This window comes from Miniopterus schreibersii (genome assembly GCF_964146895.1).
Source record: "Miniopterus schreibersii genome assembly, chromosome: 2".
Classification (NCBI taxonomy): Eukaryota; Metazoa; Chordata; class Mammalia; order Chiroptera; family Miniopteridae; genus Miniopterus; species Miniopterus schreibersii.
The window spans coordinates 137,937,000-137,997,555 of record NC_138102.1 but is presented as its reverse complement, the minus strand read 5'-3'; the positions used below and the strand labels follow the sequence as shown (position 1 = coordinate 137,997,555).

The window sequence follows — 60,556 nt, the reverse complement described above, 5'->3', positions numbered from 1 at the left end:
AAAAATTGAACCAACATTTAAAAGTAGTGAGATTTAGCATAAACATTAGAATGTCCAAAGGTTCTTGAAAAATAAGATTTGGGAATATTGGGTCCTTGTTCTTGTATAGCAGCAACCAACCAGAGCTGCACTGCCAGCTGTGCCATTCTCTGAGGGCACATACTGGTCACCTAACCAGCTTTAAAAATATCTCCCTACAAGTGGGACACTCGGGCCTATCTCTTGACATAAAGATCATCTTTCCTGCGATGTCTTCTATCCCCAGAACTGTTTAACTTGAATCTCTCAGACTCTAGGTCTAATTCTGTCTAGCAAAAACAGGTTAAAGAACACTGTGAAAAGTCAAAAGACCACTCTTTAGGACAACTGGCCCAATCTCTTCAATAAGTTAGTGTTATCAAAAAAATATGTTGTCCCAAGATTCCAGATTAAGAGAAAAAGAGTCTATATACATAACTTGGATTGGATCCCAGGTTGGACAAAAATTAGCTCCAAACATTTTTTTTTAAGACAATTGGGGAAATGTGACTATAGGTTTGTATTAGATTAAGGATATATTAATTTTAAGTGCTTGTTACTTGGACAATGTATAAAAATGTTCCGATTTTTCAAACCTATGTACTGAAGTAAAAAATTAAAACAACCAATTCTCTCTTCTGCTCATACTTTTGACCTTAAAAGTTTAGAATGGGCCCTGGCTGGTGAGGCTCAGTTGGCTGGGTGTTGTCCTGTGCACCAGGAGGTTGCTGGTTCAATTCCTGGTTGAGGGCGCATGCCCTGGTTGCAGGCTTGATCCCCAGTAGGGACATGTAGGAGGCAGCCGATTGATGTTGCACTCTCACATCGATGTTTCTCTCTCACTCTCTCTCTCTTTCCCCCTCTCCCTCCCTCTCTCTCTAAAAGTCAATAAACTTTTCTTTTAAGAAAAAGTTTAGAAAGGGTTGGCAAACTTTTTTATAAAGGACCAAAAAACAAATATTTGAGGCTTTGTGGGCCATAGTTCTGTACAACTACGCAACTCTCTGTTGTGATCTAAAAAACAGCCACAGACAAATGTAAACAACTGGGCAAGGCTGGGTTCCAATAGTTTTTTTACAAAAGTAGACAGCAGGATGCAAGCTGTAGTGTGCCAAACTCTGATCTAGAACAAATACCGCTTCTGAAAAAGTCTTTCCTGTAACCCATTAGTCAATGGTTTTATCTTCCCTTTGCTCATATATTGCTTGTGAATCCACTTCTGACATTTATGTCTTATTATATACTTATCTCTATTAGGGAGTAAATCTTTGAAGGTAGATGCCATTTTGCTACATAAACACTCCCATCCCTGCCCTACTGAGTTCCTTGCAGCATAGTCTGAATATTGTTTTCAAAAACCAAATCTACCCGCCCAGCCGGCGTGGCTCAGCAGGTGAGCATCGACCTAGGATCCAGGAGATCGCAGTTTGATTCCTGTTTAGGGCACGTGCCCAGGTTGTGGGCTCGATCCCCAGCAGGGGCGTGCAGGAGGCAGCCGATCAATGACTCTCTCATCATTGATGATTCTCTCTCTCTCTGAAATCAATAAAGACATATTTGAGGAAAAAAAACCCACAAACCAAATCTACCCTAAAAGGAAGATTTGGTACCATTCATGACATTGACAAGAATAAGCAGCAGGTTCTAAAAGCAAATCTGAAGGAAACCTAGGAAAAAAAGCACTATTAGTATCACTAGAGTACATAGATTGCCTCTTATGCTCTATATTGTGATGTGTTCACCACTATTTTATAATCAGACCTTGTGTGTATTAAAGTATAGTAGAGGTGGATAAAAAAAAAGTGTAGTGCTCAGTTGGCATAGGAATGCCCTTATGCCCCCCCTCTTTACTCCCACTATTGTTAGATTTACATTAGGTACATGATAAATGCTCAACAAATTTAAAATATAATACTCAGAGAAAAGAATATTTTCTTTTTCTTATGACAGGAAGGTGGCAGGAAATGCCTACAAAAGAGTGTATCGAGGTTTAACAACCACAGCAGGTAGTTGGTCGTTCCAGGTGCCCTTCCTCACATTTGCTTTCTTGGTTAGGAAGCATTGGGGGGTAGAGGCTTCCCTGCCTACAATGGAATCCCAGATTCCAAAGCAAAGATGGAACAGGGGAGAAAGGTGCAAGTGTATCTTCTGTGGAAAGTGTCCCCAAACCCCAGGAGCACAAGGCGTGGAATTTGGGGCAGAGGCAGACCCTGGAAAAAACAAAATTCAGATCACTGGAGAGAGTGGTGGCTGCTACAGGCGACAGGAGGGAAGGATGCAGGAGGGCACACAGGGCAAATATGTGAGGTGCCCACTAGTCCCAGACACACATCCTCTTAAAACAGAGGTTAGTTCTAAGACAAGGATAGATTACAAAGAAAGAAGGGGAATTAAGGTGAGAAAAAGGCCAAAGCAGAGCAGAAACCTTCACAAGAAGGGGGATGGTATTGAATTAAGAATTTAGAGTTCAGTGAAAGGTTTATTATTAGTGCAGTCAACACCATGGAACAGTACATATAACACAACCAGCAACCTGCAGAGACACTAGTGCAAAGGGTGGGGAAGCCTGAACTGAGCTTCCTGCTCCATCTGAGGGTGACGACAGGAGGGTATGGGCCTTGGTAAGGCTGGCGGGGGCATCGGGGAGTGGAAGAAATGTAGTAACCAGATTAAGTATAGCAGCGTTTTCAAATTCCTGAGCACAGTGTCCTAAAACTGGAACATATGACTGTTCCCTACTCCCTTCAAGCTGTATCCCTCCACTCCAATCCCCAATCCCAGTGGAGCCATGACCCAACTACCCAGACCTACAGCAAGCTGGCCTGGAATAAAACTCCGAAAAGAGAAACAGCTGTTATATGGCAGTCTCTTCGACCCCACTCCCACCTGCATATTAACGTAATCACACCCTCTCTCCCTCCCCTTCTCTTATTCTGCCAGTCATCCTAGGGGTCAATGAATGCCCTGGGTAGCCTGAAATGGAGCTACAGTCCTTAAGTGGCAAGGGTGAGAGAGAGTACAGCCTATACTCAGAGACAAAGACACAGTTTCTGTTCCACTTTGCCTGGTGAAGCTTAGAACCCAGCTATGTATCTCCAAGGAAGTGTGTATATAGGGGGGTCCTTCAAAATGAATACTCTAAACCCAGAGTTTTGATGAGACCCTGGAAGGGCTGGGAGCATATTCTCCAGAGGGCTCAGGCATCAATGTTGGACTGTCACATCCATCACTGGAAAAAAGGAAGGTCCTCATCTCAGAGGGGGTTATGGAGGGCTGGGACAGACATAAGTTCAGCCAAGGACTCCCTTGGCCCTTCCATATAAAAGCCAAAGGTTGTGCTGAAAAGGAAAAATATAAAACAGACCCCACCCCTGTCCCACCCTATCCGGAATCCCCACCATAGGAACAATAAAAGAAAAGTTTTAAGTTTTGTTAATTTTTTCTTTTTCCTTTCTTTAAAAAAAAAAAAAAGTAAATAAATTAAATTGCCAACAATGTGGCTGGGCTGGAAAAATGGGGTAGCCATAACCAGGCCATTCTAAAAAAAAAAAAAGTGGGAGTGAAATATAAACAATAACCAAAGGAAATTATCAAAATAACTAGTTACAATCACAGGGCTGGAGAGGGGGCTAGGGAACTATTATGGCCTGTGCCACAAGAGGCAGTTGCCTACCTGATTTCAGCAAATGCCAGAGAGCTGCTTCCTGCTGAGCATTTTCACCCCAACAGACTAACCCCTTACCTGCTTCCTGTCATCCCTTAATTAAGAGGAAGTGTAGGAAAGAAGAGCTCATTTGGAAATTTTCGGTATCCCAACCTGCGCACCTGCAGAGCAGTGGGAGCCTGCACCTTTAAGGTGGACTAAACAAGGTATTGCTTGGCACAGAGGTCCAGTCTTCCCCAAGGGCCATCAATGATGGCCAATTACTGGCTCATTGTTTCTAGGATTTTTGTTCCACCCTTACCATTTCTTCAGGATGTCTGCTTCCAGAGCTGCCCTCTAAGTGTTTAAGAGTCATCAGGCCTGCCTGCTCAGAGTCCCTGGTTTGAAGGGGATGGTTCAAGATTTCTCACTCTGCCCCGATCCTTCTAGAGAAAATGAGTATCTTTGTGCTTTCTGAAAATATCTGGAACTAGGGACCTAGGCAGGAAAACAGATATAGAGGTGGGGACTTTCCCAACCAGACTGAAAATTTACAGACATCTTAGGGGAAGAAATTAGGCAAAAGAAGGGAATCTGGGTTTCCCACCTGAAAGGCTGAGCAAAGTGTTCCAGGGCCCTTCAGTGCCAGAAGAGCAGGGAGATGTGTGGCTCAAGGATAAGCCACAGTATTAAGGACAGTGGGGAGGACTCAGGGCTCAGCTACTGGAGTGATGAGATTTTTCTGATTTCCATCTCTTCCTGACAGCCCGCCGAGATCTATATCTCTTCCACGCCATGCGCAAATATCATGACAAGCCCCGGCTCCTGCACCATGTCATCACCCATATGCTGGTTCTCACAGGCCATCACAACAACAGCCTGCTTGCCAGGGATCCGTTTGGCCACATAGTTCTCATAGTACCGCCGGTTCATCTGTCTTGTCTCTAGTGTGGCCAGGCCCTGGGGCCAGCTTCGCTCATGGGCATTTTCTATCAGCTCGTTGACAATAGAGGCAGGACAGCCACTCTCCACCAGGGAGCGCTTGATTACAGCCTGGAGTACAGCATCTGGGGTCGAGATCATCCCTCCCCAGCGGGTCACTCTTGCTGGCTGCAGGGAGTTCACCCACCTGTGTGGAGGGAGATGAAGGTGGTCATTCCAACTCACCCTTTTTCTCTGCATTGCTTCTTTCCCTAATAGGAACGCCTACCCACTCTGCACTCAGCTTAATCCTATCCTATCCTCCCTCCCTCCCTCCCTCCCTCCCTCCCTCCCTCCCTCCCTCCCTCCCTCCCTCCCTTCCATTCATTATTGGTTCACAAACTCCTAATCTTTTTAATTGGTCCCATCTGAATCACCACTTTACCAAATTAAACTCTACAAGTGTAGGGTCCCTATTATTTTTCTTAAAAATCCCAATACTGCCTGGCCAGTGTGGCTTCACGGTTGAGTGTCGTCCCATGAACATGGAGATCACGGTTCAATTCCAGGTCAGGGTACGTGCCTGGGGTTGCAGGCTTGATCCCCAGTAGGGGGAGTGCAGGAGGCAACCGACCAATGATTCTCTCTCATCACTGATGTTTCTATCTCTCTCTCCCTCTCCCTTTCTTTCTCTGATTCAATAAAAACATATTTTTAAAAAATCCCAATACTTAGGACACATAGTGCCTAGCATGTACTAAGTGCTCAACAAATGTTTAATACCAGGGATGGGGAAAGTCCGGCCCACAGGCCATATGGCCCTGCCAAGGCAATGGCAGGTGGGACTCACTATTCAACAAATCTAGGAGCTTTTTCATAGCTAATTTTTAAGTTGATACTTTTGTATGGCCTACAAATGATGTTATAAATATCCAAATGGCAAAAAATTTCCCCACCCCTGCTCTATAGTGTGTCCCATGCAGCACTATTTGCACTATATGTATTGATTCACCCTTAATAGTTTAGTCTATGAGATATATCAGACTCCAGTACTGAAAGGGATCTTAGACTTTGCTTGTTTGCTTCATTGCATTTTTGGATCAACTTTCTTGGAATTGCACTCTCTTTTCTTCTCTGGATTGTAAGCTACCTAAAGACAGACAATATATTCTATTTCTTTTTGGCCCTCCTAGTACTCCACAGCTTTTAATACAGGGCTTTGTACATGTGTGTATTCAGCTGAAGGTTCTAGCCTCTTCTCCTCTGCCCCTGTCCTTCATCCCAACATCTGAAAAGTGGTGGCCCCAGCCCAGCCCTCCTAGAGCAGCCCTGCCCCTGCTCTCCTCTTTCCATGGCTCAGTGCCAGGATGTGGAGTAACTCCACGTCCTGAGTAACACTCACTCTAGGATCTCATTGTATTCAATTGTCTCCTCCAGGTTCTGAAGGTTGGGGTTGACACTGCGGATTGCACGCATGTATGCCTTCAGCAGCTGGATGTCTCGCTTCTGTTGGAGGGAAAGAGAACCAGGGATGATGGTTGAGGCAGAGAGCAGATGACAGGCAGAATTTATGTGAGAATGACAGCAATTGAGAAATCGGGGATATGATTGTTTTCATTCACAGCTGTATCCCCAGTGCTTAGCCAGGTGCCTGCATAGAGAAGGCATTTGATAAATGTTAGGTGAATGAATGACATCGAGGGGATGAAGGGAAGGGAGAAAAGCTTGTATCTGATTCTCTACTAAGCCGCAGGCAGAGTATCTACTCAGCCAGGTGCACAAGCACAGGCATAGATCTGCAGCTGACGTGGTGCTTATCACTCACAAGCATGTGGTTATTTGCATATTAGGGGCATGTTTTTTCCCATGTTCTTTGGGCCCTACCTGCTCCGCCAGCTGGTGTTTGTGTTCAGCTGAGGTCTTCTCCAGCTCTGCGATGCGTGTCTGCTGCTGCTGTACCACTGAGCGCAGGTGCTTAATGCAATTGTGGTTTGGCAGCTCATCTTTGGGCATCTCCAGGCTGCCACCCCAGAGCATTCAATGGAACATGTGGGCAAAGGCAGAAACTTGCTGAGAGGGCTTTCTCGTACCCCAAATTTCTAACATCCATTTCTAACTTCATCCTCCCTCTTCTTTCTCTTCACACTCCTCCCCAGTTCCCCCTTACCCCTTTGCTATCTATTTTCTCTGGGCTTCTTTCTTTCTCGAAGACAGTATTTTATCTACCACATGGCTCTCTTTTCCTCTACAGATTCTGTCTGTGCATTCATTCCTGAGAAGCCCTAGATTCACAGCCCTAGCTATCAGCATTTAATCAAAAATTTCACACCCCAAACAAAGAAAGAAAATAGGGCAAGAGGAAATATGAGAAGGCTGGAAATTAGAGCAGTCAATCTGACAAAGAGAAATACTGGACTAAAAGGGAATAAAATAAATTACATCATTAGTGTTATCACGCAGACTGCTGAATTGCTGTCTCCCTTATATTAAAGCAAGAGCAAAAAGATCATAGTTGGAAAAGCAGCATGAAAGTGAGATCTTAGGGCAGGATCTAGGGAGGACAAGAACACTCCTCGCCTACATGCCCCTCAGCCAGTGAGCAAGGGATCTAAAGCCTGGGGTATAGATGGGAAGGCCCTTATCCATGTGGGGCAGAAAAAGGGAAGGACTCTCACCCGCAGCCCTGTTCACAGGTCACAGGCCGTTTTGGGTTGTGCTCACAGTCGCTGAGGTGAGACATGAGGTTGTCAAGCCGAACAACAGCACTACAGCCAAATACAGCGTTGTCGCAGGCAATCTGCAGCTTTGACAACATGTTCCGCATGATCCGAGGTACTGGGCGCAGGTGGGCAACCGTCACTACGCTGCGGTCCACCGGACAGGTCTGCTGCTGAGAGAACCACTGGGTGATGCAGGCATTGCAGAAAGCATGCTCGCAATGAGGTGCCTAGAGAGAGCAGGGCAAAAGGGCACAAGAGAATTAGCAGGAGCTAAGAGCCTGCATATGATAACTGGAAAAGCCAATCAAGCCCTGGAGCAGCTTCTAGGACCAGAGGTCCCTGAGGTCACAGCAGAGTATAGCTGCACTATGGGCAAACAAGGTACTGTAGGGGACAGGCTTCAGATATGTTTCCTGTGCTCAAGATTCCAATAGGATTGTGACATAAGACAAACAAGTAACAATAAGTTATATAACAATAAGATATAAATATTCCAGGACAATAGGAGATGACATGAGGTAGTCAATTATTAATTGCCAACTGAATTACACACACAGTAATTACCAAAGAAATTCAGAGGCAGGTGAGAACTTTCCAAGCTAGGTCAATCAGGGTAGGTATTTATGAAGAGGGCAGAATTAATATGGGGCTTGAAGGATAAGGAGGGAGAGGGGCAGAAAGAGATTTACTGGCCAGAGTTCAATGTAAGAAAGCAAACCAGAACAAAAGCCTGGAACTCCTGGTAAAAGGTTAAGCCTGTGTGAGCCCAAGTTCATGTTTTTTGAGGGCTCCTTTGCCCTGAGTCCCAATGGCCATGCCTACCTTCTAAAATGACTGGTTTTTCACAAAATCATATTCTCTTCAGTTTCATAAAGATCATATTTCAGCCTGCTTCCTTGATAACTCAGGTAACCTCTCATGTTAATCCCTCAAAGTGAGAGGATTCTCTGGCCTCTGTGGAGACACTATCTGGCCTCTAGTATGGGACAAACATAGTAAGATTTAGTAGATGTTTATGAATGAATGAATGAACGAATGAACGAATGAATGAATGAATGAATGAAGTGCCTACTACATCCCAAACACTTTGCTAGGTGGGTACAATAAAAAAAAAGACAGTTTCTGCTTTCAAGATACTCACATACAGCAAAGACTGAAACACAGAGGCTTTCTAAGGAAAGAAGTCATTGTCAATATCACTAATCCAATTATCAGACTTTTATTTCTCACTCAAAGACACTTGATTCTTTCCAAAATCTTAGAAACCCTATCTCCAAAAAAATCTTTTTTTTAAAAAATATATTTTTTATTGATTTCAGAGAGAGGAAAGGAGAGGGAGAGAGATAGAAACATCAATGATGACAGGGTCATTGATCGGCTGCAGCCCACAACCCGGGATGTGCCATGACCAGGAATCGAACCCCGATCTCTTAGATTCTAGGTCGACGCTCAACTGCTGAGCCACGCCTGGCTAGGCCAAAAAAATCTTAATATATGTCTACTTTCCCCCCATCTCCACAGCCACTAATCCAGTTCAAGTGATCATTTCTCACCTATATTACTAAATATGTCTTCTAACTGATCTCCCTACTCCATTCTACATTCAGCAGCCAGAGTGACCATTTAAAAATTACAGACTAGCCTGGCCGGGCGTGACTCAGCGGGTGAGCATGGACCTAGGATCCAGAAGATCAAGGTTTGATTCCTGGTTAGGGCATTCCGGGTTGTGGGCTCAATTTCCAGTAGGGGGCATGCAGGAGGCGGCCGATCAATGACTCTCTCATCATTGATGTTTCTCTCTCTCTCCCTTCCTCTCTCTGAAATCAATAAAGATATATTTAAAAAAAAAAAAAAAGACTAGATCATATCACTCCCCTGTTTAAAACTTTACAATGGCTTCCCATTGTATGTAAAATAAATCCAAACACCTACTCAGGACCTGTAACATTCTGCTTGATCTGGCCCTGTGCCTCCGCCCTCTCATCTCACACTATACTCCCAGCACTGTGTTCAGGCCATTTTGGCTTTCTTTCTGTTCCTTGTCCACACCCAGCACATTCCTGCCTCAGGACCTTTGCTTTTGCTGCTCCTCTTTGCCTGAAATGCTCTCCCTCTAAATCTTAGCATGAATAGTTCCTTATCATTCAGATCTCAGCTTAACTGTCACCTCTTTTGTGACCATCTCAACTAAACCTGCCACTCCTGCAGAAATACACAGAATGTACTATCTTTCATGTAATAAAGGTGGGCAAATATATATCTGACCACATACATACTGGAAGGATACCAAATAAACTAATTGTACAGATGGGGAGATTAGGTGGACTGGAACAAGGATACAAGAGTTCTCACTGAAGACCCCTTTTTTACAATGATTTTTCCTTTTTTATTGATTTTATAGGGAGGGAAAGAGGTGGGGGAGGGAGAGAAACATCAATTTGTTGTTCCACTTATTTATGCATTCATTGGTTGATTTTTATATGTACACTGACTGGGGATCAAACCTACAGCCTGGCATATTAGGACAACACTCTAACCAACTGAGCTACCCAGCCAGGGTCCTGTATACCTTTTTATACTGTTTTGATTTCTAAACCATGTGAATTTATTACCTAGTCAATAAATAAATATGATGTGGGAAATCAGCATCCCTAACAGGGGCCTTCACTCCTGGAAATGTGGCTAGTAATGTGGCTGGCATCACGAGTTCTGCCTAGCCTGCTCCTCAGAAGGTAAACTGTGAAGATTGGGGGGGTGGCTTCTGATAAGACAGTCACCAACCACCACTGACCACTGACCTCTCCACAAGTGTCTCACCTCAAATGACAGTGCCAGAAAACAGACAAGGCCCTGCCATGGTGGAGAGGGAACTGACATACCCCATCACCTCTTGACACCACCAGTATAGCTTGCTCCACACCCAGCCAATCTGCTTCTAATAGCAGTAGGCTGCAAAGGCCTAGAAGACGGGAGAGGTCCAGGGCTAGCTGCCACTGGGATACAGGCTGATTTTCATTCAGCTCAGGCATCTGTGCTCCTTTGGGTGGTTGAAAACTGGAGAGTAAGAATAAACCCAAAGGATCAAGGAGAGTTGGGATGTAGTGAGCTGTATAAGCAGTGAGTGGGGGAAGGACCATGAGACTTCACTGACAAGTGTCTGGATTTGGAAAATGGGATTATCTCTAGCTAGCCAGGAATGGCAGAGGATTAATTGGCATTTATAGAATTCACACAATAAGGACCGTACCAGATGATGTCCCAGGAATACAACTGTTAAGAATTCATCTCACTCCTTATACTTGCCTGTTAATCATGAACTTCTCATACTTGCCCCAGGAAGATACAACTGGTCTGGCAAGGCTGGTAGAGAAATGACCTATTGAAGGTGGCAGCTTTCATATCAAATGCAGAGTACCATGGCTATATCAAAATTGGGTTTTCCAATAAATCCCAGGAAGAAAATAGATCAGTACATAGAGTTCCCCACTTTCTATTTGTTCAACAGTAGGAAGGGCCTGCAGGGATACTGGCTAATTACACAAAACACTACATCATCAAAATGCAGAGAGAACTTATCAGGAGAGTCCAGAAGTTCAATCATGGGTAGGAAGAGAGAACCTAGTCAGAGCCCCAGGAGAGGAAGGGAAGCTCTCAAGCCGCTGTCAAAAGACAAAAACAACTGACCATTTTACAGCAGAAAAATCTCAGTGACCTCAGAAGAAAATCAGAAGCACTGGACTTCTGTGGCATCCACCTCTAGATAGACTCTGAAAGGCCCTATTCCTCCTGTAGTCACCACTGCTCCTCTGCCGCAAACCTCTATTCTGTGTGTGTGTGTGAAGTGGGGAAGGGCAATGGCGAATCAGAACACAGTGACTCCCCCATTGCTCCCTTTACCTATGAACACTTTCTAGTTCCATTGCCATCTACTGCCCCACTACACCTGCCAGCAGACCAACTCACCTGGACTGGCTCCTCCAAGACTCCACTGCAAATAGGACAGATCAGATCTTCATCAACATCCCCCTGGAAGCGGGTTACATCATACCCCATGTCTCATCACTGAAACCCAGGCCCTGGAAGGAACCACAGAGGAAAAAGAGGCCAGTTCAGAAGAAGCCTACAAGCATGTGCCAACTTGAACTCATTGCTGAGACCCATTCATTTGTCCAACAGTTATTTATTGAGAGCCTACTATGTGTCACTCATTTGGGGGGGATTTTCCCCCCATTGATTCTAATGGGAAAGACATTACATAGCAGACATTTAAAATATGAAGTGATGCCCTAGCTGGTTCGGCTCAGTGTTTAGAGCATCAGCCCACGGACTGAAGGGTCCCAGGTTCGATTCTGTCCAAGGGCACATACCTCGGATGCAGGCTCGATCCACAGCCCTAGTCAGGACATGTACAGGAGGCAACCAATCGATGTCTCTCTCTCACATAGATGTTTTCTCTCTCTCTCCCCCCCCCACCACTCTCTCTAAAAAAGCAATGGAAAAATATCAAGTGAGGATTAAAAACAAACAAACATATAAATAAAATATGAAGTGATAAATGCTTTGATAGAGTAAGGAATTATGAGGGCAAAGAGGTATAGATACCTACCCCAGGCTGAAGGGAGAGGGTGATGTTGAGAAGTTTTCTAGGGCTATGTGTCACCAACAGGAGAAGCAAGAGTTAGCTAGGTGATGGGGGGGCAGGATGGGCATGAGGGTTTTAGGCACATAAAATAGCACATTCGAAGGCCCAGAAGTAAGAGGGCATGTGATAGGTTCAAGGAACTCTTAAGTGGTTCAGAAAAAGGCTGACCTGAAGGGTGCAAGGGAAGTAGTGTCTAGATACAAGGCTGGAGGCAAGCAAGTGTCAGGCCCTTATATAGAGTTTGGACTTCATCCTGAAGGCTATGGAAAGCCACTGAAAGACTTAAAAGGAATGACTGGATAAAAGTTGCCTTTTAGAATCACTCTGTCGACACAGGTGAGACTGGAGACAGGAAGGCCATTTAGGCAGGAGAGAGATGGAGAAAATCTGAATTTAGGTGGTGACAGTGGAGATAAAGCAGGATGGAAGTTCAGGAGAGCAAGGACTCAAAGAGCGGCAAGGCTGCCATGCCTCTTTTTGGGTTCCTAAAGGTCAAACCCAAAGAAGAGGTCATGAACGGTGACTGAATCTCCTGTGTAGACAGCCAACTGGTGGGCTAATTGGATCAAAGATGGGCATTGGATACAAGAACAGCCAATCCACAGACCCACCATCAACTGTGATGTCCTGGAAAAGGTAAGTTGAGTGATCAGATTACTATCAGGAATGTAGAATCAAGCTGTCAAATTTTTTATTTTTATTTTATTTATTTATTTATTTATTTAAAATATATCTTTATTGATTTCAGAGAGAGGAAAGGAGAGGGGGAGAGAGAGATAGAAACATCAATGATGAGAGAGTCATTGATCGGCTGCAGCCCGCAACCCGGGCATGTGCCCTGACCGGGAATAGAACCCTGATCGCCTGGATCCTAGGTCGACGCTTAACCGCTGAGCCACGTCCGGCCAGGCAAGCTGTCAAATTTTTTAAAGGGTGGGGGAGGGATGGCTCCAAAGAGGCTTGCTAAGGTCAAATGCCAGCTGAAGTACAGCACTAGCTTGAGTCAGAACTCACTGGATTTTCCCCAGTTCTACTACTCATCAGCTGTGTGACCTTGGGCGGACCATGTAAACTTCCAAAGCCTAAGTAGTTTTTTATAAATAGATAAAATGGATATAAATAATAATAGAAGTGACTCTTACAGAGTTGTCCTTAAAGAGAAAATGCATATAAAACATTTAGCAAAGTGCCTGCTGGCACACAGTAGGCACTCAATCCATGATAATAACCATTATTTATGTATACATCTAATTTCTACTACTTGATTAAAAGTTCCTTAAGAACAAAAACTCTATTCTGCATCCAAGCACCCACAGTTTCTTACAAATCAATAAAATGTTTGGTATATTTAAATGTTACCTTTAACTAGGAGATTCCTAGCAACTAGGGTATAGTGGACATCTACTATTTTACCTACCTAACATCTTATATTCCAGTTTTCCTTTAGGAATCATACCCTGGTTCCCAGTGGACATGTGACCCAACCCAGGACAGTGAGTTGGGGATACCTGGGACACCTACTGAAGCTCTCAAGGGAAGCTCTTTTCCCTGAGATTGCACAGCTGGTACGAAATACAACTCAGAGTGGTTGGTGACCATCTCTACCATTAACGAGGACAGTCTACTTATAGAATGAAGCCAACAATGAAGAAAGTAGACCTGAGAGATCGAATTCAGGAATGACCATTTGAGGTCCTGGATTCAGTCATGTGCAAAGCCACAATCAGCTTTTCAACATCAGTTACATGAACCAATAAATTCTCTATTATGTTTAGGCTGGTTTGAGCTGGGTTTTTGTCTCTTTCAACTGATAAAAATCCTGATTAATACACAAGCTTATGGATACGAAAAATCACAAGGTTCCCTTTGGAACCACTTATCTTTCTTTATCCATTTTATATAGGAACAATGATACCCCCTGACATTGCTACAAGTACAGATATCCAGACTACCATTTCTCTCTGTACTTGTTCCTTCATCATTAGGGCCTTAAAGTTCAGGGCCTTGGGCTTACTAATAATCCCTCTGAATTGTCACTGTCAACCACCTTGGCCTTGCTATTTGAAGTGGAAGCCAGACTACAGTGGTTCAAAGTGAACAAGAGGTGAGACAGAGAGACAGGAACTGAAGATAACTCATCAAAAGCTTGATTTCAAAGGGAGGAAAAGAGGCCAGGCTGGCTTGGCTCAGCGGTTGAGCATCGACCTATGAAACAGGAGATCACGGTTTGATTCCCGGTCAGGGCACATGCCTGGGTTTCGGGCTCAATTTCCAGTGGGGGGTTGTGCAGGAGAGAGCCAATCAAAGACTCTCTCCTCATTGATGTTTCTATCTCTATCTCTCCCTCTCCCTTCCTCTCTGAAATCAATAAAAACATATTTTTTTTTAAAAAAAGGGGAGGGAAAGAGAGAACTAGCTAGAGGAAGACAGGTTGAGGAAGTGGGTTGTGTAGGTTGTACTGGGTGCTTTTCTTTTTTAAAAAATTATTATTTTTTAAATATATCTTTATTGATTTCAGAGAGAGGAAAGGAGAGGGAGAGAGACAGAAACATCAATGATGAGAGAGTCACTGATCGAGCCCGCAACCTGGGCATGTGCCCTGACCGGGAATCGAACCCTGATCGCCTGGATTCCAGGTCGACGCTCAACCGCTGAGCCACGCCCGGCCGGGCTAAAAAATTATTTTTTTAATCCACATCCAAGGGTATGTTTTTATTGATTTTAGAAAGGGAGGGAGAAAGAGAGAAACAATGATCAGAACCTGCAACCTAGGCATGTGCCCCAATCAGAATCCAACCTGCAACCTTTTGGTATACAGGATGCTGCTCCAACCAACTGAGCCACCTGGCCAGGGTGAGGGGTGTTTTTTTTATGATAAGAAAGGCTTGAGAATGTTTATGTACTAGGAAGAAAGCACTAGTGAAGAAAGAAAGATAAAGACAGGAGAGAATCTGGTCACAGATAGTGGTAGGTAGGGAGGTGATCTGCTATTATGTTAAGTAGGAAGCGGGACACCTCTAAAGCAGGAAGGAAGAATGGTGCAAAAAGAGGCACAGATAGGTTTTTAAAAATCATACCAGACCTAGCCAGTGTCGCTCAGTTAGCTGAGCATCATCCCATATACCAAGAGGTCCCCAGTTAGACTCCCAATCAAGGCATATGCCTGGGTTTTGGGCTTGATCCCCAGTAGGGGCATGCAGGAGGCAGCCAATGGATGTTTCTCTCTCGTTGATGTTTCTCTCTCTCTCTCTCACTCCTTTCCTCTCTCTCTAAAATCAATAAAAACATTAAAAAAAATCATACCAGTAAACTTTTAAAAATCAGATAATCACTCATTTAAATGAACAATAAAGGTATAGTTAAGTGATTATGGTAATATGAGTCCATTTGATGGAATAATATATTATTTTAAATGATGTTTCTGGGGAATATGCAATAACATGATATAATAATAGGTGAAAAAAAGTAGGACACAAAATTGAATACAGATTTGTTTAAAAACATATCATATATTTATAAATAGTCCATACATAAAGAGACCAAAAGAAAATATCAAATGTTAATAGTTTATTTGGGTATAGAACTAAGAATAATGTCTTTTATTTCTTTTAAATTTATTGATTTTTTTAGAAAGAGAGAGAAACAATGATCTGTTGTTCCACTTATTTATTGGTTGCTTCTTGTATGTGCCCTGACTGGGGATCAAATCCACAACCTTAGAGTATCAGGATGATGCTAACTGAGCTACCCCTGGTCAGGGCGTCTTCTGTTTTTATATTTTTTTAAAAATTGATTTTAGAGAGGAAGAGAGAGAATCATTGATGTGAGAGAGAAACCTTGATTGCCTTCCACATGCACCCCAACCAGGGATCAAACCTGTAACCTGGGCACGTGCCCTAAGAATTGAACCAGCGACACTTTGGTGCACGGGACAACGCTCAACCAGCTGAGCCACACCAGCCAGGATGGGCCTCTTCTATTTTTTTTTTTTTTTAATATATCTTTATTGATTTCAGAGAGAGAAAAGAAGAGGGAGAGAGAGATAGAAACATCAATGATGAGAGAGTCGTCATTGATTGGCCGCCTCCTGTACGCCCCCAACTGGGGATTGGCCCGCAACCTGGGCATGTGCCTGACTGGGAATCGAACCATGATCTCCTGGATCCTAGGTCAATGCTCAACCGCTGAGCCACACCAAGCCGGGCGGCCTCTTCTATTTTTAATTACCAAATATTTTAATGAGTATATATTTTTTAAAAATCATAATTCAACTTTAATCTTCCACAAATATGGAAAAAATAATTTTCTTAAATTTAGAAATTACTTGAGGAAAAAAATACAGGAATGCTTTTACTTTTGAAGTACAGGAATAAAAGATGGCAAAATTTAATCATACCCAGAAGTTTTCCCATTGACCTGGTTAAGACAGTCTTATTTTTTGCCTTTAGAGTTAGAAAGAACCCTAAGAGACCATACAATTTAACATCCCAGCCAGCTGGGCGTGGCTCAGTGGTTGAGCATCGACCTAGGATCCAGATCGGGATTCGATTCCCGGTCAGGGCACATGCCCAGGTTGCGAGCTGCAGCCGATCAATGACTCTCTCATCATTGATGTTTCTATCTCTCTCTCTCCCTCTCCCTTCCTCTCTCTGAAATCAATAATGATATATTTAACAAACAAACAACATCCCAGGGTAGGAATCCTCTCGACAGTACCCAATAGTCCCCAACAGTCAGTCACCTGGTGCTTTCACACTCCTGAGGAAGGTCAAGATAGGGTGCAGGAAGAGCACAGACGATAAGTATCTAGCCCAAACTCACTCCTCTCACTGCATACTAGAATGCCTGTGTCCTTCTAAAACAGGGTACCCAAAGTCCCACAAATAGGCTGACCAAGATGGACAAAATAGGACTATTACCACCTTTCCTCTCTACTTCAATTAATGCACCCTAAGACTGATTAATGCTGTTCTAGATGATAGCTACGGCCATTCTCGTAGTCCAGACACAGGGCTGGGAAGAAGAAGAAGGGGCAAGAGAAAAATTCAAAGCCCAGCCGGCATGGTTCAGGGTTAAGCATTGACCTATGATCCAGGAGATCGAGGCTCGATTCCTGGTCAGGGCATAGGCCTGGGTTGTGGGCTCCATCCCCAGTGGGGGACGTGCAGGAGGGAGCAGATCAATAATCTCTCATCATTGATGTTTCTATCTCTCTCTCTCTCTTCCTCTCTCTGAAGTCAATAAAGATACATTTTTTTACAAAAAGAGAGAAAAAGTCAAGAAGAGGGGCTGAGAGAGCTTCTACATGAAAGCAAAAGCACCCCCAAATATCAATAATCATCTATTGAACTGCTGACTTTACAATACTTACCTCAATTAAATAAATTGTAATTTGGTTTCTCTACAATAGCTATAAAATCACAGGGGGGGGGAAATCATTGCTGTCTTTAAAATGTACCAGGGCCCTAGCCAGTCTGGCTCCGTGGTTAGAGCATCAGCTGAACCACTGGAGGATTCTGATTCGATTACTGCCAAGGGCACGTACCTCAGTTGCAGGCCTGATCCCAGACCTTGGTCAGGGTGCATGCAGGAGGCAACCAATCGATGTGTCTCTCTCACATCAACGTTTTTCTCTCTCCCCTCCTCTCTCTCTAAAAAGCAACAGAAAAAATATCTTCAGGTGAGGATTAAAAATAATAAATCAAAAAAAATAAAATGTACCAGGTATGAAAAGATTGCCAAGGCATACTGTTAAGAGAAAAAAACTAAGGTATAGAATGGTATCTGTAAAGTATGCCACCATGAGTGCAAAAAACTATGTATGTGTATATACTTATATATGCATGGAGGGTAGATAGGAAATTACCTATAATGTCTGCTGCTGAGAGGTAACTAAGGAACAGAGATAGAAGGAAAATTTTAATTTCCTTAATTATCTCTCTGTACCTTTTAAAAAGATTTCCAGTGTGTGGGAATTCACTATTCAAATAAAGAAATAAATATGTAATTATCCTAAATTGTGAAAGTATTAAGATTAAAACAAAAACATACCCAAATATTAACTTAATGTGTCATATACATGTCATATATCATATATAACATACACATATAACATGTCATACACTGTAGCAAGGTTAGGAAGCAATGTACTCTTGCAAGAAAAAGCTGGTCAAATTGAATCACAACAAAAAAATAGGAAATGTCCTCAAAAAGTATATACCCTTTCTTTTACCTAGCACTCCCACTTCTAGGAACTTGGCCTAAAGAAATAATTACATAAGGGTATAAAAACAATATACCAGGTTATTTACCTAAGCGTTGCTTATAATAGAATAAAAAAAAAGACACAAATATCCAGAATGATATATCATGCAGCATTAATAAGACTTAGCTATATTTGTTTCTTATTACTACTTAAATATATTTATTATTTATATAATAAGTAAGCATTTATGTATGTTGCATATGCTACAGTGCCATTTTCGTTAAAAAGTATGCTTACAGCCCCAGCCGGTTTGGCTCAGTGGTTAGAATGTCAGCCTGAGGACTGAAGGGCCCCGGATTCGATTCCAGCCAAGGGCACTACCTCAGTTGCAGGCTCAATCCCCGGCCCTGGTCAGGGCATGTGCAGAAGGCAACCAATCGATATGTCTCTCTCACATCAATGTTTCTCTCTCTCTCCCCCCTTCCACTCTCTGTGAAAAGCAATGGAAAAAAATATCGTCTGGTGAAGATTAAAAAAAAAAAAAGAGCCCAGCCGGGCGTGGCTGAAGTTGAGCATCGACCTAGGATCCAGGAGATCACTGTTCAATTCCTGGTCAGGGCACATGCCTGGGTTGCGGGCTCTATCCCCAGTCAGGGGTGTGCAGGAGGCAGCCGATCAGTGACAACTCTCTCATCACTGATGTTTCTATCTCTCCCTTTCCCTCTCCTTTCCTCTCTCTAAAATCAATAAAGATATATTAAAAAAAGAGAGAAAAAAAGAAAAACAAAAAAGTATGCTTATAGGAAGACTGGAAGAGATTAACCAAAGAACCTATATGCATATATGCATAGCCCATGGACACAGATAATAATGTGGTGAAGGCCTGGGGGTGGGGCTGGGTGAAGGGGGGGAAAATGGGGGACATCTGTAATAGTGTCAACAATAAAACAAAGTATGTTTATATTTATGTGTGTACATATTTATATTGGAGAGCATTTAGAAGGATATATATTAGAGAAGCTGTCTTTTAATGTAGACTTCTAAAAAAAAAAAAATATATATATATATATATATATATATATATATATATATATATTTATTGATTTCAGAGAGAGGAAGGGAGAGGGAAAGAGATAGAAACATCAATGATGAGAGAGTCATTGATCGGCTGCCTTCTGGACCCCCCCCACCGGGGATTGACCCCCGCAACCCGGGCATGTGCCCTGAACAGGAATCAAACCTTGATCTTCTGGATTCTAAGTCAGTGCTCAACAGCTGAGCCACGCCTGGCTGGGCAAGAGTTAATTTTTTTTAAAAAAATCAGTTATCCTTAGAGAAGAGAAAGAATTAAAATAACATTATCCTTTTTTCCCTTGTTGCTATGTAGAAAACTGGCCTAGAATTTGTACTGTGTTTCACTGAACTTTTCATTTTAAACCAATACTAACAGCCTGGCCAGCATGGCTCAGTGGTTGAGCATCGACCTATGATCCAGGAGATCGAGGTTCATTCTCTGTCATGGCACATGCCTGGGTTTCAGGCTCGATCCCCAGTAGGGGGCGTGCAGGATGCAGCCAATCAACGACTCATCATTGATGGTTCTCTCTCTCTTTGTCTTCCTCTCTCTAAAATCAATAAAGACATTTTTAAAAAATCAATACTAACAATATTGTCTTAAGGGAGGATATAAATTCTGAAAACTTATCTTAATGGAGCCTCAGGAGATCCCACATTCCCAAAATAAACAGAGAACTTGCCTTAGTTGGTGCAGAGATGGCCAGAGGATGTGGGAAGCCACCAGCCAGGGTTAGGAGCTGCAAGGTTCTTACCTTAAAGTCAGGGTTTACAAAACCACAGAGAAGCTGGGCAGCTGGGCATTGTTCTTTCTAAATGGAACACACTCCCCTGCCTCCCACCTTTTATCTGCTTAGACTCTCCGGTTTTATCTACCCTCCTATAAATGCATTCTTTCAGTGGTGCAGCCTCAATAATTAAGGGGAAATTTAATTTCCAATATGATTAGGTTATTCTCTATTTGCTATCTATGGGAAACAAATGTTGACATGGATCTATACCAGGTCCTTGCCCTGCCCCTAGGCAGATAGTCAAGCTGATAGCCTAGATGCCCTGACTATTCTTTCTACTCTCTGGGACTCTCAACACAGCTGTGGGCCCATCAAGGGGCAAGATATCATTCTAAGGGGGATGCCTCAAAAGAACTCAACTGCTCACTGCCCTGGGGGCAGAAGCCTTACTAAAACTGAAACCACAGAGACCTCAAGAGTCATAGCCAGTGACCACAGCCACTGGAAGCAGTCTCCTGGATATTCTCCTTGATTTGTGGAACAAGAAAAGGTTTCATTCAAGTTGGGGAGCTGAACTAAAGTAGCGCTGAGGTGTCCCTTCAGGCTTGTAGGAGTTCTGCCAGCCTTCCTGATTTGAACATCCTGAAACCAATCTGAAAACTGCATTCCCCACCTGCTATTCTGCAGGCCAGAACCAAACCGGGTTAATTGTGTTATTTTCCTTCCTCACTGTTACACGGGTCTATATATTCCTGGTCGGATTATTATAAAAATACAAGAGACCCCTTCCTATACCCTTTTAACTTATTGCTGTAGTTGTTTTCTCTGGTCTACCCCTAGAGAGAGCTAGGAATTCAAGAAAGTTTGTTCCTAAAGAAACTTGAGTCTGGCCAGTGTTGCTCAGTGGTTGAGCACTGACCCATGCACCAGGAGGTCACCAGTTTAATTCCCAGTCAGGGCACATGCCCAGCTTGCAGGGGGAGTGCAGGAGGTAGCCAATCATTGGGGTTTCTCTCTCTCCCTCTCCCTTCCTCTCTCTCTAAAATCAATAAAAACACTTTTTAAAAAAAAAAAGACAGAAACTTGAACATTTATCCCTCATTATTCAGCAGGTGTGCCAACCATGCATCCATACCCTCACTCAAGAAAAACATCAATGTTTTAGGGTAACCTGGCATGCTGGCACCAATTCTTGGCAAAAGCATAAGGGTAAACGCCAGGTATATGTGCTGTAGGCTCCTTTCTACTAATTCTCCTCTCTGCCTTGAATACAACAGATGTGTAGAGAGTTGAGGAGCCTCCAGCCCCAATTGCTACAAACCACCAGAAATACAAGGAAAAGGCCCCTTACGAAAACAGGTAACTCCTAGGAACTTCAACCTTGTGAAGAAATTAGTTAGTGAAGGGTTTCACAGTATCCCTAAAACATTTCATCATTCTCTCCCTCTCTCACAATGAAAGAATAGGTCTAGGAAAAAAGAAAACTGAGTCAGGAATCCAGAAACCCGAGTTCTAGTTCTAGCTCTATTACTGTCCTTGAGCAAGTTACTTCACCTTTCTGGGCCTCAGTTCCCTTACTCCATATGAAATGAAGAGTCCTGGACTACATAAGTTTCTGTTTGTTTGTTTGTTTAGTTTATCTTTTTTTATTATGGTAAAATATACATAATGTAAAATTTACCATTTTAATAATTTTTAAGCATAGAGTTTTATGGCTTTAAATACAGTCACTTTGTGTAACCATCACCACCACCCATCTCCAGAACATTTTCATCTTCCCCAACTGAAACTCTGTACCCATTAAACACTCACATCTCATTCCCCTTTTTCCCCAGCCCCTGGTAACCACCACTCTATTTTCTGTCTCTATGAATTTGGCTACTCTAGGAATCTCATATAAGAGGAGCAATACAATATTTGTCCTCTTGTGACTGGCTTATTTCATGTTTGTTTGTATGTTTGTTTGTTTTAATTTTTATAAGGGTTTTTTTTGATCCAAACTGATGACATATGCAGGGGAGCAAGATCTCAAATACTCCCAAGGACTACATAAGTTCTAAGGTGCTCTACAAGTCCCATGATTCTAAGATTCAACATATAAAACAAAAATAGGTAAATTAGGGGGTAATTATGTTATAAACTGACTGACTTTGCTCTCTTTGGGCAACTCTCCGACTTTTTAAAAAAAATATATCTTCATTGATTTCAGAGAGAGGAAGGAAGAGGGAGAGAGACATCAATGATGAGAGAGTCATTGATGGGCTGCCTCCTGCATGCCCCCGATTGGGGATCGAGCCTGCAACCCGGCATGTGCCCTGACCAGGAATTGAACCTTGATCTCCTGGATCCTAGGGCAATTCTCAACCACTGAGCCACGCCAGGTCAGGCTATTGGTTGATTCTTATATGTGACCTGACCAGGGATTGAACCTCAACCTTGGCATATCAGGACAATGCTCTAACCAACTGAGCTACTGAGCCAGGGCCTTAATGGATTTACTACAAAAGAATCCAGAGGGTATACAATTCTTCAAGAATTCATCTAACACCTAAAATGAGGCCTACCAGGCCTCAAAGGCCAGCAAGGACCTCTCACTTGGTTACCAGCACCAAGTACTATTTGTGTGATTACCTCAATCTCATCTTCATCCATCTACACAGCTCCCTTGACAGGAGAGACAAGTAAAAGAAACAGAAAACACAATCCTTGTCCTCAAACTAAAGTGTAAGCTTGAGCCCAATAAGTGAGTATACAGCATATAAAACACCTAAAAAGGTAAAATTTACTAAGCAAATTACTAGCAAGTAAAAGTTAATAGCTGCATGCTCTCCCTGGAGCACTCCCCCACCTTTCCCCCTTTTCTTTCCCCCAGGAGCGTTACCCTTTGCTTTTCTTTCTCCTAAGCTCCAAGGACCCTTCTTTTGCCTTTGTAACTTGTTTCCTGAGCCCACCCAGCCCAGCTGGCTGACTTCTTTCTACCTCTGTGACTTTCTTTTTTTTGTGTATGTGTGACTTTCTAAAGAAACTTTTTGTTTCTGTTTGGGGGAAAAAAAGTTAATAGCTAATGTGAGAACATAAATATGCAAAGAACAGATTTATGTGGGCCAATCATGAAAAGGTTTATGCAAAAGGAGTTTTAAGAAGCAGGTTTTCAAGAGCAGAAGCAACCCAGGCTGGCAGAGAAGAGGGTTGAAGCCTGGAATGGGATTCTAAATCAAGGTTCTTTACCTTCCAAGTGTTGGGGGGCAGGTTCCCTGTTCACAAGGCTCCAACCCCCTGACGCCTCCACTCAATGCCACTCAGGAGACGCTCCCAGTAGCCCATCTTGTTGGCTATTCTCCAACTGAGTCTTCTTTCCCAGTGATAAGCTCCATCACCAAGGGGATGGATGTGATGTCACAATCAGGAGTACTCTATTAATAGGAACAGGGAAGAAAAAGGTGAGTCAGGGGAACTACCTTCACTTGGCAGTAAGACTGGACAAACTTGGATCTGGCAGCTGGGTGCGGAGGATGAGACAACCCCATTAAGGTTTCTGTGCTAGATATACAGAACTCTACTCAAGGAGCAAGTTCATTAGCTAAGAAATCACATGCATGGTCCAGAAGATTCAAACATACCTGAGAGAGGGGTGAGAAAGGGACAAGAAGGCAGAAAAGGGAGAAGTTTGAAGTAGACAGAGATTCTTTTATTCTGTGCACACAACTACCAGTAATGTCAATGATTCTAAATTTGTGGCTATAGAATGCCTACATCCATGATACCTTACATGCACAGTACGATGCTTTCATGTTTCCAAAGTGCTTTCACATAAATTATGTCATGTAAAAAGAATTCTGGTCCTATCCTCCAATTGGAAAACACTATTTCAGCCCAGCCGCCGTAGCTCAGCAGTTGAGCATCGACCTATGATCTGGGAGACTGTGGCTCGATTTTCGGTCAGGGCACATGCCTGGGTTTCGGGCTCAATCCCCAGCAGGGGGTGAGCGGGAGGCAGCTGATCAACGACCCTCTTTCATCAGTGACATTTCTATCTCTCTCTCCCTCTCCCTTCCTCTCTCTGAAATCAATAAAGATGTATTTTAAAAAGGAAAGGAAAGAGAAAGAGAAAGGGAAGGAACTATTTCATAAGATGAAGATACTCAAGAATGTTGGTACAGGTGCGATTCAACTTTCCAAGTGAGAACATATTCCTGAGGGGATAGGGCTTTTAAAATAAAATAAAGAGGCAGTGAATTGGGAAATTATTCCAGGGTGGGCAACTGGGAAGACTAGAGGTAGCAGTATAATTAGGCTGACCAGACACTTGTTACTAAAAGGATGGAACCAAGTAGAGGGAGACAAGGTTTCAGATGAACAGGGCTGAGAAAGCTATTCAACATTATGCAGGAGAGTAGCAAACATTCAAACTCCTTCCCTAACCATCACATGTCTATCAATAGATTAAGGGGGGCTGTGTTATAAAGAAATATGATTTTTTTTTTAATCCTCACCTGAGGATATTTTTTCCATTGCTTTTCAGAGAGAGTGGGAGATAGAGAAAGAAACATCCACATTGACTGGTTGCCTCCAACATGCCCCAGGGGGATTGAGCCTGCAACCGAGGTACATGCCCTTGGCTAGAAGTGAACCTGGGCCCCTTCAGTCTGAGGGCCAACACTCTAATCACTGAGCCAAGCCGTCTAGAGCAGGTATAGGATGCTTTCTATACATAAAACAAGGACCGTTTCATCTCCTGAGTCTGGTACACATACTCATTAGTTTACTATGTTCATCGGCCACACCTTTAGTGTGCTATTTTTAAACTAATCAGAGATAAAGGTGCAATATCAGACCACACTCTCTTCCCTGTGGTTGGGGGATGGGGGTAAGTTGATATGTTTCTCCCCATCCATAATACAGAGAGGAGTATAATGCTCCTTCCATCTTGACAATACCTTATTTCCCAGCAGCCTGGCATATGCCTCTGTACCTCAAGAAATGTTTCCAGGAACCAGTGCTGTTGGCTCTGCTCAGTCTTCTTCTAATTACAAGTTCCCGACTGAGAAAGCAAATAGTTGCCCATGCTGGGAAAATCAATCCTACTTCCATGCTGCCTTGGCCAGAACAAAAGAGGATTTTTCAACTGAGAGGAGGGCCAGGAGTCCGGAGACTTGGGTTCTGGTCCCAGCTTTGCCAATTGTATGACTTTTAGCAAGCCATGTAACACTTCTGTCAAGTAAGGAAAATTATTATCTGCCTCATCTACCTTCCATGTTGTGCTGAAAAGTCAAATGACATAATATATGTGAAAGCATACTGAACACTGCTATTTTCAGGTAAGGTATTTGTAGTAACAGAATGCAAAATAAATGTAGAGCACTGAGGACCAGTGAGGAAATGCTTAAAAAAAGCTTGTTTCTTCTTTTCAATTACTGGGAACCAGGCCCAGCCACAAAGTCGGCTGGACACACAGCGTAGTAACATTATTGCATCACTCAGATTCCCCACCACTAGTCTACTGGATTCCTATTTGGGAGAAAACTATCAGCCGGGAAGCTGAACACTATCCACTTCGTGCCCTGTTGTCAGATTCTAAAACCACCTGTATAGAAAGAAATTACACTATCACTATCACAACCCAGTCTCCAAGAACAGGGGTTCAGTGGTCTCGTTAACAGCCACATTTGCTATTAGGAGGAAGAAAGTCAGTTTCTGAATGGGGACCATGTCTGTCAGTCCTTCAGGCGAAACACCCTCACCCCTCTTCGCTTTCTGCTCCTTCTTCGGCGCCCCATCCACACTCCTCAATTTCCCCCGTGTCCTACGTCGGGAAAGGCTTTCCGGTGTGTGAAGCCTGCAAAGAGGGCTTGGCCGCAAACCCAGGGCAAGGATGTAAGGAATGTGAGATTCCTTCACGGAGGGGGGAGGGGGAGGGGGTAAGGAATGGAGAAGGAAGACAAGGCTGCCAAAGACAAGGCACGGGAGAGGAGCCAAGCTATGGCGCTTCGAGGGCGGGGGTTCAGGTTCCGCCGCCCCTGCCCTGGCTGGCCCCCAGAATGTTCTCTTCTCCTCCAGCCCGTCAATCACTGCCCATTTAAACACCACGTTGTTCCCTCAGGTCCCCTCCTCCCTGTCCTCCAGCCCACCCGGGCCCCCTCCCGCACTTAAGGCTCTAATAGACCTCAACAATCCACCCTCCTGCGCCCCTTTCTCACCTCCCGACTCCTCCCTGTTGTTACTCCCTCCCTCCATTTTTCATCTTTACTCCCATCCCTCATCCTGACCTCCAATATCTCGAACCCCGGTTCCAATACCCCTGGGACATCGCCCCCTCCCTTCCCAAACCCTCTTTTAGGTGGGAGCCCGCGCAGGCGCAGTACGCACCGCCCTGGAAGCGGTCTGACTCTCCGTACCCCAGCCCGGCTGGAGCTGAGGCCGCAGCGGCCACGGGACAGCCCCGGTGCCGTGTCCCAGCCTTCCCTGGGAGGGGAAAGGGAAGGGAAGGAGAGGGAGGAAGGTTCCGACCACTAGCTGCTGTAAGGGACAGTCCTTTGCCCCGCCCACCGCTGCTACGCAACCCGGCGGAAGCTCGTCACCAAACCCCGCCTCTTTGGTTTAACTCAAATGGAGACTAGAAGCTTACCAGTGGCCAAGGAAGAGGGTGGAAGACTAGCCAAGCCTCCGCTCTAGACCGGAAGTCTTTATAGTCCCTACGAGGACTGCAAAGCCATTTGGAGGGAGAACACTATGTACTTCCCAGGGGGCCATCAGGGGCGTATTCCGAGGCTTCGCCCTGAAGGGCGAGACTTCGCTTTGGAGGGGCGCACGGAGCTGTCTGGGCTGCAGTGTAATCTATCTGTCGGGCCCCTCTCTGGTTTCCAGAGCGGCGATCAGCATCCCGGAGCCTCCGACTCTATGACTCATCGTCACGGGAGTGAATACTGTGTCAACAGGGCAACCGCGGGCTGGGGAGCGGGGGAGTGTCTGACCGCAAAGCTTTGATGTAGGGTGTCCAACGGGTTGCCAGTCTCGCCTAGCCTCACTCCTGCCGTATTTACGTCGTCTTTCTGAACACCTGTAGAATTCTCTGAAACACCTAAGATGAGAGAAGGGAGATTAAATGTCCCTCGTCCTGGATTGTGGTTTGATTTCCTTAGGATACAACTGCGTGGTTGGGAGGTGGGCGGGAGAGGATCTGAGTTGAGGGAATTAAAGGTGGAGCCTAAAAAGTGCTCTAGAAGAAGGTAAGGGATTAATTAAACTAGCGAAGGCATTAGAATTACACGAACTCTTAGGGTGATCGGATATTAAATAGTGTTTGTTATGGATATACGCAAGTAAATGTAGTGCACGTATATGTGCATTTGTAATTGGTTTATTTTTTTAATTTATTTTTGAGAGAGAAACATTGATTTGTTGTTCCAGTTATTTATGCATTCCTTTGTGGCTTCTTGTATGTGCCCTGACTTGGGATCGAACCCACAACCTTGCAGTATCTGGTGGACCCCCTAACCAACAGAGCTACCCGGCCAGGGCTACATGTAACTCGTTTATACACATTACTTAGCTACCTTTTGTGGATTATCTAACAAATCCCAAAGGAAACCAAAGGTTCGGGCCTCCTCTTTTCAGTAATTGAGGGGACCCTGAGATCAGTGAGGTAACAGCATTAGGAACAAGTGCCTTGTGGACTGTGATAGGAACTAATGCAAATTTTGCTCTCTTCCCGAGTTCCCATTTCTGCCTGTTGTTTGTCGTCTGTCTAGCTTGGTCAGGGTCACTTTTTCCAGAGACCCTGACCAAGCTAGGTAGTGCATTAAAGATGAAGGACCCCAAATCAGGAATAAAGATGAGGGTTAAAGCAGTAGGAGAAAAGGAGGAAACTGCCTGCTGTGTGCTTGCTTCTTATATAATTTCCGTTTGCTTATCTGCAAAATAGGATTACACATTTAAGAATTGTCGGAAAAAGAAGCGAAGGGCAGAGTCAGGTTTCAAACGTTTGTCCGTCGCATTCCAAAACTCTTGCTCCTTTTTCCACAGGAGAAACAAAACCTTAGATCCTAAGTGTGTTCTCCCAGTCAAGTAAAGGAAAATTGGAACCCGAGGAGCCCCCTGGTGGTCTATCTTTCTCATTGCGGAGCCCGTCAGTTCCCAGGCTCCTTTAATACCTGGAATACGCCCCCTTCCCGGCGCGTGAATCTCAGGTCCCGATTGGCTGGGAGTGGGCCAGTGGCTGGGCGCCGGGAGCGCCAGAGCGGTGCTAATTGGTCGGAGGAGGCCAGGGGAAACTTCCGGGAATGCCTGCACTCCCGCGTTCCATTGAGCTGCATCCGGCTGCAGCGGGGCCTGTGGCTCCCCCTGCGGGCGGCTCAGCAGCATACACTGTCCTGCCTTCTGCCTGGGTGGGTGGTGGGCTGTGGGTGGGGGAGGGGATGGACCGAGTCCCGAGTTGTCCCGATGGGGGTTCGGGAAGGTTTAGAAACTAAGATTCTATTCCCTGGCTCTGCACCGGGTTCCCTAACCCCCTCTCCGTTGGTTCTCACACCTCCGGGCTTGAGACTGAAAGAGCATCCCGGGAAGGGGCATTCCAGCCCTGAAGCAGCCTATTCGGAGACCCCCAAATTCTGATCTTGAAGTTGGAGGCCCCGGGGGAAGTTCATTTCTAACCTTTTAGAAGAGTTAGAGGGTTTGAGGCTGCCTGATCCCAGCCGAGTGTGGTAGGTAGACCTTGGGAAGTGGAGCATGGGGGGCGATGGCTCCAAGCGTTTTCTTCATTCCCTTTTTCCCTTCTAGTGGGGCGCCAAGGCTCAGGCAGCATGACGACGGAGACCTTCGTGAAGGATATCAAGCCCGGGCTCAAGAATCTGAACCTCATCTTCATTGTGCTGGAGACAGGTAGCTATGCTGGGGCAGTGGGCCCCCTGGGGGTTCTCAGGGTTGGGGGGCAGGCAGGGGAGAACATCACCTCCATTCTTAATTTGCTCCCTGAGTGGCAGGGTGCACCCCAAGACATGGCTCACACCCATTGGCTCTCCTAGACCCCAGCCCAGAGAGTTACAGTGAAATGTAGGGTAGCCCTAGCCGGTTTGGCTCAGTGGTTAGAACCTCGGTTGGCGGACTGAAGGGTCCGGGGTTGATTCCGGCCAAGGGCACGTACTACCTGGGTTGCAGCTAGATCCCCCGTCCAGTCGGGGTCTGTGCAGGAGGGAACCAATTGATGTGTGTCTCTCACATGGATGTTTCTCTGTTGCTCTCTCCCTTCCACTCTCTCTGAAAAGCAATGGAAAAAATATCCTCAGGTGAGGATTAAAAAAAAAAAATGTAGGGTGGACGGAACTGTTGCCAGATCTAAGCCTCCAGTGCCACACTGGCCTCTTTACATTCAGCGCCCTCTCCCTGGTGCCAGCTCCTCCACTTCCCACACCCACCCTAGCCTGCCCCAGAAATTTGGCTTTGCCCTGTTTGCACAACTTTTCCCTCGCCCCACCAACATATCTGGATCTCGCCCTTCTAACCACTCCCAGCTCTGTTTATCTCTTCCCTCCAGGCCGAGTGACCAAGACAAAGGACGGTCACGAAGTTCGGACCTGCAAAGTGGCAGACAAAACGGGCAGCATCAATATCTCTGTCTGGGACGACGTGGGCAACCTGATCCAGCCTGGGGACATTATCCGGCTCACCAAAGGGTAAGCTGGCTGGTAACTCCTGACTATCCAAGGGCAGTAACAGTCAAGGGGATGGGGTTAAGCGTCCCTGTAACTCTTCTGAGTACTCCAAATCCTCCTTTTTTGTGCCCCCACAGGTATGCTTCAGTGTTCAAAGGTTGTCTGACATTGTACACTGGCCGTGGGGGTGATCTTCAGAAGATTGGAGAGTAAGTGCTGTCTTGGGGATTGGGATATAGAACCAGCAGGCCAAGAGGGGAAATTTAAGGTTTGCAAGTAGGCAGCATGAGGGTGTGCAGTCCCTGTCCTGTATCTGGACCTCTTTGAGGCCTCCAGCAGTGGCCCTTATGGTGGGTCTGAGGCTTTGGCCACTTTCTCCCTTTGCAGATTCTGTATGGTTTATTCTGAGGTTCCTAACTTCAGTGAACCAAACCCAGAGTACAGTGCCCAACAGGCACCCAACAAGACGGTGAGTCCCATGGCTATGATGTGGGGGTGGGCAGGTCAGGCCAAGAAGCATGGTAGGAAGAAAGGTCTGAGTTTAATTTATACCATCAGGTACAGAACGACAGCAGCCCTACAGCTCCCCAGCCTACCACCGGACCACCTGCTGCTTCTCCAGGTAAAACTGTTTCCTTCTGTCCACTAATCCGCCTGGGTCCCCTACTCTCCCCAGCCTGGAGAGATGCACTGCCCTCATCCTTTTTCCAAATCTCTCTTCTCTCAATATATATATCCCCTCCTACCCAATTCTCCCAGTTCTTTTGCAAGTCCCTGTGGTAAAAAGATTTGGGGACCTGCTTCTATCACTGGTAGAGCTCTGATACCTTTTTTTTTTTAAAAAAAAAAAAAGATATCTTTATTGATTTTAGAGAGAGGCAGGGAGAGGGAGAGACAGAAACATCAATGATAAGAGAGTCGTCATTGATTGGCTGCCTCCTGCATGTCCCTGACTGGGGATGGAGCCTGCAACCCGAGCATGTGCCCTGACCGGGAATCAAACCTCAATCTCCTGGATCCTAGGTCAGTGCTCAACTGCTGAGCCATGCCTGGCCTGGCTCTGATACCTTTTTGCCACTACCGCTCAAAGGTGAAAATGAGAACAGTTTGTCCACAAAAACTGTACTCCTTCATTCTAACTTGTTTCTCTCTGCTGCTTGTCTGGCAGAACCTTGCCCTTTTTCCTTGCTCAATTCAATTTGTTACCCAGTTCTACTATTACAGCATTACTTATATGACTCAACATAGAGCCCACTCTGCACAGTTTTTGAAACTAAAGGCCCTACTTCTAGGCCTTGGGATTACAATTCTTCCATCTCATGTACTTCAAACCCCTGCTTTTTGGTCTCTTGAGGAACTGGGACCTTACTGCACATCATCAGCTTTTAATTAGAATCATTCACCAACACCACCTTGACTAGTGGTGGCTTCTCCTCAGGAACCTATTTTTTATTGCTCTTTTCTCCTTCTGGGTCATCTCTTGGCTGACCCTACTGCTCCCTGAGTGTTTGGCTCTCTCTTGCCTCAGATCCATGTATTAGGTTTCTCCCTCTGACACTAGGCTTCAGGCTGCCTCTACCCTTCCTCAGTTACCATGGTTTTCAGAATTGTTTGTGTCAGACCACCAGGGGTCATGTGTGTTTTAGAAACACTATGAAATAACAACATTCCACCACAAAAATTAACATCCACGTTTTCAACTGAAAATATGACTATTACATATTTTCAGGTCTCCTAAAAGTATTTTAATTAATGTACATTAAGCCCGTTTGCCCTGATATTCTTTGCCAGACATTTGTCTACTTTGTCCTCTGCTAGTAGATACAAAAGGCTTAACAAAAAACATCTCTGGCATTAAAAACTTAACATTGACTTTCTATACACTCTCCAAACTTTTTCTGTGAATCGGGGAAAGGGCATTATTCTTCAGTTCTGGTTGCAGATACCTTAGTCTGGTGGAGTAGGGTTCAATGGGAATATGGTCTGAGAAGCACTAGCCTATGACTTCTACCCCACTGAGGGTTCGTAGTGACCTATGTGCATGAGAGGCAGACCTCTGCTTTCGTTTAACAAACTTTTATAGATGAGGGATGCCAGGGAATAAAACACAGCACCTGCCTTTAGGAGCTTGTAGTCTATGAAGGAGATAGTCACACGATGATTATAATTCACTGTGTGTGCAATGATTGTGATATGCACAGCTGTGGGAGCACCAGGAAGTCATCTCACACACCTGGCTCCAATCACACATTTAAAATGTACGCACACACACAAATGTATATGTATTATATACACATTTGTATACACACACACATATAAATGTTCCTTATTTTGGAGGGGATTGGGTGAGAGTATGTGTAATAATTTATTCTTATCTATATTTTCCAAAATGAACATGTATCATTGTGATACACACCATACCTTTACATATATACACACACATATATGAATGATATATACATATATATTCATATGTACATTCATATATATACACATATATATAATATGTGTGTGTGTATATAGATATATATAAATGAAAGTTTATTTAGAATGTTACAGAGGTAGAAGTGAGCCGTAGAAGAAATGGGTCCAGGAAACAAGTTACAGAGGCAAAAAAGGGCCTTGGAGCTTAGGAAAGTACATTTGAAAAGATTCAAGCGGGCATGCTCTGGGGAGAGGGAGAGAGTGTGCTTTTTTTTCTTAAAGATCCTTCTTATATTATAACACAGAAACTTCTGGCCCTTCCCCTTCCCGTGCTTCTCCAGTTTTATAGTCGTTTTTGGTAAAGGGGCATTTTGTCAGAGGTCCTTGAGCCTAGAACTAAATAACAAATTCTAGGTCTGACTCTCAATGATACAGAGATGAATAAAAGAGAAAAATATCATACTGGAGTTCAGGTAGCAACTTCCAAAATGACTCTTTCCTGGGGCTCCATTCATACAATCCACATCTTTGCAGTTGGTCCAGTTGGCATAAATGTGCAGTGCTTGATTGAAGACTATGGTACTCCGGGGTATGGGAGGAGGCCCTGGGGATGCACCCTTCTCCTACTTTAGTTCTCTAATTTCTGTGTTTTTTTCCCCTTCTCCCACAACTAGCCTCTGAGAGCCAGAACGGGAATGGACTGAGTGCCCCACCAGGTCCTGGTGGTGGCCCTCATCCCCCTCACACTCCTTCCCACCCCACCAGCACCCGAATTACCCGAAGCCAACCCAACCACACACCTGCTGGCCCTCCTGGCCCTTCCAACAACCCTGTCAGTAACGGCAAAGAAACCCGGAGGAGCAGCAAGAGATAGCAAGACTTTCTTCCTCCTTTCCTACCACTGACCATAACCCAAGTGTCTGCTAGAGAACACAGCCTTCTCCCGGGCTGCTGGCTTGGGGGTGGGAAGGGGTATTTTAGCCACTAAACTTCACTGAAGAGGTGGTGAGAAGTGGCTTTATCCCCCCTAAGCCCATACTCACCCCTTTGTCCAGCTGAAGCTGCCTGTGACCTCTTTAGAAATGAGTTATGGTCTGTTTCTTGTACATGTTTGATGTGGAAATCTAATTGAATCCCTTCTTCCCAATAAATGTTACCACTCTGTACTGGATTCCTTTGCTTTTTGTGGGAAAATGAAGAGGTTAGCAGCTGGGCATTTGGGAAAGTGGGGTGTCCCTAGGAGGTAGAGAGGAGATAGAAGTTACTGGTAAGGAGGCCTAGGCAAAGTAGGCCTGCCCCTTTAAGGTAATGTCCCTCCCCTGCCCCCTCCCTGCAGGTGACCCTTGCCCGCCTGCCTGTCTACCCCCCCTCACAGCTGGAACTTAGAAGGCTGTGTCCCCCTTCCTCTGGGCGTCCCTTCTGTCTCCTGCTGTCAGGTAATACCAACCTGGACCCCCTGGACCAATCGCCCTAATCAGACTGCTCCCCTGATTTTAAGCCAGGTCGGACATCAGAAGGGAGCTAGATACTTCTTCCCTCTTCCCAACAGAGCTTCCCCTTTCTTGGTCATTGATTCCCAAAGCTCTGGCTCTTACTCTCTGGGGTGAGGAATTGCTAAAAATAATTTCTTTTCCATACATGTGGGGTTGCCACTTAATCTGCTTCTTTACCCTCCTCTCCAGTTTAGGAACACCTGGGTCCAACTTTCCCAGGGAATGTGGGGATGGGGGTAGAGATAATGAAGCACAGTGCCAAATGTAAGGTAGGTAGGGTGGGAGCATATGCAGGGAAAGGTTAAAATAGTACCAACTGGGTTAGGGGTGGGTTTTTTAGAAGAAAAGACCAGGCCTAGATTCTCCTCAGCCATGTGGCTTTTCCACTGGCAGAGGGTGGCCCCTCCCTACTGGGCCCCCCCCCCCCAGCAGACTGACCTTTGACCCCACCCAAGAGACCAGTGAACCATTAACTCTTCTACCATGTGAGCCTTCCCACACATGCCCCACCCCTGACCCCGCCCCAAGGCAGGTGGGCTAAGGGGGGGGCTTGTCCATCCCAGCCTTCCATCTGACGTGTCCTCCATTCCACCTGGGAGCCTGGAGGCTGAGCCCCGCTGGCTCCCTGCCCTGACTTGGAACCTCTTAGTGTCCACAGCAAAGCCTGACGGGGACCTAAGGTTACGGGGTTCTTATACTACCAGTAGAGGTGAGGTCCTGGGAATCGAAGGGGATAGAGATAGAGAGGTGGGGCAAGGTTGAGGGTTGGGGTTTAGAGGACAGGGCATAGACTGTCAGCTCTGGATCAGGAGCACTCAGCGTCGAAGAAGGTGTTCTAGGAACTGGCAAATGAGAGAAGAGGCTGCTCTGGCAGGAGGCAATGAGGAGGGAGGAAGGCAGCTAGAGTGGGGGCTGCTGCTGAATTTAATGTGGGGGGCTATATGAGGAGTGAGGGATCTCCTCTGGCCCTGAGCTGAGCAGCAGAGCAGGAGCACTTACCCTTCTTCCTTGTTCTTCCAGGGCACAGTCCTCAGGATGTTCCGGGGGGAATAGAAGCTAGAACCAGAGCCTCTCACCAGTTCCCCCCAATAATGGGGCTCCCAATGAGTCATCTGCTGGCTGGCCTATGTGTATGTGTGGCCTTGAGCTGGGGAGGGGGTTCAGCCCCCAACCTGGGCCCTGCTGAGCTGGAGCAGAACCATTACCTAGCCCAGCTGTTTGGCCTGTATGGGGAGAATGGCACGCTGACTGCAGGGGGCCTTGCGAGGCTTCTCCACAGCTTGGGGCTAGGCCGAGTTCAGGGGCTGCGCCTGGGACAGCATGGGCCTCCGGCTGGTCGGCCTGTACCCCCAGCTGAAGACAACTCCACACACAGGTACTAACCCAAAATTCCACATCCCAGCTCTTTTTAGTGCTTAGATCAGTCTCCAGCTGTCTCAATTTTCTGGTTTCTAAAGTCAGATTCCTGGGATTACAAATTTTTCAGAACCTGACTCCATGTATCCCCTTCAGAGCCCTTTTTGCCTCTATTACCTTCTAATTCTCTCCTCTTTCCAAATCCCTGTGCCCTTAATTCCTTGCTTTTAGTCCCAGTGCTCAATGTCTCCAGGCTGACTTGGCTCTCATTTTGTAGCATTTTTGGCTATTCCCTGACTCCTATTTCCTCTCACTCCCATGCCCCCCATTCCTATAAACTGACAATTCTAAGATCCTCCCAGGACTGACATTTCATGGTTTCTGAGTTCCAGGAACTCCAGCCAGTGGCTGGTCTTCCCTTTTCCCCTAAGCTCCCTGGTAGCCTCTCAAGCGGGATTTCTCAGAGAACACGGGCATCTGACTTTCTATCCCATCCATCTGTCCAGGCCACAGGACCCCAAATTGAATGTGGATGTCTGGGCAGAACTGCCTCTGAGTCCCTCGGAGTGGGGTGACCTTGAGGAGCCAAAGGCCCCACCACCACCCCATGGGCCAGCCCCCTCGAGCCTGGACCTCTTTCACAGGCTCCTGCTGCTAGACCATTCGCTGGCTGACCATCGGAATGAGGATGTGAGTCTGATGATCTCTGGAGAGGGCAAAGGAGCCATGGGATTAGATGGCATGAAATGTTTAAAGAGTCAGTAATTAAAAAAAAAATTTTTTTTAGTGATTTTAGGGACAGAGGGAGAGAGAGAAGAACACTGATTTTGTTGTTCCACTTTTTTTTTCTATCACATATCTCCTCTATGCCCTCTTCCACCTCCATCCCCCCCACACACCTTGTTCCACTTATTCATGCATTCATTGGTTGATTCTTGTATGTGCCCTGACTGGAGATTGAACCCGAAACCTTAGAGTATCGGGATGACACTGAAGTATCCAGCCAGGTAGAGAGAGTCAGTAATTTAATGCAGTTACTTTTTAAAAAATCCACATGTGGTCCTTTTTGTTGTTAATCCTCACCAGAGGATATTTTTCCATTGATTTTGGGGGGGGCAGGGGCATCAATGTGAGAGAAACACATTCTATTGGTTGCCTCCTGAATCCCCCCAACCAGGGTAGGGAATCAAACCTGCAACCCTTTGTTTTGAGGGCAGATGCTCTAACCCCTAAGCCACACCAGCCAGGGCAATCCATATGTGGTTTTAGGGTATGTTATTCCAATATGACGTATGTTCCCTCTGGGCTCAGAGCAGATAAGCTGCACCCAAAACTCCGAGACCCAGCTTAGGTGTCACACTTGACAAAGCAGAGAAAACCAAAGCAGCAGCCCAGGGTAGGTTATGGGGCTGGTTATCTGAAGAGGAGAACTGCAGGGAGCTGACAACTGTCTTCATCCAGAAAAGACAGTGAATTTGTTCCACATACACCAGAGGACAGCCAAAGTTAACCCTGAAGCAGGCCTGGCGAGAGTGAGTGCCCCATAGCAGGAAGCATTCAAGCCAAGGCTGGATAAACATGTGACAGGTCTGTTGAGAGGAAGGTCTAATGGCATTTCAGGTTCTTTTCCCTTCTAAGAATCTGGACTGGAGAGCTCTAGTTGTCCAACCAACTCCATGACCAAATCAATGAAATCAGGTGCTTGGTAGGGAGGGAAATGGTGGCAATGTTCACTAGCACCTAATCTGCATTGAATCGAATATTTGCATTGGATTGAATATTCACTAATTAATACATACTGATTACTCGTATCTGTCCCCAGTCCCTGATGCACTGGGGGGGCGGGGGGGGGGTGTTGCTGGGAGAGACCCAGGAATCCATTTGATGGAAGGGCAGATCCAAGTCACAATTCAATGTATGACTCCCAACTCAACTCCCCTAGTGTCTGAATGGCTCCCAGCTGCTGGTCAATTTTGGCCTGAGCCCTGCTGCTCCTCTGACCCCTCATCAATTCGCTCTGCTGTGCCCAGCCTTGCTTTATCAGATCGACAGCCGTGTTTGCATCCAGGCCCCAGTTCCAACCCCCCCAGGGGATCTACTATCTGGTCAGTGGGTGAGAATGGGTGGTAGGGCACCCTGAATCCTGGTAGGGAGTGAGTTCCAAGCCAAGGAAGGGGGTTGATTGGGGTGCTTCCTCCCCTTTCAGTGTATCTTTGCCTCTGAGTCCCTCCCTCCTGACCTGGCCTAACTTCAGCCTGATTCTTCCTAGCCCTGGTTCATAGTGCCCTGGCAGTCCTACTGCTGAGCCTCCCTGCTCCCCTCTCCCTGCTGTTTCTTCGACTCCTGGGATCTCGCCTACTGCGGCCCCTGCTGGGCTTCCTGGGGGCCCTGGCTGTGGGCACCCTTTGTGGGGATGCACTGCTTCACCTGCTGCCACATGTACGTGGATTCCCTTCCTTATTTCCCCGCACCCTTATTCCCCATTGGTGGACAGCCCCCTCATATCCAAGGTGTTCCCAGTCATAGGACATCCCCTCCCCGTCAGCCCACAGCTGCCTTCTAGTAGAATGTATAAGACTTGCCACCTTGTGCCCAGGAGGGGGGTGGTGTCAGGTGCAGGGGTTTCTGGGGTCTGCCCTGACCTTCTCTCTGTCAGGCACAAGGAGGGCATCATTCTGGACCTAGCGGGCAACCAGAGGGAGAACTGGGTCCAGGGCTGTCGGTGCTTGGCGGTCTCATCCTGCTCTTCTTGCTGGAGAACATGCTAGGGATTTTGCGGCGCCAAGGACTCAGGCCAGTGAGTGATACCCCTTTTTCCTCCTCAGCCAAAGACCAGAGTCCTAGCCAAGAACTGGCCACATGAACCAGGAGGTGAGGGGATGAGTGTGCTCCTGGCTCTGCTGTTTGCCTGACTGCAGGCCCTGACTGCTAACAGGGAATGGGTAGGCTCTCTCAGCATAGACTCAGGACTCTGGCCCAATAGCTTCCTCCCCAGTTCAAGTCAACAACAGGGAGGTGCCAACCTGGGAAGAGAGTAGAGGCCAAAAAACATCCCCAAGTGCCAGAAACAGAACCAGGTGTTCATTTTCCCAGCCGGTAGCCTGGCCTCTCCTTAGCCCCCAGTGCTGCTGTCTCCTCCACCAGGAGGGATACCCTCCTATTTTAGAGATGCTGCAGGCGAAAAAGAAAGGATCTCAGAACACCAGACCTGGACCCAGAGGACGGCAGTGGGATGGCACTTCAGCCCCTACCAGCAGCTCCAGGTGACTAGAGGAGAAAATGAAGAGTAGGCTCCCAGTCTCACTTGCAGCCACCAACACTATCCTTGTCCTTCTTCCTGCAGAGCCAGGGGCTCAGGGCTGCAGGGAGCAGGACAGCCAGCCCCCATCAGCCCCAGCCCCTGCTGGGCACCAAGGCCACAGTCATGGGCACCAGGGTAGCAGTGACACCAGTATAACATGGATGGTCCTCCTAGGAGATGGTCTGCACAACCTCACTGATGGGCTGGCCATAGGTGTGAGCAGAGGGGACGGAGGGAGGCAGGTCGGAGGTTCCTAGTTATTGACTGGGGCTAGGAGAGGGCTACCAGGAAGTGGGGAGATGAGAGGACCACAGAGGGAATGTAGGCCCCTGCCCCTGGAGAGAGCTTTCTTCCAGACTGCCCACCTCCAGTTCTGTCAACCCCAGGTGCTGCCTTCTCTGATGGCTTCTCCAGTGGCCTCAGCACCACCCTAGCAGTGTTCTGCCATGAGCTGCCCCACGAACTGGGTAGGAATGACAGAAGTGGAGTTGGGGTGGAACTTGGGGGCTGGTGGGTGACATTGGTGAGGGGCAGCCCTGGCTTATTCCCTCCTACCCTGTCCTCTCTTCCCAACAGGAGACTTTGCAATGCTGCTCCGGGCAGGGCTGCCCTTTCGGCGGTTACTGCTGCTGAGCCTGGTGTCTGGAGCCCTAGGACTGGGGGGTGCAGGCCTAGGGGTGGGGCTCAGTTTGGGCCCTGTCCCCCTCACTCCCTGGGTGTTTGGGGTCACTGCTGGGGTCTTCCTCTATGTGGCCCTTGTGGACATGGTGAGGTGTGGGGTAGTGCAGAGAAACTGAGGGAAGGGGGCAGTGGGTTGGTGGAGCGGGAAGTATCAGTCTCTCCACCACGGGCCACCTGTAAGGGGGCTGAACCACAGGCCTGCAGAGTCCAAGAAACAAGGGCCTGGAAGAGTTGGGGGGGGGGGGGCTGCTGATACTTCCTGACACTTTACTCTCATGTTTTGGGGACAGAGATAAGGTCAGGATCCTGATGTTTTTCTTTTCTTACAGCTACCAGCCCTGCTGCGTCCTCCTGAGCCCCTCTCTACACTTGAGGTGCTATTGCAGGGACTGGGGCTGCTGCTAGGGGGCAGCCTCATGCTCACCATAGCCCTGCTGGAGGAGCAGCTACGGCCCCTGGTCTCTGATGGCTGATGGGGGCCAGTGGAAAGGCGTCCAGCTTGCCCTTCCTTCCCCCCAACCACAGGAATGGAGGCGGGACACAGGGCCAGTAGGAGCAATAGGATTTTAATAAACAGAACCCATCCCAAAGCCATGACTACGACAGTTGTACTCGCACCAAAACAGCATAGAAAACTAGGATGTGGTGGGAGGGGGACTCAAAGCAGGTCGGGGAGGACATGAGTAGGGGCCTGGAGGATGTAGGGAGCATCAATCTGCGGGGAGAGCATTGTGCTTTAGCCCAGGGAGGAGGGGAAGGGATGGGGCAATGCACTGAGGTCTCCACTTTTTCCTGCTGCCCTCAGCACCCTGGGGATACAGGCATCTGGGCAGATCTGCCCTTTATTGCTGACCACCAGCATCAAACACCCCCGACCCCAACGCTAGCACCACAGGTGGATCCAGAGCAGGGAGAAGGGCAGGAAGGGGAAAATTGCTTAGAGAAAGATTCAACTAGAATCCAGTGAATTGTGCTCAGTTCTCTTTACTTCCTACAACCGAGTACATGGGTCACAGGGTGGAGGGTGCAACAGGACATGGAACATGCCCCTCAGTGCTCCCAACACACCCCTGCACACAGGATGGTGGTGTCTGCAGCATCACAGGTCATGCAGGGCACAGGGAAGGGGGAGGATCACACACACATAGACGCCCGCAGTGGGTACCAGACAGAGAACACCCCTGAATATACACAGCTATACACAGGGAACCCCCAGGTCCCCAACCCAACCCTCTCCCCTGTCTTGCCGTCCCCCAGGCAGGAGGAACTGTATTGCTTTGAGAGAGCCACCCTGGGGGCCACTCTGCCAGGCACCCTCCCCTCCCACCCAACCCCATTTTGGCACATCTGCAAGACACACAGCAGCGAGAGTAGGCACCCCCCCTCCCAGGCTTCTGTGGCTTGGAGTTGAGGAAGGGGAGAGGCGACTTCATCCTCCACCTTCCCCTAGCCTTTCCCAAACCCCTAGCAAGCCCACTCCGGCCGGAACCCACCCCCACCCCCAAACACACACATACAAAGCTGAGCTATCCAGGAATATAGGAACAAGGAGATTGTCCGGGACGGGAGCGGAGGCAGTGGGAGAGAAAGGACTGGAAGCAGAGACCCCACCTGGTGTGGGGGTAAGACTGGCACAACAGCTACTTTAGTGCAATTGGAGAAGGTGCCCACAGTAGGGATGGACATGGGAGGGGAAGGCTCTCCCCAATTTCCCTGGGGGCAAAGCCAAGCTCCCCAGGGAAGAGGCCTAGCAGGAGTGAGCACTGGCCAAGGGCGGATCCTCTCGTCACCCTCCACCTTCTGCCCTCCCGGATGCAGTGACAATGTCCCCCTCACACTTAAGTGGGCAACAGCAGCCTCAGAGTCAGTACCTTCAAGTAATTCATAGAGCAGACCCTCCCCACCCCAGCTTCCTTCCATCTCTGGGATTTGGTCGCTTCTCTAGGGGTTGGGAGGAGGGAGTCCTCAAGTCAGACCCTTCCTTCTCTACCTCCCTCTTCCCAGACCACTGGGCTTGGTCCTCAAAGACTCCTCACCTCCACCCTTTCCCAACATGGGTCAAGGCTGCGGTGGACTGGAGCCACCATGATCAGGGGGAAGGGGCAGCTTTGCTCCTTCTCCCTCCTTCTTACAAGGTAGGGTTCAAACTAGGCAGGATGGGGCCCCACACTGGTTTGCCCCAGGAGGAGGGTTTCTGGGCTAGGGTCTGTAAGGCTATTTTCCTTTGCGGTGGGAAGGGGAGGCAGGAGATGAACACTGGGTGTGGGGAGAGGGTGAGGAATGGTGGAGAGGGAAGGAGGAAGGGGCCTCCCTGCTGGAGCACAGTCACTGGAGTCATTCAAACAAAAAAACAAGCATGTGCACAAGATCCACAGTGGGCCTGCTCCCAGCCCCTCCAGCCTGGCCCCACCCCGCCTCTCAGGGCCCCTTCTAAGACCCCAGAGAAGGTTTTGGGGGTACAGCTGTAGAACCGTTTACTCTGGCCCCACACCCCCGTGCCCCCAGCCTCTTCTCCCCTTCTAGGTCCAGGGAGGAAGAAGGTGCTCAGGTGGGCAGACAGCGGTGGAAACAGTATTGAGTTTTCCTTTGGTTACATATTGAAGGCAAAGGTGAGCTGGACTTACAGTCAAAACGGATAGGGATGAGGAAGGAAGAGGGGCCATGGCCGGGGCTGGAAAGGGAGGTAGGCCCTCCTCAGCCCCTCCACCCCGCGGAACACATGTCTAAGTGGGGTGGCAGTCCCTTAGTCTCATCTCTCCCACCCCCCACAGCACCAAACAAAAGGAGAAGCCCCCTCCCCCAGGGGCTGCTCCCCACCCCAACCTGGGCTGTACATTCAGTGGTTTTCAGCAGTCCTATGGCTCAGGGGGCCAAGGGGTGGGGGAGGTGGCCCATCAGTCTCAGCTGGACAGTGGCAGTGACCTGGGTCTGTTGGTCCATCCTGGGACCCACAGTTTGTGCCATTTGTTTTTCTGAGGGATAGTACACAACCCACTAAAGCCACCGCCCAATCAGAAACATATCCCCCCAAAATCAGAAACTAAAAACTGGCTCTTTTCATCTCGCCCTCTGATTTACACATGTTTCCCTGTCTCCTATGTAGCCCTCGCTCTGTCTCCTTTGCTGGGACCTGGGGCTGCTCCCAGGGTCCTCACTTAAGATAGGCCTTTTCTCAAAAGTGCTTATTACTTGAAGCAAGTGCTTTAGAGCTGTGGTGGGGAGAGGGAGGGGAAGAGGGTGGGTTAAGGGAAGGAGAGGTTTCTTCCCCACCCTACCCACTAAAGTTTGGGGGGCATTCTGCCTGTTTTACTTCTCCACACCCGTTTAAGTCAAAGAGGTTAAAAAAAAAATCTTAACATTAAAATAAATATGCAGTGGCCATGAGAATGGTCAAAATGCTTCAAAAAACACTAGGGGCTGGAGAACCTGGGGTGGGGTGTGGGATTTCCTTTGGCATAGGAGAGGAGGCTGCTTGTCCTCTAGGCTTCCTCACAGCCATGTGAGGAAGGACAGAGGTTGCCCCACCACATGCCCAGCATGGCTGACGGTGTGCTGAAGGGGCAGCAGGGGGCGGGCAGGCAGCCACCAGAAATCTCATCTAGCAAAAACAATGGGGGTCCTGACAAATACTCTGATTCTTCCTGTCATCGCCGAACATTGATAAAGGAGAACACGACTGATACCCCGAGAGTCTCCTTCTCTGGAGGACCTAGATCCCTTCTCCCCCGCCCCCACCACCTAATTCCCAGCACCAAAATGAGAGGGAGGGGGTGAAATGGGAAGATTTCAGGAGAGAGAATTAAAGTTAGGGGGCAAGCTCTGCAGAACCAGCAGGGTGGGGGGTGGGGGGCTGCAGCCCTTAAGAGAGGTCACATTGATTGTCGTATAGGGGAGGACAGGGTGTGAAGGGAAGTGGGCAAGAGGGGCGTCGCAAGGCCCTTTGGCTTTGAAAACAAAAATGAAAACTAAAAGCTGCACAATCCTTCTCACCAATAATGGTCATTTGGAAGCTTTGAAATGGTTTAGGAACTGAGGGGTAAGGGAAGCAAGACACAGAGAGAGTATGAAAAGGAAACAGACAAAAAGAATAAGGACTTGGACAAACACCCCAGGCATCAGGAGACCAGCATGAGGTATGGTTAAGGGCATCTGAGCAGGAGGGAGGGGCCCTGGGATGCCCCCTCTCCCCTCAGCCCACCCTTGGCAAGGGTGGCAAGATTTGCAGGGGCCACAACTGAAAATTAGGTAAGATGATGAATAAAGCAAGCATGAGAGGGGGCAGGAGAATGAGGGCTCCCAACACGGGGACCCTCAACTGTGTAAACGAAGCCCATCCAGTTCTCAGCGGACAATACTGATGGCAGCCAAACTGGGCAAGGATGCACTGTGGGGGCGGAGGGAGCATGACCTCTATTCAAGTTCTGTGTCTTGGCCCCTGGCTGAGGTATTGAGTGTGAGGAAGGGAACACTGGGCTGTGGGGAAGGGGTCCAACTGTCCAGGAGGCTTAGCTAGGAGATGGATGGACAGGGCTTTTGAAGAGACCAGGGCCAAATTCAATGCTACATTTAGAGAAAAACTGCCCCCTCCTCACTCCGGCCGTTTGGCTTTTGGGGTGCAACTTTGAGGAATCTTCTCAGTGCAGCCCCTAGCTCAAACCCCTCTCCCTGCTGCTGGGAAGGCAAGGACCTAACCTCAGTATCTGTAGGCTGCTCCTTAGGTCAGAGCTTCATCCTCACACGGGAGGGGAAGCCCAGTCCCAAGTAGCCACAGTCCCTAGTCTGCCCGGCCCTTCCCACCATCTTTGGCTTCAGATCAGGAGTGACTGAGGGTGGTGGGTACTCTTGGACATAATGGAAGGTGGTAGCAGACAGGGAACAGAGGAACTATAGGATTGGGGGGCACAGGAGGAAGAACACAGTTCCTCCCTCCATATACATGCAAACACATGCCTGAAACACATAGGACATTCTAGGGCTGTGGTTTTGAAATGGGCAGGAAATTAATTTGTTTCCCTAAAGGATAAAATGCTTACTTAAAAATTCATGACAAGCCTCAAAGTTAAGGGAGAGGAGAACCAGTGAAGGAATGGCCAGAGGCTCTGCCCTCCCAAAAGAAGTTAAAAGAAAGAAGCAAGGTTAAAGTGCGTGGTTAGGGGGCCAGGCCAGGAGGGAAAGGGAAGCAGGGAGGGGTAGGCTGTGGGGGCAGAACCAGCCCTTGATTTGCATATGAGGAGCCAGGGGAGAGTGCAGGATTGGGGCCCAGGTACAGTAGTTGCTGCTTCAAGTGTTTTGCATTTGAACTTTAGGGGTGATAGAGTACAGAAATGGGGGAAAAGCTCCAGGCCCCAGTGCTAAATACCCTCCCCCCTCGTCCACTAGCTGCCCCTGAAGGGGGAGGGGGACGCCCCCAGAGTGCTCACACAGTACCAGAAATTAAGGCTTCTCACTGCTGCGGGGATGGAGGAGCCGGCCGAGCAGGGAGGCAGTGATGGGTATGGAAAAAGAGGAGGGGATCTGCCTGGCAGGAGGGATAGGGGGCAGAGGGACACAGAGAGGAGATTCAGAGGGATGAGTTGGGATCGCTGGCAGCAGAAAGGGGGAACTGAGAGATGGGGTAGAAGAGAGGGGGAGCCAGGCATTTAGCAATCATTTTGGGACACTTGGCAGAAGGGGCTGCCCTGGGGGTACCAAGGGCCTGGGGTGCTCCCTGTTAGTCCCAGACCCCTGCCAGGCCAGGATGGTGTGGCAAAGGGGTAAGCAGCTGCTCCCCAGTGCTTTTCTCCCCCCTCCGCCCCCCAACCCAGTCGTGTTCTCCTTTAAAGTGCCCTAAATGTATAGACTTTTTCTAAATAAATAGAATAAGATATCAAGCCACCGGCAGGGAGAGGGACACTGGAAAGGGGCTACTCAGAGTAGCAGCCATCTAACCCAATGGCGCCGTGCCGCTCCTGGCTGTAGGGGCAGGAGGCCCCGTGGGGCAAAGCCCCGCAGCCACCCACCGTCTTGACTGCTGCAATGCTGCAGTTCTTGAGCAGGCTGAAGCTGAAAGGACTGACGGCGTCCTTGGGTGGGAAAGGCTTCATGGTGGAAAGGATCAAGGCCAGGCAGTCTGCCACATCTTTGTTGGGGGCACAGGCCAGTGCTGGGGTGTGACCTGCAGGCAAGAATGAGAACTAAGGCAGAGGATTCTGTATCCCTGGCCCCCCATTCACCCTCCCTCAGGCCGTGAGCTCTCTTATCTGTGGAGAGAGCCAAGGCAAGCAAGCACCCAGTATAGCCAAAAGTCAAGGGTCATGAGGGTCCAAGGAGGCTGACAGGCAGACTGTGGAAGTGTGGAGCTAAAGGCGGAGCATGGGGGACAGGATGCTGAAAGGTGTGGGGGAGTCTTTCTGAGGATCCTGCTGGCTCCACCTAGTTCCTGCAGACTTCCCTCAGAGACTCTAGCATACTGGTGTTCAGTCCCTGCTCTGAAGAGTTCCCTTGGGAAGAAAATCCAGTTTATAGCAAGTTTATGAAGTTACCTCCTGAAGAATGTCCCTGACCCCAAACCCAGGAGAGGCAGGGGGGCTCCAGACCCCACTCACCTTCTTCATCCACAGCCAGCACTGTGGCCCCACGACTCAGCAAGGCCTGCACCACAGAAGCTAGACCATTCCGGGCAGCAATGTGGAGTGGCCTTCGAAGAAAGAAAAGAGAAGGAGCATGAAGTCAGTGGGATGCCAAGCTGCCCTTCCACCCCCAGCCAGGGTAGCAGGGCACTGAACAAATACTGTGAGATCCAGAGAACCCCTGGAATGCAGGCGGCTTTCTTCACCCACCTGCCTCCCCCAGCCAGGAGCCCCCTTCCCTGGGCACTCACATCTGCAGCGCACTGTTGGTAGCATTGATAAGGCCAAGGTCTTGGGTTTCTGCCAGGATCATGAGGGCACATTTCTCATGGCCCTGAGGGAGAGGAATATAGAAGAGAGACTTGTGAAGTGGAAGCATGACAGGCCACAGAGGAGGACTGGGGGAGTATGGCAGTGGGACAAAGAGCAATCCCACCATCACACAGGCTAGCTGATCCTGACTTCCACTCCAGTCCTCTACCCTATCAAGCCAGCCCAGCCCCCTTCATCAAACCTTGCCATATGCAGCCTCACAACCACCACTCGAGGTAGTACCTTGCTACAAGCCAAGTGGAGGGCAGTGTTCTTGTTCTCATCCAGCACAGTAAGGTCAGCCTTCCCTCGATACAGCAGAAATTCTAGAGAAAGGGGACAGAGAGGGACTGACGCCTCCCCCCCAGAGCAGCAGCAATCCTGGTTCTCCACCCTCCTATCTGCATACACTTTGCATCTCATCTGCAGAGGGTGAAACACCCAAAGACATGCCTCCTGCTTCCAGAACCCCACAGGCGGGGCTGGCCTATCTTGCAAAAACCCCAGGGGAGCTCCTCCCTTCCAGAAACAGCCCCTACACACCCACAGCAGCCGTCTGCCCGTTTTCAGCTGCCGTCATGAGCGCAGTGCGGCCAGTGTGGTCAGTGGCGTTCACCTCGGCCTGATGCTGCAGCAGCATCCGGAGCCCAGAAACATTATCCGCGAAGGCAGCGGCGTGAAGAGGGGTCCTGCAGGGTAGGGGGTCAGGGCATAGTAAGATAGGAAAGGCTCTTCTACCTGAGCAGAAGGAGGAGGCCAGAGAGGCAATTCAGGCTTCTCCCCACGCCTTTCGCCACTCACTCACCGTCCTTTGGCATCTCGGCTGTTCACAATCTTGGCACCCAGAGCTCCCAGCAGCATCTCTGTGGTGCTGTCCTGGTTATTAATTCTGGGGGAAGAGGAAGGCTCAGCAGGGGCAAGGGAAGCAAACTCCTGTCCTAAGCCCAGGTCACAGACCCTTGAGAAGGGCTGAGGCATAGGAAAGGACTTACACTGCACAGTGCAAAGGAGTGAAGGGGTTTCCTTCCAGGTATGAAAATGGGCTGTGTTCAAGTAACAACTCCAGACAATCTTCATGTCCTGGGTATGAGGAAGGAAGAGTAGTGATGGACAGAAATGACTTGAAGCTTCCCTACATCAGTCCTATCCTATCTCTTGACACTGCTTCCAGAACTAGATCAACCCAGGTCCCTCCCTCAACCCACTTATCCTTAGTCTCTGTACAAACTCCTGTGCCTGCAAAGACCCCAGACCCATACCAGTGTAGGAGGCCCAGTGCATGGGCGAGTATCCGCTATAATCCACTCCAGCATCCAGAGGGTCTGTGGAAAGGGCAGCCTGCAGCAGGGTCCGCAGGACTGCAGTGTGGCCACAGGCAGAGGCCAGGTGAATTGGTGTGCGGCCCTTAAAGTCTCGGCACAGCACAAATGCGTCGTGGTCCAGCAGGGCAGCCAGGCAGTCCTCACAGCCAGTCACTGCCTGTGGGTGACATGGGGGTGGGGAGTGGGGGGTGAGGAATCATTCCTTTTCCAATGACCAGTCTTTGGGACTGATTCAGGAGTAAGATCCACATCCAAGGCTCCAATCCTAGTCTTTTTTTTTAATTTAATTTATTGGGGTAACATTTAAAATTATACAGGTTTCAGGTATACAATTCTACAAATATATCATCTGTATATTGTATTGTGTGTTTACCACCCCAACTAATCCTAGTCTTTACAACAATGACTCCAAGTGTTAACAATCAGCATCTCCTTCTTTCATTCTCTAGACCAACATACAATCAGAATGGCAAGAGTGAATTCTGGCACTCTGGAATGAGAGACAGAATGCAGGGTAAGAAGGAGACTAAGGGATCAAAGAATCCTGTGGGATGAGGAGGTGGCTTTAGGACAAGTGATGGTGGAGAAGGACTGGGTAGTGGCATCATTATCCAATGGGACAGGGTCAGCAGGGTACCCTGGGACAGAGCCTGGTTGGTGAGCAGGTGGTTGTAGATGATTACAAAGCAAGGTGATCAGGGAGATCAGTTGCGGATGTCAAGTACTCATCCTGGAGCAAACACAGTGAAGCCCAATAAGACAACTTTGAGGACAAAATCCTGGCCCACCTGCTAGGCAATCTGATGTCCTACTGGTGGTGGGACATGTGCTTCCATGTCCAGGCCCAACTATGAGCAACCTCACCCAGGAGCTCACTTACCCCACGGTGGAGGGCGGTGCGGCCCCGGAGGTCAGCAGCATCAGCTGTGGATCCTTTCTCTAGCAGCAGATGTACACAGTCCACGTGGCCATTCATGATGGCCAGCATCAGTGGGGTTCTACAGAGAGGGCAGGAGAAAGGGTGAGGGCCCAGCAGGAATGGGAAAACCTACACTCCAACCCTGGCCCATACTCACTGTCCATAGGCATCCATGACATCTGTGATGTCAGCTCGTTCCCCACTGTCGATCAGCAAGTGCAGGGAATCAGTGTGACCAGAGGCAGCTAGGAGGAAAGGGGACCTGTGTTAGGGCATGGTCAGGGGGAAGGAGGCCAGGTAAAGACTAAAGGGGCAGGGGGATAGGAAGCTACAAATCAGTATATGAAGTTTCCATCCTCCTCACCCCACTCCACTGCCACCTCCAATCCCATCAGGAAGGATGGTGGACCAGGCTCCAAGGCCTGGTGTGGCAAGGGGAGGCAGCAACCTAGAGGGCATACAAACCAGCAGCATGCAGGGGTGTCCACTTGCGCTTGCGCTCCTTGATGAGGGCAGAGGCGCCGTGGGCCGTAAGCACCTCCACACACTCAGTAGAGCCTCGCTCAGTGGCCAGGAAGAGTGCAGTCCGGCCCTTGTGGTCCCTTACATCCAGATTCACCAGCGTCTCGGCCAGTGTCTTCAGGGCTTCACAGTGACCATTGTAGGCCTGGAGGGGTGCAGACAACCAATGGATACAGCTCAGGACACTGACTCATTCTGCTTTTGGGGCCCATGGGGAGACTCCAAGCAGCAGTCCTCCCCACAAGCTCCTCAGACCCCTCAGGCTCTTAACCTGAACTACACCCATCCCCTCTCCAGACCACTGCCTGCTTGCCACATCCCCATAAGAAAGCAGGAGAAAGGACAGGTTCTCAAGTGGTGCACCTGTGTGTGGGGCAGGTGAGGTCAAGGAAGACAAGAAGAAAAGGCTGGGACTCACAGCTAAGTGCAAAGGGCTGACTGGAATGGTGCTCTCCACATCCTCCAGGCAGTTAAAGGACATTTCTAAGAGCTGCAATGGACAAAAGAACAGGTGCTAAAGTTCTGGAAATCCCAAGATATTAGCCCTGTTCCCCACAAACAGTAATCCCCTGAGCCCCTGGATCTAGAGACCACATTTGATTCAGTCCCCCTTGGTTTCAGAATCCACAAACACCAAGGTGCCCTGCCCCTCCCTCTCCTATCCAGGGCCACATCCCACACATACCAGTTCGAGGTTCTGTCTGTTGCCATAGGCGGCTGCATAGTGCACAGCTGTGTAGCCCTGCCTGTCCCGCAGGGAAGGGTCTGCACCATTATCCAGTAAGAACTCCAGACAGCTGGGGGGGTAGGAGTAGACTGTGAGGTGGGGACAGGCCCAGTCCAGGAAGGCACAGTTCTGGGAGAGGCAGAGGAGAGGGGCAAGGGAGCCCCTCCAAGCCTAGCTGGTGAAAACCCAGGTAGGCTAACCACTGCCCATTCAACTCCAGCTCCAGACCCACCCCTCCTCCAGGTCTGCCCTGGCTTCAATGCCCTCCTTTATCATTTGAATGCTCTACTAGAGAACCTACAGCACAAGTACCAGTTATCAACGTTCTGCTGATCGACACTCTCCCCTTACCTCCAGGCACGCTGATCCCGTAACTTAAATGCCTTCTCCCAGACTGTCTGAAGTCTACTCATCTCAGACTCGGTCCCAACAGGCTCTCCTCTGTGAGGCCTTCCCCAACCTTCCCAGTTAGGTGCTTCTTCCTGTGCACTCCCTTGGCATCCTTTGCATTGCTTAGTAGTAGTTGTACCACATTGTTTGCGGGTAGTTTTTATCGCGCGCTCTACTACCAGTCAACGTAAAACGTATAAATACGTTTCCTGCATACAATGTGGTACTAGTAGTGATAATACAAGACTTATCCCTTCCTGTGCATTAGTTTAATCCTCATAATAATCCTATGAGGTAGATACTAGTCTGACCCTTACTATGGTTGAGGAAATTGAGACACAGAGAGGTTAAGTTACTTGCCAAAGGCCACAAAGCTGAGCTTCTTGGAATAGTAAGTATCCTTTTTAAAAACATAAACCTTTTATTTTAGAACAGTCTTAGATTTACAGAAAAACTGTGAGGAGAGGCAAGTTCCCATATACTCCATGCCCAGTTTCCCCTATTATTAACATCTTACATTAGAATGTATAAGTGCCCTTTCATTTATCTTTCCCAACAGATTATTAGCTTTTAGAAAGCAGAAACTTGGGGTAATTTATCCTTTATCCTTAGTACACAGCACAATACTTGGTAGCTAATAAGTGATTACTCAATTGATGCTTGTGGAATAAACAAATGATTTTGTGTTTGGTTTTTCTGATTCTCTCAGGAAAACCATCTGTTCCTTGAGGGAAGAAACTATGCCTCAAACTTTTGTCTTTACTCACAACACTTAACCCAGGACTAAACTCAGAGTGCTCCAAACACACTGCTGGATGGCTGACAGCAAAGCAGCAGAAGTGTGGTGGTAGGGTTCACAGTGGGTGGAAGAAGAGGACCAGAGTTGGCACTGCTGGGAAAGCACAACCCAGCAGTCTTCTCAATTACTCACAAGAAGGCCTCCTTCCTGCGGGACTCCTTCAGTGGCTCGTCCTCTTCAGCATCGTGGCTGGAAGATGAGTGGGGTTCTGCTCTGTGGGAGGGAGAGTGGAGAAGTCAGGGGGAGGTTTAGGAAGGTGAGAGGAGTTGAGAGGGCCAAAGTAGGAGTCTCACCTCCTGTAGGTGTCAGAGGCAGCAGCGTAGTGGAGGGGGGAGCAGCCTTTGCAGTCGGCCTCATTGACACCTGCCCCAGCAGTCACCAGCGTGACAGCGCACTGGTAGCTGCCATTGGCAGCTGCATAGTGCAGTGGAGTCCTGGGAAGAAGTGGAAGAAGGTGGGTAGAAGAATCAGGGACAGATCCAAATGCACCCAGATATGCAGCCAAAAGCTGCTCTGTAATATTCTCCTCACTTAGTCTCCACCTCTCCACCTCTTGCTCTATCATTTGTGTCTCTAATCAGATAATCCCTACGTATACCCATGCACATTAACACACCTTCCAAATTTGTCTCTTCTCCTCAAGTCAGCTCCACTGCTCAACAGCAAATTAAGACATTCAACATTCCTAAAAGGAAGGATGAGGGTTAAGAGAGTGAGAGCCTCCAGGAGAAGCCACAGGCACAGGGAGGGGCTAAGGAAGGATGGAACTAGACAGCCCTTTCTGCTGCAACTGCTCCCATTATGAGAGGAGAAGAGATCTGAGCAGGAAAGGGGGGGCTGACCCTTGCCCAGCTCTCTTCTCAAGGTCTGGGAGAGAGGGAAAAGAACTCACCCTCCAGAAGCAGCAGCATGAAGACAGGTGCGGCCAAGGTTGTCAGGTGTATTGATGTCAAACCCAGCTGAAAGCACATGCTCATTGCTGAGAGAAGATACAATGCTGTACAGCTGACCTGCAAGGCCAGAACAGCCAGAGATCCCATGTGAGGGCACTGAGCAGAGGGGATAGGCCTCCGCTCCCCTACACACCTGCCCAACTCCCAACTGGTCAGCACATACCTGAGGAAAGAAGCTTACGACAACAGTCAGAGAATCCAAAAAGAACAGCTAAGTGCAGGGGGAACATGTCGTGGATGCCGCGCCTAGGGAGAAGTTGGGACTCACTCCTTGGGTCAAGGAGGGACCAGTTATAGGCCTCTTTTCTGTGACCCACCACCAGCCTAGATTACGAGCTTTCCTTTGGCAAGCTTCTTTGTGCCTCCATGTTTGATGTGAGCCATCTATACAGATCTGAGGCAGCCTAGAAGTGGGGCTAGGAGCCCTGACTCACCGGGCGGTATCTGCGCCATTGGTCATGAGGGTGCTGATGAGTAGCTCGTGTCCGTAGCGAGCAGCAACGTGCAGTGGCGTGTTCCCAAATTTGTCAGCACAATCAATCTCGCTGCCTGAGAGAGGGATGTATACACATATACTCAGGCAGACCTTAGGCTTCAGACCACTTACACTAGTTAGCTCCCATTTAAGTGGTTAGTATGTGCCTGGTGCCAGGCTCAGCATTCTACATGTTATCTTGTTTGTAAGCCTTAGGGGAAGGGGCAGGCAAAGCAGGGCTATTTCCATTGGTGCCTAGCTCAGATCTCCAGGTGCCCATCCTGAGTGGAAGATAGGGTAGGAGGCAGAATAAGGAAGCAAAGGGTTTTCTAGAAATGAGTTCTCTGGGGGAAGAAGAAAAGGGAGCACAAAGTCTCCCGAATCCATACCATTCTGGATGAGGATCTGGGAGCGGGTGAAACGGCCATGGATGGCAGCCATGTGCAGAGGACTTTTCCCTTCTTTGCTCTGTGGAAACATGGCATTTTTTCGTGTGTGTGTTTTTTTTCCCCAGTGCAAGGCACAGAGAATGCCCTGTTTCCCCTACCAAAGAACACATCTGAGGACGGTGTAGTCATATGGACATCTTCTCAGCCCACACTCTCCCAGGTCCCTGGCAAGTGATCTGATCACCCCAGGAAGCAAGTGGACAATTCCCTCGAGAGTTATCCAGAGGGAAGATATGATCAGGAACCCCAGAGCCAAGCTCCTCTTCCCACTAGTCTCAGCCTTATCCCTTCAGGTACCTGGTAATTGACATCAGCCCCGTTATTGACTAGCAATTCCAAGCAGAGAGCGCCATTGGTGGAGACTGCAGCCACATGTAGTGGCGTGAAGCCCTTGTCATTCGGCTGGTTGACATTGGCTCCTGCATTCACCAGCTCAATAGCCACAGCATCCTGGCCCAGGTAGCAGGCGATGTGCAAAGCTGTGTTTCCAAAAGCGTTGGGCTCATCAATCTGGATTTCCAGGGATGGGGGTAAGGGAGGTCAGTTTAAACAAAGTGGAAGCTGGCACAGACAGCCTAGAGAATCCCAGAAATCCAATGACTGCCTGAGCCCCCTAAGATTCCTGACCCAAAAGACTGAGGGCACTATTACTTAAGGTAAGCATTGTTCAAACCCTCTCACCACATCCTCCACGCCTCCCAAAACCACCTTTGTATCTCCATAACAGACTCTGATCTCCAACTCCCTGCCCTCAGTCCCCAGCCCCTGTGCTCAGCACCCTCACCTCAGCCCCCATCCGGAGTAGGTACTTCACCACTTCAATCTGGCCACTGGCAGCAGCTGTATGGAGCAGCCCATAGCCCTTGCGGTCCTTGCAGCCAAGGTCTGCTCCCCGTGCCACCAGCAGTTTCAGGACCTCCAAATGCCCTAGGAAGAGAGGGAATGCTCTCAAGGAGGGTTTGTGGAGTGCCTCTCTCTGAGGGCAGCAAACCCCTCTCCCTGCCCCAGGAATCTTAAATATCAAATTCCCGCTCTTCCCGTGAACCCTTTCTCACCCAGAAAAGCTGCCCAGTGCAGAGGCTGCCTCTCCTTTTTGTCACAGACATTCAGGCTGGCTCCCTTATTGAGGAGCAGGTTCACCGTCTGTATCAGGATATGAAACACCTTCAGTGCCAAGTTCATGTCCTCAACCTACCTAAGAACAGAGACCTCAGCTCCTGAAAAGGCTGAGGCAGCCTAAATGGTCTTTGTTCTTGAGCAGAACAATCTCGAAAACTAGAGGGAACAGAGAAAGCAGGCACTACGAAGGAGATCCCATGCTGATTTGGAACTTTGAGGGAGTCTCGTCAGGTGATCTAGTGTTTTTGTGTTTTTTGTTTTTTTTTTAAATATATCTTTATTGATTTCAGAGAGAGAAAGGGAGAGGGAGAGAGAGATAGAAACATTAATGATGAGAGAGTCGTCATTGATTGGCTGCCTCCTGCATGCCACTGACCAGGGGTTGAGCCCGCAACCCGAGCATATGCCCTGACCGGGAACTGAACCACGATCTCCTGGATCCTAGGTCAATGCTCAACCACTGAGCCACACCTGGCCGAGCTTTTTTTGTTTGTTTTTTTTAATTTTATTTTTCAATTACAGTTTACTTTCAATTTTATTTTGTAATGGTTTCAGGTGTACAGCACATTGGTCAGACAATCATATACTTTACAAAGTGTTTTCCCTGATAGTTCCAATACCCACCTGGCACTATACATAGTTATTATAATATTATTGACTATATGCCCTATGCTATACTTTACATCCCCATAATCTAGTGGTTTTTAAACTCTTGAAAACTCTTTGAAAATGTGTTGAAAGACATGGATTCTTGCTTCAGAAAAAGACATGTATACAAACATTTCCCATGCAACTCCAGGGTTTATCACCCTCTTGAAGTCCAAGTCAAGAATTTCAATCTAACATGACTATTCATTCAATGCTTGAGCCCAACTGCTCATATAACCATTGGGGCTTCTCCTGCCCAGGTCTGATGGCCCAGAAGCCAGGGAAGATGAGTAGGAAGGAAAGGGAAGGACTAGGCTAAGCATGGACTGGAAGCAGTCCTCACCTCTAGATGCCCACTATGCACTGCATGGTGCAGGGCACTGCGGCCGCTCCTGTCAGCGACGTTGAGGCTGCTCAACAGGGGTGCCAGAGCCTCAGCACACTTGGTGGCCCGGTTGGCGGCAGCCACATGCAATGGTGTCTGCCACAGCTTGTCCCGGGCATTCACATCTGCTGAATGTGCCAGCAGCAGCCCCAGCACCTTCTGTTCAGGGGCAGGGGATAAGAGAAACGACAAAGGGGCAGTAGGAAGTAAAACAATAGGAACGGAGGGAAGAATAGGTCAGCATGGCACATGTGGCCACATTCTTCCCCCACACCACCTCCCCCCCAGCACAGAGTGTCTTTTCATTTGACCAGTATATCTAGGTTCTCAATACCTACTCCCATCTTCTTCTGTATCTTCTTAGAGCTTAAAATCTTCCCTGTCTTGCTGAGGAAAACACAGATCCCTTCCTCTTCCTCAAGCCACCAGTATTACTCTCTAACCCAAACCCTGAAAATCTTTACCTACACATAGAACCATTACCAAGCAAATCCACACATGTAGAGGATCCCAATCCCCCACTACTTCTAGGAAAGATAAACACTCCTGCAACATTAATGCCCAAATACCCTCCTTCAGCCTTTCCATAGGCACCAAAATCATTTTCATTACCTAGGTAAGCAAACCTACCTCACGTTTTGGTTCCCCAGCTCCCCAGGCGGGCCTGGGTTCCTCTCCAAAAACCCAGGCTAAAATGGCCCTCCCAATTATCACCCACCGCATTCCCACTGGCGTCAGTCCCACCCTTTCCCTGGTGGCTACAGCCAGGAAAGTGACTGTCAAAATAAGAGAGAGGTCTCCTTTTCACACTCTTCAGGGTTGATGGACCCAACTGGTGAGGCATGTTTGACCCCTGTGCTGTCAACTTTCATACTGTTTGAGGGGCAGGGATGCAACAGATCACTACCCCTGTCCCTGAGACAAAAAATCTCAGAGGGGGATCAGACTCCGAGGTGGCCCCCCAGGGAGGGATGAGTCACTCAGGCCTGGCAGCAGGGCCCCCTGCAGTCTGCCAGCCCAGTGTTAAGCTCTCCCCTTACGTCACATCAGCTGGCAACACTCAGCCCCACCTTACCAGCCAGTTCTAGGGGTAGGAGGGAGGGGCCAAGATCTGGTCTTCTCCCTATCCTGGGGTAGACCAGTTTGCAGGGCAGAGGATTGAGGCTCTCCAACCCTAACCTCCACCTTTAATCAACTCATCCTCTTTGGAAAGGTGAAAGAAGGTGGGAGGCCTGTACCTCATTTCGGGAGGCAGCAGCACGGTGAAGAGGGGTCAGCCACAGTGTGTCCTTAGCGTTGACATTAGCACCTGTGGGGATATAATTTCCTCTTTTGAGAGGAGGTGGAGAAGAGGTAGGAAAGGAAGCCAGTAATCAGGCCTGAGAATCTGGACGGAGCTGTAGCCTTGCCTGGACCAACCACCAGAGAACAATCCTTGGATATGAAAAAAGAGGCTCCTCCCCTCAGGTTCCCTCCCTAGGTGCCACACCTTCCAGCTCCCCACTTTCACCTGACATCAGTAGCAACTGGAGGATGGGGACATCGCCTACGTAGGCAGCAGCATGCAGTGGGGTTCGCCTTTCTTGGTCCTGGGAAAGCAGAAAAGAGGAGCAGCTGCTGTGGTGAACTATGGAGGACCCCAGCCCAAGTCTTAGAGCCCCAGGCCTTCCCCCACAACCTCTTCCCATAGGTTCTGCGGACTCCTAAATCCCAATCCTGGGTCAAAGCGAACACCTAGGGAGGGTGGAGTAGGGGGTCAGGGCCCAGGAGCCCAGGAAGCCGTCTCCTTCTACGAGAGGAGGGGGCGCTGCAGACGCTGATGCTTTGGAAGAGAACACCGTTTCTGGGCAGTCTCAGCCACTGGTTTGTGCTTCGACCCTGACCTCTCTCCATCTCCAAAGGTAGAGCAGGCGCCCACCCCGGGGTGAAACGAGCTGTGGCCTCATCCGAACCGAGGAGACACGGAGCCGCCCCACTGGTGGGGAGGAGTCCAGAACACCAGGGCCCAGATTATCGGCTCGCCATCCTCCCCGATCTCAACTCACCAGCACGTTGATGTTCTCCTTCTGCGAGAGGAGGGAACGCACTTCCTCCACATCTCGGCTAAAGATGGCCTGGACCAGGGGCGGCTGCAGGGAGAACCAGCGTTCAGCGAGCGGGCCGGAGCGGAACCGGGGCGGGGGGGAGGGGGCACTCCAGGTCTGAGGGGGGGTGTCGCTGAAGGGGCTCCATTCTGGGGTCCTGGCTGCAGGGTACTCTCGCGGCGTCTCCGCCGGCCGCCAGGCCCCCAGTGACACCAGCTCGGCTGAGGGGAGCGCGGCGTGGGGCGGGGCGGGAGCCGCGGGAGCTCCGGGCTCGGGCCCTGCCTAGGCCGCACATCCCCGGGCTCGCGTGGCGGCGGCGCCGGGCCCTGGAGGGAGGAAGCGGGAAAAGGCAGGAGGGCTGACCTGGTCCGTGATGCTGAGGATCCCCATGGCCCGGCCCGGGCTCCGTCCGCATCGAGCTCCCGGCGGCGGCGGCGCAGGATCCACCGGGGACACGGGGCAGCCCAGGCGGCGGCTGCGGCGGCGGCTGCGGGGAGAGCGCAGCCCCGCCTACAGGAGGACGGGCGAGCGGTCGGCCGCAGCGCTCCCTGGCGGCCGTCCTGGGCCCCGCCGCAGGACCCTCGCCGCGCTGCCCTGGGCCGGGGCGCCCTCCGCCCCGCCCTGGCAGCTTCCCTAGGCTCCCCCACCTTGCGCCTTGGTTCCTGGTCTCCCCAGGCGGGCGGCGCAGCGCTCTCCGCTCCAGTCTGGCGGCCCCAACAAGACTCTAGCGGCAACCGGGACCTTGGCCTACGGTGCCGATCAACCTGAGGACCCAGCCCACAATGCCTCAGTGCCTCCTCGGGAGCTAACTCCTCCCGTCAGATATTACGCACCCCCAAAGCCCCCACAGACTTGGGGAAGCAGGGGCGTGGTAATCTGGGGATTATATATAGCAATAGCTTCAGAGGGAGAGAAGGCGCGTAAATCCACTAGCTGTGACATGAGTTGCGTAGAAAGGAAATAGCATTAAGTGCTCAAACTTCAGGGAGCAATCCGAAGGGCTCTCCTGCTGCGGAAAAACCCCACAAAGGTTAGGACAGCTGGCAGCTGAAGGCCTCCAAAGCCAACCGAAGGGGCATCGTTCGACTCCTTAATTACCACATTGCCAGTTTAAGGTACTAGGGTGTTGGCTACACTTTAAAAGGCTCAAAGGTTTCTACCCAGAAAAGGGTGGGGGTGCTTCCCCTTCTCCATTGGAGAGACCAGAGAGCAGCCAATCAGGGAAGATCTGGATGCAGGACAGCCCAGCCCAGAAACGGAAAAAGAGAGGAGAAAAGTGGATATTGAAAAATTGGTACAACTTATAAAAAGTGACTAAGAGTCCTGTTTAGAGCTCAGCAACTCAGTAAGTGTGTTCTAAGAAGGGAACACATTTAGGAAGAAGGGTAGCAGTTGCTCCCCTGTCAAGGAATAGATATAAAAGCCCTCCCTTTGCTCTCCAACAATCTGTGCCCCCTCGTTGCTTTCAATATCTTGATTTCCATCGGGAAGATACGCAACACTCTGGTACCAGTGCTTTTTCCTGAAGAGAGAAACTGGGAGACAGGGAATGATAAATAAAAGGAAAATTTATCTATCACTATGTACTTTAAAATTTTTTTACCATATTGAAAATAAAATTTACAATACTATGCAAAACTTAACTCTTCCAGGAAGTCTTCCTTGGTTAACAGGTTCTTTCCCTTTTGTTCGGTCTCAACACTTAACTTTACCCTGTAGCAGTCACATTTAAATTGCACACCTTTGTTCTTTTTGCCTTCCATCTTTGACATACAAGTGCCCAACAGTTCAGAATGGATTTTATTTTATTTATTTTATTTTGGGGGGATTGGATGGTCACAGGATTTAATTTTCTGCTTCACATTTACTAAGCTTTCGTCATTTCTTCTGGTGGCCTGGGTCTCTTTGGGGCTCACAAGACTACTCGGAAAATTAACCAGCTACTTCCTGGTTTGAGAGAGAGGACAGCGGAAGGAAAGTAGCTCAAAGTCTAGAATGGATTTTAAATCCCTTGTTAGCTAGTCTTTCTTTCAACCCAGGACTTTACATTGTTCTTTTGTTTTTCTATGAAAAAGGGAGTTTGAGCTCCCTGAAGGCAATAGTAGACCTTGAATTACTCTTTATAGCTCTAGCAGAGCAGCACATGGGAACAGGCACTTAATATTTGACGATGGTGATGAAGATGAGGCTGAAAAAGTAGAAACTGAAGGTAGCTGGAGATGAGATAGATATGGGTGTTGGGACATGCTGACTTAGCTATTGGGTATGATGGACCTTCCAAGAAGGGCTAAGCTAGGATATGGCCCAGAGGATAGGGAGGAGGGGACTATGTGGCCTGTATGGCCTGAAATAGCTCTTGGTAACCTGAGGAATTAGGAGTCAGGAGTTGAGCTGGAGTCACGTGCCTGGATCTGGCTCTGGAGTGGAGGTGAACAAGAGAGGTTGCCAGCCAGGTTCTTTGGGCAGCTAGGAGGAGGAGGAAGGGCTAGAAGAGTTATTTTTAATATCATTCAGAGCACAGAAGGAGGACTTCCCAGTAGGGAAAAAAGGAATATGATGTACATAACACAGATACTTCCAGGGCTCAAGGAGATGCACAGGGTGGGCAAGAAGGAGGTCAGAAGTGGTGGCAAAGCCCTCTAATGTGGACAGTTCTACTGGATTCAACTACTGAACTTATATTTGGATAAATCTAGGCAGATGCCTGCCTGTCTTTAAGACTCAGTGTTCATTCTTCTAATAAATGTTGATTGAAAACTCACCATTGAGTACAGCACTGTATTAACTGATCTGGAGGTAGAAACTTAGAAGTAATGGTGTCTATTTTTGTGGAGCTTATAACTTAGTAGGAGAATATACGTATACACATGAAACAACTAGTGAATATAGGGTACTTGCTACTTTTACATGACGTTAATGTTGAGGGATGGGTTCAGTCAAGAGGGTCTTCCTGGAGGAGGTGCACTTTGAGCCAGTATTTGAAGGAAGTTATCAATGCAGAATGATGGGGAAATGGCAGGAAATTGGTTGTTTCAAGTACAGGGAATGAACTAAGAAAAATTTAAAAGGCAGTAATTAGCTAATCTAATTAGTAGGGTACAGCAAGCAAATTGGCTTGGCAGGCCTATTGTACCTTGGGGATTGTTCAGCAGTTAATTCCAATATGGCAGAATGTTAATGAGGTCACAGTTCAGTAATGTATCCCAGTCAATTTCTGTCTTTTATCTGGCCAGATCTTTCCTCATCACTTGAAGTAGCTGTCTCACATGTATAAACCCTTACTCAGAGGGTGTGGGACTAGACAAGAGAGTGAGGTTGGAAAGAGTAAATTTGTCCCTCAAGGTCACATGCCCACTGAGAGTGGCTCCAGGTTATCATCTTTGAACTGGAAGGAAATACTGTATCCTTCTGTTTGGGATGGTGGTGATGAAGGAAGAAGAAGAAATGTTAGCAAAGAAAAGGAAATGAGATCATTCCCAAACTTGGGTTATATATAAATATAAAATACAGATCAAAACACCTTCCTTACAAAATGTTAACTGTAAGCCAGGAACTCCTTCCTTAGGTGTTCAAAGGAGGACTCCTGCTCATTGAATTCCAGATAAAATTGGCTCAAACTTGAAATCAATCCATATTCAGTGGAAAGCCCAAAATAAATGTCAATCTCAAGGAGTAAGGGGAGTTGGAGGATTTATATCTGTTTCCAGGCCCCTGTTTCTGGGCAAGATGTCTCTCTTCCACACGAATTAAACCCAAAAGGCAACACAGTCTTTAATTATTTTACCTGCTTCCCCCCCTCGCATAACACTACTCATACATACATACAAAGCTTTCCTGAATGTGGAGAGCTTGACTAAAGATTTAGAAAGAAAGCAGAGGAGCTTACAATGTCGTATAAACATCTTTAATTGTAACAGCAGGCACCACCATTCTTCTTTTTTGTTGTTGTTGTTAATCCTCACCTGAGGATATTTTCCCCCCATTGATT

General features: G+C 48.2%; 4 protein-coding genes across 8 annotated transcripts; 2 read left to right on the top strand and 2 right to left on the bottom strand.

Annotated features, from left to right (window-relative positions):
* Positions 1 to 2,465: 2,465 nt before the first annotated feature.
* RNF41 (ring finger protein 41) lies at positions 2,466 to 26,516 on the bottom strand. 2 transcript variants are annotated; one of them, XM_081130423.1, is made up of 7 exons: positions 26,321 to 26,516; positions 23,183 to 23,367; positions 11,266 to 11,378; positions 7,258 to 7,529; positions 6,467 to 6,602; positions 5,985 to 6,088; positions 2,466 to 4,790 (listed from the first exon to the last, which is right to left on the bottom strand). In XM_081130423.1, the coding sequence occupies exons 3-7, from the start codon at positions 11,353 to 11,355 to the stop codon at positions 4,439 to 4,441; spliced, it is 954 nt and encodes a 317-aa protein (XP_080986549.1). In that variant the 5' UTR covers positions 11,356 to 11,378; positions 23,183 to 23,367; positions 26,321 to 26,516; the 3' UTR covers positions 2,466 to 4,438. The 2 variants fall into 2 exon arrangements, with proteins under 2 accessions (XP_080986549.1, XP_080986550.1); XM_081130424.1 differs by lacking the exon at positions 26,321 to 26,516 and adding an exon at positions 25,696 to 25,786.
* A 1,460-nt stretch (positions 26,517 to 27,976) lies between these two features.
* NABP2 (nucleic acid binding protein 2) lies at positions 27,977 to 33,191 on the top strand. Of its 2 annotated transcripts, none has more exons than XM_081130421.1 (7): positions 27,977 to 28,653; positions 28,730 to 28,831; positions 29,484 to 29,622; positions 29,739 to 29,810; positions 29,989 to 30,070; positions 30,160 to 30,223; positions 32,700 to 33,191. In XM_081130421.1, exons 2-7 carry the CDS (start codon positions 28,753 to 28,755, stop codon positions 32,897 to 32,899), a joined length of 636 nt encoding a protein of 211 aa, XP_080986547.1. In that variant the 5' UTR covers positions 27,977 to 28,653; positions 28,730 to 28,752; the 3' UTR covers positions 32,900 to 33,191. The 2 variants fall into 2 exon arrangements, with proteins under 2 accessions (XP_080986547.1, XP_080986548.1); XM_081130422.1 differs by having other exon boundaries at positions 28,248 to 28,338.
* A 207-nt stretch (positions 33,192 to 33,398) lies between these two features.
* Positions 33,399 to 39,443, top strand: SLC39A5 (solute carrier family 39 member 5). Of its 3 annotated transcripts, none has more exons than XM_081127103.1 (11): positions 33,399 to 33,461; positions 34,539 to 34,893; positions 35,381 to 35,564; positions 36,817 to 36,979; positions 37,144 to 37,313; positions 37,531 to 37,671; positions 38,041 to 38,137; positions 38,218 to 38,388; positions 38,562 to 38,642; positions 38,752 to 38,942; positions 39,186 to 39,443. In XM_081127103.1, the coding sequence occupies exons 2-11, from the start codon at positions 34,610 to 34,612 to the stop codon at positions 39,327 to 39,329; spliced, it is 1,626 nt and encodes a 541-aa protein (XP_080983229.1). In that variant the 5' UTR covers positions 33,399 to 33,461; positions 34,539 to 34,609; the 3' UTR covers positions 39,330 to 39,443. The 3 variants fall into 3 exon arrangements, with proteins under 3 accessions (XP_080983229.1, XP_080983230.1, XP_080983231.1); XM_081127104.1 differs by having other exon boundaries at positions 33,400 to 33,461; positions 38,752 to 38,852; XM_081127105.1 differs by lacking the exons at positions 37,531 to 37,671; positions 38,041 to 38,137 and adding an exon at positions 37,700 to 37,745 and having other exon boundaries at positions 33,400 to 33,461.
* ANKRD52 (ankyrin repeat domain 52) lies at positions 39,409 to 57,048 on the bottom strand. The gene is made up of 28 exons (XM_081127102.1): positions 56,932 to 57,048; positions 56,530 to 56,613; positions 55,995 to 56,073; positions 55,723 to 55,793; positions 54,443 to 54,643; positions 53,388 to 53,475; positions 53,117 to 53,259; positions 52,630 to 52,842; positions 52,273 to 52,351; positions 51,843 to 51,957; positions 51,572 to 51,654; positions 51,348 to 51,465; positions 51,072 to 51,140; positions 50,749 to 50,889; positions 50,588 to 50,668; positions 49,225 to 49,336; positions 48,958 to 49,029; positions 48,483 to 48,684; positions 48,175 to 48,262; positions 47,979 to 48,096; positions 47,036 to 47,255; positions 46,769 to 46,856; positions 46,582 to 46,665; positions 46,320 to 46,465; positions 46,020 to 46,102; positions 45,716 to 45,798; positions 45,441 to 45,532; positions 39,409 to 45,010 (listed from the first exon to the last, which is right to left on the bottom strand). Exons 1-28 carry the CDS (start codon positions 56,956 to 56,958, stop codon positions 44,760 to 44,762), a joined length of 3,231 nt encoding a protein of 1,076 aa, XP_080983228.1. The 5' UTR covers positions 56,959 to 57,048; the 3' UTR covers positions 39,409 to 44,759.
* Positions 57,049 to 60,556: the final 3,508 nt, after the last annotated feature.

Coding starts and splice junctions, on each gene's coding strand:
- RNF41 (XM_081130423.1), bottom strand. CDS start 11,355: ATGGGGTATGATGTAACCCGCTTCCAGGGGGATGTTGATGAAGATCTG. Junction 7,530..11,265: donor TCTTGGAGGAGCCAGTCCAG/GTGAGTTGGTCT, acceptor TGCTCTCTCTAG/GCACCTCATTGCGAGCATGC. Junction 6,089..6,466: donor AACACCAGCTGGCGGAGCAG/GTAGGGCCCAAA, acceptor TCCCTCCAACAG/AAGCGAGACATCCAGCTGCT.
- NABP2 (XM_081130421.1), top strand. CDS start 28,753: ATGACGACGGAGACCTTCGTGAAGGATATCAAGCCCGGGCTCAAGAAT. Junction 29,623..29,738: donor ATTATCCGGCTCACCAAAGG/GTAAGCTGGCTG, acceptor GTGCCCCCACAG/GTATGCTTCAGTGTTCAAAG. Junction 30,071..30,159: donor AACAGGCACCCAACAAGACG/GTGAGTCCCATG, acceptor TTATACCATCAG/GTACAGAACGACAGCAGCCC.
- SLC39A5 (XM_081127103.1), top strand. CDS start 34,610: ATGGGGCTCCCAATGAGTCATCTGCTGGCTGGCCTATGTGTATGTGTG. Junction 38,643..38,751: donor TGAGCTGCCCCACGAACTGG/GTAGGAATGACA, acceptor TCTTCCCAACAG/GAGACTTTGCAATGCTGCTC. Junction 38,943..39,185: donor ATGTGGCCCTTGTGGACATG/GTGAGGTGTGGG, acceptor CTTTTCTTACAG/CTACCAGCCCTGCTGCGTCC.
- ANKRD52 (XM_081127102.1), bottom strand. CDS start 56,958: ATGGGGATCCTCAGCATCACGGACCAG. Junction 56,074..56,529: donor AGGAGAACATCAACGTGCTG/GTGAGTTGAGAT, acceptor CTGCTTTCCCAG/GACCAAGAAAGGCGAACCCC. Junction 53,260..53,387: donor GCACTGGGCAGCTTTTCTGG/GTGAGAAAGGGT, acceptor CTCTCTTCCTAG/GGCATTTGGAGGTCCTGAAA.